The sequence below is a fragment of the Argopecten irradians genome, chromosome 13 (genome assembly GCF_041381155.1).
Source record: "Argopecten irradians isolate NY chromosome 13, Ai_NY, whole genome shotgun sequence".
NCBI classification, from domain to species: Eukaryota; Metazoa; Mollusca; class Bivalvia; order Pectinida; family Pectinidae; genus Argopecten; species Argopecten irradians.
In genome coordinates this window covers 20453404-20525492 of record NC_091146.1, presented here as the reverse complement: position 1 = coordinate 20525492, position 72089 = coordinate 20453404, and the positions used below count along the sequence as shown (strand labels likewise).

Genomic DNA, 72089 nt, shown 5'->3' with positions numbered 1-72089 from the left:
AGAATAGTTACAGGCAAGAAGAGGCTTTCTCTGACAAGGCAGCGACGCCTAACTTCATAGTTACACAGTTACACCATAGTGTACGGTTATTCATCGGTTATTCAATGATAGTGACCCCTGGGATATTAAAGATGATAGAACAGTAAATACATGCATAATAATTATGTACATAATTTAATTTAAAAGCCATTTCAGATTCACTTTTGGTGTAGTTTACTGTTAATGTTCTGTTATTGTTGATATTTACTGTAAACCAAGGTTTTTCGCGACAATTCAATTTCGCGATTTCTGCTTCAAAGCATTTTCACAGAGATATTTCGCGGATTAAATAAAAATACTGGTTATTTCTATAAGTATCATGATTTAGATGCAAGTCCACGGAGATAAACTTTCGCGAATTTATTTGAATCGCAAAGTTCGCGAAAGTAAATCACACGCGAAAGAAAATTCACATTACGCCAAATTAAGGCGTTTCAGATATAAGTAGTTTCACAGTATGGCCTTGCGTGCAATTGCAGATCCTTGCACGGGATGCATTCCGCCGTCGACCGTTAGGCTTAAAATAAATATGGACCATTTGACATTGGAGCCCTGATAATTGTACGTCAATTACAAAAGTCAGGCTGGCCAGTATCTAAGATATTATAAATACGGTTTATACAGAAGAACAAGGCTTGACATGGATTACACGAAGATTCCTAATGTCAACATTGGCTTTCAGATAGCTAGAGTCCGTTATAATGGGGTTCGTATCGATTGGCTACAAGAGAATATTTATTAAGATAGCTTTCCATAAAAAAACCCAAAGATATGTTCTATACACGTTTAGGGGTACTGGCGAGGGGTACTGGCGACCGAGTGGTTATATTGTCTGGTAGTCTTCCATTAGCCCTCAATCTGTGGGTCATAATGACGGAAAGGTAAAAGTGTATGCATTTTCACCTTAATTCTCTCTTTATCGTGGTCGCGGTAACTGGGAGGTTGATATTCACTAACTTTCATTCCATTCACTTCCTAAAGAACTTACGATGACTGGCGTGAGGCATGCACTCACAACCATAAGTTGGATATAGCTGTATAGGTAAACTTGACAAAGTGAACATCTGAAGCTTCACAACAAGTTACTTACTAGGCATAAAGTTACGTGGCTCACCTCGACAATTGCAGTTACACATGAACTGTAAATAATAAACCTTATTTAAATACATCATCCACAACTGAATACATAGACTTTAACTAAATACATAAACCTTAACTAAATACATAAAACCTAACTAAATACATAAAGCTTACCTAAATACATAAACCGTAACTAAATACATAAATCTTAACTAAATACAAATACCTTAATTTAATACATAAACCATAACTAAATACATACATGTAACCCTTAACTAAATACATAAAGCTTACCTAAATACATAAACCGTAACTAAATATATAAACCTTAACTAAATACAAACCCTTAATTAAATACATAAACCTTATATAAATACATAAACCATAACTAAATACATACATGTAACCCTTAACTAAATATATAAACCTTAACTAAATACATAAACCTTACCTAAATACATAAACCTTACCTAAATACATAAACCTTAACTAAATATATAAACCTTAACTAAATACATAAACCTTAACTAAATACACAAACTTTATCTAAATACATAAACCTTAACTAAATACTATACATGTAACCCTTAACTAGATACATAAACCTTAACTAAATACATAAACCGTACCTAAATACATAACCCTTAACTAAATACATAAAGCTTACCTTAATACATAAACCATAACTAAATACATACATGTAACCCTTAACTAAATACATAAACCTTAACTAAATACATAAACCTTACCTAAATACATAAACCTACCTAAATACATAAACCTTAACTAAAAACATAAACCTAACTAAATACACAAACTTTATCTAAATACATAAACCTTAACTAAATACATAAACCTTAACTAAATACATATACCTTAACTAAATACATAACACTTAACTAAATATATACACCTTAATTAAATGCATAAACCTTAACTAAATACATAAACCTTAACTAAATATATAAACCTTAACTAAATACATAAACCTTATCTAAATACATACACCTTAACTAAATACATAAACCTTATCTAAATACATAAACCTTAACTAAATACATAAACCTTAACTAAATACATAACACTAAACTAAATATATACACCTTAACTAAATGCATAAACCTTAACTAAATACATAAACCTTAACTAAATATATAAACCTTAACTAAATACATAAACCTTATCTAAATACATAAACCTTAACTAAATACATAAACCTTAACTAAATACATAAACCTTAACTAAATACACAACCTTTATCTAAATACATAAACCTTAACTAAATACATAAACCTTATCTAAATACATAAACCTTAACTAAATACATAAACCTTAACTAAATACATATACCTTAACTAAATACATAAACTTTATCTAAATACATAAACCTTAACTAAATACATAAACCTTAACTAAATACATATACCTTAAATAAATACATAAACCTTATCTAAATACATAAACCTTAACTAAATACATAAAACCTTAACTAAATACATAAACCTTATCTAAATACATAAACCTTAACTAAATACATAACACTTAACTTAATACATACACCTTAACTAAATACATAAACCTTAACTAATACACAACCTTTATCTAAATACATAAACCTTAACTAAATACATAAACCTTAACTAAATATATAAACCTTACCTAAATACATAACCCTTAACTAAATACATAAAGCTTACCTAAATACATAAACCGTAACTAAATATATAAACCTTAACTAAATACATAAACCATAACTAAATACATATCATGTAACCCTTAACTAAAATACATAAACCTTAACTGAATACATAAACCTTAACTAAATATATAAAAACCTTTACTAAATACATAACCCTTAACTAAATACATAACCCTTAACTTAATACATAAACCCTTAACTAAATTAAAACCTTAACTAGAATACATAACTTAACTAAATACATAAAAGCTAAAATACATAAACCTTAACTAAATAATAACCCTTATCTAAATACATAAACCTAACTAAATACATAAACCTACCTAAATACATAAACCTAACTAAATACATAAACCTTAACTAAAAACATAAACCTTAACTAAATACATAAACCGTAAAATACATAAACCTTAATAATACATAAACCTTAACTAATACATAAACCTTAACTAAATACACAAACCTTTACCTAAATACATAATTAACTAAATACATAAACCTTAACTAAATATATAAACCTTAACTAAATACATAAACCTTAACTAAATACATAAACCTTAACTAAATACATAAACCTTAACTAAATACATAAACCTACCTAAAATACAAAACCTTAAACTAAAAATATAAACCTTAACTAAATACATAAACTTTAATTAAATACATAAAACCTTAACTAAATACAACTAAACAAAACCTTAACTAAATACATAAACTTATACAAAACTTAACTAAATACATAAACCTTAACTAAATACATAAACTTTATCTAAATACATACACCTTAACCTAAATACATAAACCTTACCTAAATACATAAACCTTTACTAAATATATAACCTTAACTAAATACATAAACCTTAACTTCAATACACAAACTTTATCTAAATACATAAACCTTATCTAAACATACATAAACCTTAACTGAGATACATAAACCTTAACTGAAATACATAAACCTTAACTTACATAAACCGTATCTGTTTGTTTGATTTAATTAACGTCCTATTAACAGCTATGGTCATGTAAGGACGGCCTCCCATGTATGCTGTGTGTTGCGTGTATGTTGTAAGAGGTGCGTGTTTTGGGAGACTGCGGTACATTCATGTAGTGTCTTCTTGTATAGTGGAACTGTTGCCCTTTTTATAGTGCTATATCACTGAGGCATGCCACCGAAGACACAAAGCAACACACCCACCCGGTCACATTATACTGACAAGGGCGAACCAGTCGTCCCACTCCATGTTATACTGAGCGCTAAGCAGGAGCAGAAACTACCTCTTTTATAGACTTTGGTGTGTCTCGGCCAGGGGACAGAACCCAGAGCCTTCCTCACAGGGGCGAACGCTAAAGATTCCAGTTATAGATAGACACCAAAACTAATGCCATAACTAAGAATCTTAATTACTACTAGATATTTTTATCTCAGCATGATATATGCAACCAAAGATTTAAACTATAATTGAACATCTTATCTATACACAAACATCTTAATTATAACATAAAAGGTCAATTGTAACTTAAAACACATTTGAAGTTTATTTGAAACTAAACATGTTAATGCCTCGGGAAATAGACAAGTCTCGGGAAACCAGAAACTTGCTATATTCATCAACACCATACTTCAACTGTATACTAAATTATAGATTACCATCTTTTAGAATTAAACCTAATTTTTTTAGATAAAAACAATATATCTAAATCAGCATCTTACATAAAATTAAGTATTTCAACAAAAAGTAAATATCTTAATTAATTCTGCATATACATCTATTATCTGTTATTAACTATATCAACTTTACAAAATATATACATTCTTGTCTATTATTTCATCATGTTTTTAATTATTTGGAATAACATTTATCAGTTTACACAGCTATCTATTTGATACTTCACTTAACACAACTTAGCTTAACCCTTCAATATGCATTACTACAAATATGAAAACCTAAAGTAGCGAAATCAATCTCCAACGTCGAGGGTAGTGCAAAATTCATAAACTCCGACGGAAGTTTGTCTCGATATCTAGTTCAAGAAATGGTCTATGACGCGAGTACTCGCCATTCCGGAGAGGGAATTCACACTAGGAAGACTTGCACACATTGTAGACTTTAACAGATCTTACAAATGTTTATTTCTTGGCCAGGTTCTAGGTGTGAACAATACAACAAATTCTTATACCTAATTACACAGTATACCATGCTACAGTTGTACTCTGCCTTTATTAGCGAAAATATGTTTTGGTAGGGGAGACAACTCATGATGTTCTTTATGCACCCAGAATGTGTCGAAATTTTACACATAAAATGGATAATATCGCGCCTTTCTTTTGCGGAATCATGCCATTTGTACTGAATTCATACCGCACCGTCTAATGGACCGCGCTAGGATTTTTTTTCAATATGACTTCAGCATATGAAAGATATGCTTCGGATTTTAAAAAATACCTAGGAGGATCATTTTTTGGTTACGTTTTGCTGGAACCATATAATATTTTCGAATGATTTTTCATGAATTGTTATGTACCGATACGTTGCAAAATAGGAAAATATAACTTTCTGTCAAAAATTTTGTAAAACGCCAATTATTCAATTTAGCATTGAAGTCTCTATTTTTTAATTTCATCGGGGTATGAAATAAATTTTGTTTGCAAACTTTTGTGAGAATCCGCTACGCGGATTCACACAGTTTGCAAACAAAATTTCCTTCATACCCCGATGAAATTAAAAAATAGAGACTTCAATGCTAAATTGATTTTACGAGTTTTGAGGATTAGGCTTAATACCCTTACATTAACCATCACAATTATAGAATCACAGAATTATAATTATTATGTTCACTATTCAGAAATAAAAAATTACCTTTCTTAATTAATTAATTTATCTTACAACACTTCTAAATAAAGTAATACTGTATACTCATTTAAGGATATTATGTAACAGCGCTGAGAGCATTAGCATATATATACGGATGCGAAATTTGCAGCTGGATATGATGACTTCGGTGATTCGTCTGTTAAAAATCTCAAGAACATAGCACTACCTAGAAGTTGGCGACAAGAAAGGGTGATTTCTAACGCCAAATTTTCTCAAGAAACCATTAATTATTAAGCAGACACTCGTTCGAGCTCTTATATTAAGGATACAGGGTGGCGCACACGTTGGATATCATCCCATAATTCCAGAGATGCTATCCCATAATATCCCCGGGGAAGGACGCGTGATCTAATTATAGTCATTTAGAACCGTTTTGTGGTATGTCGTAAATTTTTTAACGACAATGAACAGTAATCATTAGTGACAGTTTAAGACGAAAATCGAAAAAATCCATTTTCACTGTACATAAAACGAATGGTTTTAGCCGCTAATTTTGCCCTGTTTCTGAAATCGACACAGAATGTGAGAAAATACAAGTAACGTAGCGGAGACAACCGGTAACACAAAATGGCCCGTCATTCATTATTGATAGACTCATTGTGCCAGCTCTCCATGCCCAAGTACTAAGAGATATGCATGTAAATCCAATTTATTTGCTTTCCACTTATAATATTCATTCTGATGTAATAAAATCAAGTTCGCTCTGACCCCGACCGGCTCGTCCCGATTTACATCATACCTATTTGAAGCTGTGTTTGAAAATACCTGTGATATCGTTACTGTACGTATAATTTTACAGGGAATATAACTTTTATTTATTCAATTTGTTGAAGTAGATAAAATGCATATTCATTCAAATATAATTGACTTATGGTAGCAAGAACAGTAAACAAATCATATCTAAGGCTTCTAAAAATAGATGTTTCTATTTTGTTGGTCCTTCGAGAAACTGTAATTTCTTTAAACCAATATTGTGTTGGTTGTGTAGATATTTTTGTACGCAAGTGTAAGTCTTGAAACCCTATGTAAATAATATATTTCAATGGTTCTTTCATGTACCACGGTCGATCCTTGGTCGAGTTTCTCAGAAGGGAGATAACTTCGATGATTTTATGTTAAAAATAAATTTTAGATGCTGGTTATTGATTTTTGTTTTTCGGTTTGGTAATCGTACATTTTACGCAATTCTTATTATCAATTTTCAAATGTCAACCTAGTGCATATTTCTTGTAGTTACAACATAAGTGTGCCAGTCAATAGGTCGAATTCTTCAATGAATTATTTTGAAATTGGATATTGTTTACAATAATGAAATACAAAGTCATGTACATGTAGTTGTTTGCCGTTGAAACAATTAATACTTCCATTACTAAAATGAAATATGAACGCACGTTGTATAATTCCCATTCTTATCCATAGAGCTTCCCGTATTGAGTATTAGAGCATACCTATTCCGTGTTTCCATATTACAGAGTTAATCGCTGACAAATGGTATTTTTTCACTATCGAAAAACAGGATCAGACGATTTGGAATTTTTCTTCAGTTACAAAAATTACTTACTTTACGCTATTACCACCATTGGAAAGTTTGAGATTCTAATTTTACTTCAAGATGAAAATTTTAGAAATAATTAATTGCATCTCGAAAAAATTCTGTGGCACTATGTTCTATATAGAATGAAGTTCTGACTGCACATGCACCAAAAGCAAAATACAAAAATTCATATTATTTTTTGTGTTAGTTAGACATATATATACACGATTAAACACACATTGTTGTTCAAATAATAAGTATCGTGTATGGTCTGTCGGCGGTGGAGCATCTTTAATGTTATCTGTACAACATATATGTTGAACATTTCTCTCAGACCTGTATTCCGTCTTTGCTTATAACAGAGTTAGCTCCCTTGTTGGTAGGTATCCATTGTGACGTCATTATTTTGTGAGCGCAAATTCATGTCGTTTTCTACGAAAATTATGATATTATACTCAATACCTACCCGCAAGTGCAGATAACTCTGTAATATGTAGAATATAACGACTGTCAATATATTGCTAGACACAAAACATTCATCAATAGTTTTGGAAAATTGCATTTAATAAAGAATCGGACTACAAGTTGAAAAACAGTTTTAATTTCGTTTTGAGGTCATAATCCTAACTAGAAAAAATCTATATTAACATTTTACATGAACGTGTTGCTGCGCTCCCCTGAGGCTTTGCCTAAAATTCATATTAATTACTAGTAAGTTTATATGTAACTTTAATAATTTTATCTGTACAAATATATGTTACTGCTTATTTACTTAATTATCCCGTCATATCACAGAATTATCTCCCTTGTGGAAAGGTTTTAATAATGGAGTCATTATTTCAATCCAGCAACTCGCGCCGTTTTCTCTACATACTTGTGACGTTATTCGCGCAAACACATGACGTCAGAATTAGTACCTGCCTGATCACATGGGTAGATAACTCTTTAACTATTCAAATGCGGAATGAATGGTCGAGTCTCTGTATAAACTGTTAGTCCACTAAACCTGTCTATATTATTAGGTTTTTTTTTCTTTTTTTTTTTTTTTTTAATTTATTTGCCTAATATGTATATTAGGCAAACAAATGCCTAATAATATAGGCAGGTTTAGTGGACTAATTTACAGTGCGTTAAAGCTTCAGTTCCTGGAGCAAAGATAAGCGAAATATCAGCAAAAATCTGATAAAATATATAATATACGATTAGTGGTACCGAGTAAAATCAGTTGTCTGTTGAACCGAATTAGCCACATTCGATTTTGTACTGCACAAAGTGGGCCGACACGGGACCGGTTAAAGGCCGTGTCGTGTGGAATAAAATTTAGTATGATTTAATAGCCTTTCATTTCATGTGCCATACGTTGTCTTAGGCAAGCGCAAATGGCACACGGTCGCTCTGTACTCTTCAAAACCAAAATGATTTCCCAGAAGGGAGATAACTCCGATGATTTATAGCATCAGCTGGAATTGGTTACGTAATGTTCGCAAGCGATCGGTAAATTTCTATCATTTCTTGGGCTTGATTTTATGAAAGAGTATCCTACTGCACAACTTCTAAAGCAAAATCTATCTGGTCTTCTGTAATATTTGATAAGGCCAAAAAAAATATTATATGTGTGTTTCAGGTTACATGACTGAATAAAATAGGGTAGGTCGGTCGGGATTTTTTTTAAATTCATTTTTTAATTTTTTTTAAGGATTGATTATTTTAATGTCCTATTAACAGCCAGGGTCATTTAAGGACGTGCCAGGTTTGTTGGTGGAGGAAAGCCGGAGTACCCGGAGAAAAAACCACCGACCAGCGGTCAGTACCTGGCAACTGCCCCACATGGGATTCGAAACTCGAGTTCCAGAGGTGGAGGGCTTGTGGTAATATGTCGGGCGGGACATCTTAACCACTCGGCCACCGCGGCCCCCCCCTTTTTTTAAGGAGGGGTGAGGGAGGGGTCAAGTGGCTTTATAACTACATTAAAAAGTAATTTAATAATACATGTAAGTTGTCTTTCAGGTTTTAGGCTGGCTAGAAGTCTTTTATTACCATATTCGTAATTGAACTTTATCTGGATAAACTTAAAGCATGCGTAAAAATCTAAGTTGAAAACTTCATACACAACATTTTGATTTTGAAAAAGTATTGATAAAATAGCTAGGGTCGGAAGTAAAAACTAGGGTAGGTAGGGGTACCTGAAACATACATATTTTTTTAGGCCTAAGACACAACAAAACAATTTCCGGACTGAAGATCGAAAATTAGCATCCTCATCATCATATATAAAATTAGGGTCAACACCTGACAATATTTCCGGATATTGATTATTTTTACGTAATCATCGTTCATCGAGTTTAGACAAGCTGCATAAAACAGTCCTAGGAGCCAGGAGACCAGTATAATGTAGAAGGCGATGGAGTTAGCACTATACACAAGCTGACAGTAGAAGTCGTAAAATTTCCTAAATGTAAAAAAAAATATTAGCAATGCACTAAGCGACCACAAGTTTGACACTTGTCTTACACGTCAGAGAAAGCTTTAATACTGGTACGTAGCAAATCCTACAGACGCTTCTTCAATATTTTACTTTTAGTAAAACGTCGGAGCTAAGTCCTTTTGGTTGAGTTCAGTTTCAATAAGTCACCCCAAATGTGAAAATTAAAACATTGATTTAACAACATGACAGGGGTATGACACTTTTATTGTTTAATCTATTATCACTGTATCATTCTGCAGAAAAAAAAAAAAAAAAAAAAAATTTAATTTGATCCTTTTAATGGGTTTTTATTAATATAAATGCACTTTGATATGACACGTATGTGTTCAAATACTTGTAATTTTAGATTATTATAATAATTTAATTTCATATGTAACACTCATTTTCTAATGGCTAGATCTTTGAGGTTGTTTTTTCCATAGACCGAAAGAAAGGTTTTTACAAGTATTATGACGTCATACATACAGAACGGATTCGCGGGGGAATTTTTAAAAGCGGCACAGTCATTGGCCAAACTCAATTATTGGATAAGATATCAATGCGCCCCAACTCCATTTGTTGTATTGTAAAAGTAAGTAAAATCACGAAAATGTATACCCAGTTAGTACACGTACCTGATTTGAATTATCTGAATTAAAATATAAGATTATTCTCAATATCGTTTGAGTTATGAAGTCATAGACAAAAAACGGACGGACATCCTTTTTCATAGACGCTACGCGTCTACAATGAAGAACGTCCATAAGATATTAAGAACTTACAAACCGTTGTATTATAATGCCCTGTATTCAACTAAGTAGCTTTGTTTTTAATTACTTTGTTTACTTGGTCGTTTCTTCAAGAAATGAAAAAATGAACACATTAAGATATTTAGTAATCAAACTGTTGTTGGTTGTTGGTTAAATGGCTAACATTCTATTAACAGGCAGGTAATTTATTGACGGCATCTCGTGTATGTGGTGTGTTGTACGTGCGTGAAGGTGTAAAGTGCGCGTGTGTATTTTGGGAGACTGTGGTACGTTCATGCTGTGTCTCTTTGTAATAGATGCGAACGTTTACCCTTTTATAGTATCTTAAAATTCTCTAAAGTGTGTCGTTTTGAGGCCGAAACAAGGAAACCATTGCTATTTAGGAGCAAAACGTATCAACATTGGAGTCGACGTAAATAGAATTGAGATTATCTGTTGAAGAACAAAAGTAGTTTTTCGAAGATTTATTTATAATAATGATATTTGTCAATGAATTGCTTTGCTAACAATCATATCCGTTTTGGTCATGCAGACATAGGCAAACAAGAATAACGTGCTATAATGTATTTGTAAAGAGAAAGAGAGGCGACATCATACTCAGTAAAACTGATTTAGATTATGTCTGCGCCAAGAAATAGATCAAAATGGAATGAAGCAGTCTGCATTCTGTAATATATGCGCTGCAAGTGTGGATGGATATTTCAAAACAGTTGCATGCCTTGCATTTCTTGCATTTCTGAAGACAATTATTATAAAAGTTGTTTTCAAACTTATGTTAAAAATCCACTAGAAACTGCCCACAGTCCAATTTTCTTGAGAATTTACATGTCGAGAGTACTATTAGTTGTCCCTTTGAAATGACACTACTTTTTTTTCATTTTATGATTTCGAAAAAAAAGGCTCAAAGGGCCTGAATTCTTCGTATTCGTTTTCTTTTAAACCACCTGAACAAATATGTCATCATAGGTTAGCCTTTGTTAAATACTCTACATTTTTTATGAATCATTTATGTAAATTGTATACTTTATATCAAGTTCATTTCTTTTAGATTTTTAACAAAAAATTTATATTTTTACGAAAAATTAACACTTTTGGTTTTGAGTGCAGGTAGCAACGGACCACTTCTTTGTTAGTATATACCTAGTTATTACATGTCATTTTTATGATTCCTCAGTCCAATGTAAGTGAACATAAATGTACATTAATAACTTTAGATGCTAAATATCATGGTAACACCTTTGAAAATATTGGTTGCCATGGTTACAAAAACGAAAAGTGAATATCATTATAAATGGGTATATAATAAAGAATGGCCCCCCTGCCACATACCCGAAGTATTATTAGAAAACATCATTTTAGTTCTTTTATGCCTTTTTGAAAAATACAAAATAAATAAAAAGCACATATGAAGTAGTTATATACCTTTAACACTGCAAAAATTGAAGAAGAAAAATCGGAGCGTGGGCGGATTTTGCAACGACACCTTTCATGTTTCACCATATGATAGACAAAGTGGATAGCGTGGAAAATGAAAGGGAAATATTGATTTGGGTTAAATACAGAGAAGGAATGACGAGGGGAGGCGTAGGAGGAGGAGGCTGAGAGATACAGAGAAGGAATGACGAGGGGAGGAGGAGGAAGGCTGAGAGAGATACAGAGAAGGAATGACGAGGGGGAGGAAGGTCTGAGAGATACAGAGGAATGAATGACGGGGGGGGATGGGGAGAGAGACAGAGAAAGGAATGACGAGGGAGGGAGGAGGAAGGCTGAGAGAGACAGAGAAGGAATGACGAGGGGAGGGAGGAGGAAGGCTGAGAGAGACTGAGAGGATGACCGAGGGGAGGAGGAGTGAAGGAGAAGAGCTGATGATGATGATGAGAGGATATTATAACGTGAAGGGTAGTATAGGGAAGGGAGGGGGGAGGTACAGTCAAGGGGAGAGAGAGGGAATGGGGGGAGGGTTATAGTCAGGGGAGAAGAGAGTGAGAGGGAGAGTGAGGGGAGAGGGGAAGGGAATTGGAGGGTATAATCAGGTGAGACGGAGAGAGAGGGGGGAAGGGGAGGGAAGAGTATAGTCAGGGAGATAAAGCGGGAAAGTGGGAGGTTATAGTCAGGGGAGGGATAGTGAGGTGAGAGAGAGGGAGAGGGGAAGGGGGGAGGGGAGGGTATAGTCAAGTGAGGGGAGAGGGAGGGGGAGGGTATAGTCAGGTGAGAGAGAGGGAGGGGGAGGGTATAGTCAGGTGAGAGAGAGGGGGAGGGGAGAGTATAGTCAGGTGAGAGAGAGGGAGAGGGGAGGGTATAGTCAGGTGAAGAGAGAGGGAGAGGGGAGAGTATAGTTCAGTGTCGAGAGATGGGAGGGGAGAAGTTTTAAGTACAGGTGAGAGAGAGGTAGGGGAGGGTATATGTCAAGGTGAAGAGAAGGAGGGAGGGAAGAATAGTCCAGAGAGAGAGAGTGGGAGGGGGGAGAGTATAGGTCAGGGGAGAGAGAGAGAGAGCGGAGGGAGAGGGGAGAGTATAGTCAGGTGAGAGAGAGGGATGGGGAGAGTAGGGTTGAGAGTGGTGAGAGAGAGGGAGGGGGAGTATAGTCAGGGGATGAGAGAGGGAGGGGGAGGATGTCTGGTGAGGAGAGGTAGGGGAGGTTTAGAGGTCAGGGAGAGAGAAGGGAGGGGGAGAGGTATAAGTCAGGGGGAGAGAGAGGGAAGGGAGAGGTATTCAATGAGAGGGAGGAGTGAGGAGAGTATAGTCATGGTGTGGAGAGGGGGAAGGGTATGTCAGTATAGTGAGGGGAGAGGGGAGAGTGGAGAGGAGGGGAGAGGGAGGGAGGGAGTCAGGGGAGAGGAGAGGGGATAGTAGTTCAGGTGAGAGAGAGGGGGAGGGGAGGGTATAGTAGGTGGAGAGGAGGGAGAGAAGGGGGTATAGGAGGTTGAGGGTCCGGGGGTAGAGAGAGGGGAAGGGAGAGTATAGTGAGGTGAGAGATGAGGGGGAGAGGGGGTGAGTATAGTCAGGTGAGAGAGGGGGAGGGGAGGGTCGATAGTCATAGGTGGGAGAGAGGGAGGGGGGAGGGTAGAGTGAGGAGAGGAGGGGGAGCGTTAGAGTAGTGAGTGAAGAGGGAAGGGGAGGGAATAGTCAGGGAGGAGGTAGGGGAGGTTATAGTCAGGTAGAGGAGAGGGGGGGAGGAGGGTGGTACTAGGAAGAGGAGGAGAGGGAGAGGGGAGGTGATAGTCAGTTGAGAGGAGGGAGGGGGAGGGAGAGTATAGTCAGGGAGAGAGAGGGGAGGGAGAGTATAGTCAGGGAGAGAGAGGGGGGGGGAGAGTATAGTCAGGAGAGAGAGTTGGAGAAGGGGAGAGTATAGTTCAGGGAGAAGAGAGGGAGGGGTCAGGGAGAGGGAGGAGTTAGGGAGGATAGGAGGTGGAGAGAGGGAGGGGAGGGTATAAGTCAGGTGGGAGAGAGGAGGGAGAGGTATAGTCAGGTGAGAGAGAGGGATAGGAGGGAGGGGAGAGCGTCAGAGAGGGCGAGAGAGAGTAGAGGGAGGAGAGGGGAGGGTATAGTCAGGTGACAGAAGGAGGAGGAGAAGAGTAGAGGGAGGGGGAGGGATGGAGAGTATAGTCAGGGGAGGAGAGGAGGAGAAGGTGGGGAGGTAGGGGTAGAGAGTCAGGAAGGGAGAGGGAGGAGAGAGAGAGGGAGGGGGAGGTATAGTCATGTGAGAGAGGGGAGAGAAGGGGAGGGGGAGGTAGTCAGGTGAGAGAGAGGCGGGGGGGGGAGATAGTCAGGGGGAGAGAGGGAGGGGAGGGGAGGGAGGTGGAGAGAGGGAGGCGGAGGGATAGGTCAGGTGAGAGAGAGGGGAGGGGAGGGGGAGGGTAAAGGAGGGTGAGAGAGAGGTAGGGGAGGGTATAGGCAGGTGAGAGAGAGGGAGTGAGAGAGGAGAGTCAGGTGAGAGAGGGTGGAATGGTAGAGGGAGGTGAGAGAGAGAGAGGAGGAGGGAATAGGAGGTTGAGAGAGAGGGGAGGGGGAGGGTAGATCTGGGGAGATAGGGAGAGGGAAGGTATAGTCAGGGAGAGGGGAGAGGGGAGGGGGAGAGGTATAGTCAGGGGAAGAGAGGGGGAGGGGAGGGGAGAGTCAGGTGAGAGAGAGAGAGGGGGGGGGATAGTTCAGGTTTAGAGAGAGAGAGGGAGGGGAGGGAGTGGAGTCAGTTAGGAGAGAGGGTGTTAGGAGGGTATAGGGGGGAGGAGAGAGGGGGGAGAGGTATAGTCAGGTGAGAGAGTAGGGAGGGGAGTGATAGTAAGGAGAGAAGAGGGGGGGGGGAGAGTATCAGGGAATGAGAGAGAGGAGGGGTAGGGGTAGGGGGGTGGAAAGGGGAGAGTGAGAGGGGTAAGGGAGGGGGAGTATGAGTCAGGTGAGGAGAGAGGGGTGAGGGGAGGGGAGGTATAGTTAGGGGAGGTGGAGAGGGGGGGGGAGAGAGGAATAGTCAGGAGAGAGAAGAGGGGGTGGGGAGAGTATAGGTGAGTGTGAGGGGAGGGGGGGGGGGTAAAGTCAGGTGAGAGAGAGATAGGGAGGGGGGATAGTCAGGTGGAAAGAGGCGGGGGGGAGAGTAGGAGGAGAGGGGAGGAGGGTATAGGGGAGGGGAGGGTAGGTAGGGAGAGGGGGGGGGAGAAGGAGGAGGGAGGGGGGGGGGGGGGTGAGGAGGAGGGGGGGGGGGGAGGGGGGATAATGAGGGGGGGAGGGGGGGGAGGGGAGAAAGGGGGAGGGTCAGGTGGGGGAGGAAGGGGAGGGGGTGGGGGGGGGGGGGTGTAGGAGAGGGGGTGGGGAGGGGTATAGGGGTGGGGAGAGGAGGGGTGTGAGAGTGGGTGGGGGGGAGGGGGGGGGAGGGGGAGGAGAGGGGGGGGGGGGGAGTATAGTCAGGTGAGAGAGTGGGGGGGGAGAGGAAGAGGAGGGGGGAAGGGAGAGAGGGGGGGGAGTAGGGGGTATGAGAGGGGGGAGTGAGTGGAGGGGGTAGGGGAGGGAGGGGGGTATGGTCGGTGGTGAGGGAGAGGAGTGGGGGAACAGGATAGTCAGGGGGGAGGGGAGTAAGGGAGGAGGTAGAGAGTATAGGGAGGAGAGAGGGAGGAGGGATAAATGAGGGGGTTATAGTCCAGGTGAGGGAGAGGGAGGAGGAGAGGTAGATAGTCCGGTGAGAGAGAGGGAAAGGAGGGAGGGTAGAGGCGGGCGGTGAGATGGGAGGGGGGGGGGGAGGGTAGGCTGGGTTGGGGTGTTGAGAGAGGAGGGGGGGGGGAGAATTGGGGCCGGGGTGAGGGTAGGAGGAGAGGGAGGGGTGAGGGGGGGAGAGGGGGGGGAGGGTAGGTACAGGTGGGACGAAGAGTGGTGGGGTGGGGAGAGAGCATAGCAGGGGAGAGAGGGGGGGGAGAGGGAGGGGAGCGGGATAGGAGGGGGGTGAGGGAGTAGGGTAGGAGGGGGGGAGGGAGGGGGAAGGGGGAGAGAGGAGGGGGGGGAGGGGAGGAGGGAGAGGGAAAAAGGGAGGGGAGGGGAGGGAAGAGGGGGAGGGGGGGAAGGGGGGGGGGGGAGAGGGGGAGGGAGGGCATGGACAGGGGAGAGACGGGGGGAAAAGGGAGGGAAGGGTAAGGGTAGTCAGGGAGAGGGATAGGGGGAGAGGGGGAGGGGGGGAGGGGGAGGATTAGTGGTCCCGCGGGGAAGGAGGATTAGAGGGGCGCGGGAGGGGGAGGGAGGGAGGAGAGGGGGGGAGAGAGGAGAGGAGGGGGGGGAGGAAAGGGGAGTCAGGTGAGAGAGGGGGTAGGAGGGAGAGGGGAGGGGAGAGGGGAGGAATGGAGGGAGGGGGGAAGAGGAGGAGGGGGGAGGGAGGAGAGGGGGGAAGTAGGGGGGAGGGAGAGAAGAGGGGGGGGAAGGGGGGGGGAGGGTATAGGGGAGAGGAAAGAGGGAGGGGGGGCAGGGAGGGGGGGTAGGGGGGGAGGGGGGGGGGGAGGAGGGCGAGGGTATGTGGCAGGGGGGTAGGTGAGGAGAGAGGGCGGAGGGGGGTCAGGGGAGAGGAGGAGAGGGGAGGGGAAGAGGGGGAAGACGGAGGAGGTTTGGGCGCGAAAGGGTGGGGGTGGGGTAGGGGGAGGGTAGGGGGGAGGTGATCGGGGGAGTAAGGTGGAGGGGAGAGGAGGGGAGGGAGGGGGGTGGGGTGGAGGGAGGGGTTTAGAGGGGGGAGGGGGGGGGTAGGGGAGTGTATAGTCAGGAGGGGGGGAAGGGGGAGGTGAGGGGAAGGTAGTGTAGAGGGAGGGGGAGAGGGGGGGGGAATGGGGGGGGGGGTGGGGGTGGAGGAGAGAAGTAGGGGGGGAGGAGGGGGAGGAGGAAGAGGTGGCAGGGGCGAGAGGGAGGGGGGGAGGGGGGAATAGGGGAGGGAGGGCGAGGGGAAGGGTGAGGGGGAAGTTAGGTGAGGGGGGTAGAGGGGGAAAGGGTGAGGGTGAGGAGGGGGAGGGAATAAAAGTAAGGAGGAAATAAGGGGAGAGTCAGGGGAGAGGATATCAGGGGAGAAGGGAGAGGAGGTAGAGTCAGGATAGAGAGGAGGGGAGAGGGAGGAATTAGTATAGTCAGGTGGAGAGAGGGGAGGGGGGAGAGTAAGTCAGGTTGAGAGAGAGGGAGAGGGTGGGGAGAGTATAGTCCAGGGGAGGGAGAAGGTCAGAGGGAGAGAGGGAGGGGGAGGGTATATGTCAGGGAGTGAGAGAGAGGGAGGTGAGAGTATATTCAGGGAGAGAGGGAGGGAGGGGATGAGTAAAGAGGGAGAGAGAGGGGGAGGGGATGTCAGGTGAGAGAGGAGGGAGGGGGAGGGAGGGTATAGTCAGGGAGTATAGTCCGTGAGAGGGGGAGGGGGGAGAGTATAGTCAGGGAGAGAGAGGGGAGAGGAGAGGGTATAGTCAGGGGTGGAGAGAGGCGGGAGGGGAGAGTATAGTGCGTGAGGGGGAGAGAGAGAGGGGTGGGAGGGTATAGTCAGGTGAGAGAGAGGGGGAGGGGGGTATAGTCAGTGAGAGAGAGGGAGAGGGGGAGGGAGGGTATAGTCAGGTGAGAGAGAGAGGGGGGGGTAGGGTAGAGTCAGTTGAGGGGAGGGAAAGTCAGGGGGAGGGGGGGGGAGGTATAGTCCAGTGGGGAGGGAGGGCGAGGGGCAGAGAGAGGGGATGAGGGGAGGGTATAGTCAGGGGAGAGATAAAATGAGGGGGAGGGGTATAGTCAGGTGAGAGAGAGGGGGAGGGGAGGGTATAGTCAGGTGAGAGAGAGGGGAGGGGAGGGGTATAGTCAGGGGAGGGAGAGAGAGGGGATGAGGGGAGGGGGGAGGAGGTATAGTCAGGGGAGATAGAGAGGGGGAGGGGGTATAGTCAGGGAAGAGAGAGAGGGGGAGGGGAGGAGAGGTATAGTCAGGATGAGTAGAGAGAGGGAGGGGGAGGGTATAGTCAGGTGGGAGAGTGAGAGGATGGAGAGGGGGGAGGGGAGGGAGGGGAGGGTATAGTCATGGGAGAGAGAGAGGGGGACAGGAGGGTACAGCCAGGGGAATGTGAGAGTGGGAGGGGGAGAGTATAGTCTATGGAGAGAGAGGGGGAGTGGAGGGGAGGGTATAGTCATGGGAGAGTGAGAGGGTGGAGAGGGGAGGGGAGAGTATAGTCTATGGAGAGAGAGGGGGAGGGAGGGGGGTATAATCAGGGGAGAGAAAGAGGAAGGGAGGGGGAGGGTATAGTCAGGGGAGAGTGAGAGGGTGTGGGGAGGTATTGTCATGGAAGAGAGAGAGAGAGGAGGGGAGGGGAGTGGAGGGTACAGTCAGGGGAGAGAGGGGAGGGTATAGTCAGGTGAGAGAGAGAGGAGGGGAATGGAGTGGAGGGTATAGTCAGGGGAGATTATTTTATCATTCATCACCTTATTCCCTCATCATTAACCTATTTAATCGTTTATAGTCCTATTCCCTCATTTATTGGTTTATTTAGTCATTTATTACCATATTCCCTTGTTTATTAACTTATTTACCATAAGTAGAGAATATGACCAGGAAAGTCGCCTTCATATCTAGTTAGTTCCTTATTTTCTCCTCAAATCTATCAGACATTCTAGTTGTCTGTACTCAGCTGGCTAAAACCATAACTTGTCAGCACGCCATGCTTCCAAAAATGAACGGCTTATTGAAATTGGCGATAAATTCTAAGAAATATGACAGCTTGCAGGAAATTAAACATTTTAATCTCTTAAATAAACTAGTCTGTCTTTCGTAAGAATTCAATAACGTTCACCCAAGCATAAAGGAACTTAAAGTAAGCTACATCACTCACATAGAATGGAAATTAATGGTTCGTAATTTCATTGCTACATTTATTGACATGAAAATGGATGCCGTTACTGTTATGCATTTATATGTATATTTATAGTAAGAATACGTCAATATTGATTTATATCATCCCGGAGTGTAAAACACGTCTTCAGATACAAACATACATGGTGTAGTTTTTACGAGTCCCCAATAGCTATTAATCATGGTACCGAGAATGCTGTATAATGGATGTAATGAATTTTGTTTTTATTGTTTAAACCCTGAAATTGAGGTGTATACATCGGGTACAAACTTTATATCAAACATTTAAATAGAAAATTATGATTATATTTCAAATCGATCCCTCTTATCGACTTTTAAAATGATATAAACAGAGTAGAATACGGTTATAACGAATCCATGGAGACCAAGGAAATTCGTTATAAACATGATTCGTTATACACATTATAATAAACATATTATTCGATTGACGGGGGATGAAAAAAACTTCGTTGGAATATGAAATTCGTTACAAGTATATTCGTTATAAACAAGTTTGATTGCACAAAAAAAAATATGTGGATCACGAGAAGTACTTCGTGTAAAGCAATGTCACCCTAGATACTTCAGGGGTTCCGATCACTTACGATCTTTACACCCTGGACTATCTCATATTCGAACTGAAGGCAGCTCAGAGGAAAAATTCTGAACCAATCGCAGGCTTGCAATGATTTCCTTTGAAGACTACAGAGAGCGACACCCAACTTCAAAGCCACATAGTCAACCACAGTGTCCGTTATATGGCTCTTTTGATGTGCACTACACGACTAAATTACCTTTTCTATTCTGTTGCCTCCAGTATTACCATGATATAGTCCAGGTGTGCCGAGATCGCCAGTGATCGGAACCCCTGAAGTGTCGAGGATGAAGCAATGTTCGTTATATGTATCAAAGCAACTTTTTATAATTAAAGGAAAGTAAAATCCTCCTGACAATCATTGTAATTTAAGGACGTGTCAGGTTTAACGGTAGAAGAATGACGGAGTACCAGGAGAGAAAACCACCAACCAGTCGCCAGTCCTTGGTTACTTCCTCACATGGGATTCCAACTCGCGACCTAGAGGTGTCGGGCTTACTTGTCCACGGCTTTTGAACCGTAATTGCCCTGTGTATGTTTCGTGGTATGTCGGATTTAACAAGTTGACCAAAAGCGGATTACAGATGCTCAATCAATCGGGAAACTTCGTCACTCTCCGTAAACAAGAAAAAAAAAATCGATTACGGAAAGTGCCGAAGGTTCCCGATTGTCGCTCAATGTGGACAGATAGACGTACTACAATAAACACTCGCGGGACCACTGAGGATAGCACAGCATTATCATATAGCTTATAATCAATATACGACATGTACTTCTACATCAGCTGTTGATTATATGGGATTTGGTCTCACGAAGCGATAAATGTTGAGGTTACAAAAAGCAAACAAATAAATTAAAAATAAATAAATAAATAAGTAAATGAAGTAAATGAAAATGAATGAATTAATTAATGAATGAATGAATGAATGAATGAATGAATGAATGAATTAATAAATAATATTAATAAATGAAAACATCCCCAACAAAAGCTGATCAGAAAAAAACCCTCCAATATCGCGTAGTTCTAACTGAAATGCGATTTAAATGGAACGTATGCATATGAGGCGTATGGCAGAATCAGGAGCTCCAGGATAGTTTGTTTTAAAATTATCTACCTAGCGACAAGAGCACCAACCAACACGAATGAAAACAACGAGAAATAATATGAATCTTGTGACAAGCCAATATAATATATGTATAAAACTACGGTACCATCAAACAAAGACATTCTGTCATATTGAAAGATTTGTCAACTTTCATTTTTAGTCATGAATAAAAATACGAAAACTCATATCGTTCATTCTCTCTGAAAAGCATATATTTCACTTGCAGATAATGAATGTTTTAAAAGGAATATAATGTCTTTTGGTATTTTTGTAGTATCAGTATTTTTATGTAAAGTATTCCGATGACTTCCATTCTTTCCGCAATGGCGTTGACAGTCGCATGGTTCTGTAGAACTCTCTTGAAATAAAGATACAATAAGTACTGTTCTTGTAGAAAGATCCACGTTAACAGATCAGAATATAAATCATTGCCATGAATCCTATTCTAAAGCTGTCGTTTCCAAGGTGACAAAACCGTTCTCCAATTTCCTTTTCCATTTCACCATATACTAAATTTCATATTCATAATTTAATTACGCGTACATAAATTCCTACGCGAGGGACTATTTTGGCCACAGATAATATCAGGGGAACTCTTCCTTTCAGACAATGCCTCGTTACCATGGTTACATGTAGATTTGTTTTCATTTATTACACAAAGCCTAGAATCGATTTTTTGTCTAGAGAATAGGAGCGTATGAAGAACAAGAGAATCTGTATTATATGATGGTAGAAGGGCCGCGTAGCTTTGTACAAATCCAGCATCCTCATTGCTGCAAATTGACTTGTTTTCGTGTTCGATTGAATTTCGCGGGCGTTAAGAAATCGCGATTATTGTCCTTAAATACAGCTAAATGTTACAGTTAATCCAAACTTTCAAATGTCATCATGAAATCCAGACCAAGCTAGAGCATATAATTATAGTACATATGACTAAATCGCGAAATTATTTGGCCATGAGCCGCAAAATTATGTCGCCATGTACCGCAAAATTATGTGTCCATGTACCGCAAATTATGTCGCTGTATACCGCAAAAGTATGTGTCCATGTACCGCAAAATTCTGTCGCTGTATACCGCAAAATTATATCTCCATGTACCGCAAAATTCTGTCGCTGTATATCGCAAAATTATGTCTATATGTACCGCAAAATTCTGTCGCTGTATACCGCAAAATTATGTCTCCATGTACCGCGAAATTCAATCTCTCCCAGAGTGCATTGCGGTCCCCACAATTTCACCTTTGTAAACGGCCCAGCAAAATTTCAAGATTCTTGAATAACGTTTTTCGGACACATACTATATTCTTTAATATCTATTGTAAATTTCCTTATGCATCATTTTCCTGTAAACGACATTTTATAGTTTGATCATTCAATATCAAACCAAACATTAATGGATTATTTTGCGGATACACTATATTTACTTGTAGGTAAATAGTCATGATTTGCATACGACGTCCACCGTTTAAAAAACAATCACTGTGACGTCATATATAAAGGAGGCGCCATTTATTTAACAATCGTCATGACGTAATCTTCTGTAACGTTAACCCGAGGTCAACAGACAGACGGCCAGTCCGTGAGCATGCAGTTGACATGTGGGGACCGCAATGAACCCTGGGAGAGATGGCGCAAAATTGTGTCGCTGTATACCGCAAAATAATGTCGCCATATATATTTAAGGATTAACTTGAATATATTTTTTATGTTATGGAGATATAACACAAAAATCTGAGTGTACTCTAAATAAACCGCGAAGCGGTTTATGATGAGAGTACACTCAGACTTTTGTGTTATATCTCCATAACATAAAAAATATATTCAAATTAATCCTTATAATTCAATTTACTAAAGATAATCTCTTCAACATTTAAAATTCATTTTGGACTCTTTTGTCTATGAAATTATTACGCCGTCACCTCAGCCAATCAGAAGCGACGTTACAAACGGCGACGCCATTTTTTCCTTTATGGGCTGATAAAGTAAATTTTTAAGCCAATGAAAATGCTCGTAACAAGCAAAAATGAATTATATATATATAACCGCAAAATTATGTCACCACGAAAACAAGTTAGTTACCATTTGTTGTTGAAGATGTTACGCGAAGAAGAATTTTCTGTCACTGCCGTATTTTATTTTGTTTCTTAAAATATTCGCGCCTACATATACACACACACATATATATGTAGCTTATAGAAAAATATATCGTCATTATATGGATAAAAAGTTTAACCTATATATCGACAATTATACAACCCCTCTAACCAAAGAAAGTGACTGAAGGCATTTGGCTGGAGAGGAATGAGTAAGATTCTGAAATAGTAAAACATGTATAAAGGCCTTTGTGGAACGAAACAACATACGTTTGAAAAAGAAATACATATATTTACAAAAATATACTTATATGAGGACTCTTCCTGTGGCGTGCCTTTACGGTGTATGATTTTTCTATACTTTTTGTCTTTTTCTCCAGTTTTCAAACTCACCGGGTCAAGATTCACATGAAGATACGGCAGCATACACTTCTATGTAATGACTGTTTTGATAATTGGCATTGCATTTTTTCAATCTGTTGATTGTTTTCTGTCCAAGTTCAATCATATGCTAAATTTCTTCGTCCCAGTTCACTTTCTTTTCTGTCGACCAAGTTATCTTATCACTCTGTCAACGTTTTCATATTTCTCTGTCCTAATGTTCTACTTTCTCAGTCAAATTACATCTTCTTTTCTTTGTCCGGATCATCACATTTCTCCGTCCCATTTTGTTTTGCTCTGTCCAAATGTTCTTATCTATATGTCCGAGTTCCTCAATCGCTTTACCTCATAACACTTGAATTCACTTCACAAATATACAATTATGTAAATACAATGTCTATAGAATATTCGTCCATTATCTCAAAGTAAGAGATAAACATACAAAACTTAGACAACCATGGCTGCATCAAACTGCTACTTCATCCTTACAAGAATTTTCGTTGAAAGGTCAAGCATACAAAGTAGAGTATTAAAGTAATGGACAGTTGTCTGCACCACTGAAGATTCCTGGAAGGACAGAGTCCCTAACTCTAAACTGACAATATGTAAGTGCTAAACAGCTGTACCATCCTGATACTCCAGGGGTTACTATCACTGACGTTGTACCCACCCCTGGACTACGGCATAGTAAAACTAGACTGGTTCCCTTCCCTTAGTTCTCTACTCTCCGCCAGGCTGCGCTCCGCTCACTAGTGAAGTGTACGCAAGGGAACTGAGGCGGCGGGAACCAGTCTAATAGTAAAACTGGATGCAGGAGAAGACACAAGAAAAATCATTTTGATGTGGTGTTGTTAACTTTGAAGTTGGGTGTCGCTTTATCTGCAATCTTCAAAGAAAGTCTCCAGAGGCCTGTGATTGGTTAATTTTGTCTTCTCTAAGTGCTGCCTTCAGTTTTACTATGAGATATAATCCAGGGGTAGATATCACGTCAGTGATAGTAACCCATGGATCATCGAGGATGGGTGTCCTTATTATATCACTGATGAGTCCTAAACTAACAAGTCCAACACGAAAAAGGGCTAAATAGATGTACGTTGTCCCTAACATCATAGATGAGTCCTAGAAGGCTATAAATGCCTGCAGACAAGCCTTACTTAGATGAAACAATGGTATTGTTGTATAATGTCCATTTACATCGCTGTGTTCTAGAGGGGCAACACATCGGCATTGTGCATTCTTAATGTCAAAGGTCCAGTCTAAATTCTGAATTGATAAACACTTGTTACTGAATCCAATTCAATCTATTAAAATTTTGATGCAGGATGTGTTGATGTAAATGTTCCATAAGATGAATGAAATAAAGTTTACATTAATCTAAATCCTGCGTTTTGTAAATACTTATATGATAAATTAATTTAGTAATACCATTTTTAATCTATTTTATTCATCATTTGGATTCACTACACCCTACCAACATTCTTTTTATTATCTATGGTTAAAGATGCTCCACCAAAGACAACATAAAGTATATATAATTGTCATTTAAACAATAACTGATGTTCAATCATGTGTCTAATTAACACAAAATTACATAGAAAATAATTTGTTAAGCTTTTAGTGCATACATAATCAGCATTTTATTCCCTATAGGGCATAGTGCCAGGGATTTTTTCAAGACGCAATTAATTATTTCAATTTGATATTGAAGTAAAATAAGAAGTTCAAACTTTTCAATGGTGGTAAGGGCGTAAATTAAGTATATTCTGTATTTGATGAAAATACTTATTTGTCTGCTATTGTTTTTGACAGAGAAAACCTCTCATTTTTCAGCGGTCTACATATAATGTAGCATCACTAAACACAACTTGAAACACAAGGCAACACAGCAGCAAAAGGGAGACAATCCATAAAAGAGAAAACAACATTCAATGAAACATTTCAGTTTTAATATTAAAAATGAAATAACTTTAACTGGACAATTTAAGATAAATTATCAGATCCAGAACAATTTTACTTACTCTCAAGCTTATAATAATATAGGTTAAAATAGGGAACATTTCACTTGCTCTTACATAAGGAAGAGGGCATTCTGATAAATACCAATTTTAAGCATAACAAAAGATACAGGGTCCGTGTTTGAAGAAAATAATTCTTACTTGTATTTAACGAACCAAGCATTCTGACAGATACCTATTTTTTTTTTACACCAAACAATAATTATGATATGAGTTTGAAGGAAATAATTCTCCTTGCTCTTACTTGTATAACAAACCAGGCATTCTGACAGAAACATTTGTACCTATTGTTTTACACCAAATCATAATCATGATAAAGAGTACATAAATCTTTAAACCTATTATCGAAATGTCTAAAGATGGTGACCCGGTGAGAGGAAACACGGAGGTAAGGCTACCATAGCCAAATATATTATCAAAAATTTGTGTCTTAACAAAAAACTAAGCTAATAATATCAATGAACATACAAATGAACAAATCTTACAAAAAAACAACTTTGATAACATCGATCAGTATAGAAATTATGATACAATTAACTAAAATGCTAATCAAAGAGTAGTCTAGTATAAAATGCAGGAAGTGGTTTTTTTTTTATAATATCAGAATGTCTATAACATATGAGTCCATGTGTCTAGTACATGTAGATATGCAGTTTGTAATATTATGAAATTGATGAATTCATTTTTCAAATAAATGTATAAAAACTACACTTAACTCATTCATCCCCTGAAAACACATTTAAACCTTCTAATTCAAACGCGGGAAGAGTTCACTATACATTTTCAGGGGAAAATGAGTTAATAATCTATTTGAAATACACAGATACATACGCTGGAGAGAGAGGGAGAAATTTGAACTAGTGAATTTTTAAATGATAAAGAATAGATGAAAATGATGTCTACATGTACTTGTAAAAATATAAAAAATACAAAATCCATTGTAGATATTATTTATGCACCATAGAAAAGCATTATTATAATTATTTTCAAAATACAAAACACATGTTTTAATTTTCACTTACATGCTTTCCAATGGTGTCTTACTGCTAAAGTGTCTTCCAGGCCAACTTTTAAACTCCCTACCCCATCACACAACCCCTCGTATATGTTGGGTTAATAACCACATCTAAAGTTAATCCTTTTTCAATTTATAATTTCTACTCTTACAACTAAAATAAATCATAATGGACAACTGTTGCTGTAACATGCTTTAACTCAGTAACCCCTAAAATTTCTTAATGGACTATTCCTGTCATTCAATAAGAGTTCAAATGTGTCTTAAAGGGTAAATGGGCCGAATAGAATCCTTAATTTGCAGTCTACCATATTGAGAAAAGTTGAAAAGCTTGCATTTTGTGTACATCATAATTACCAATAACAATATAGACATAAAACTGAATAATGACTAAAACTCAGATTACTTAATATCTGCAAGTATTTCTAAGCCAATTAATTGACTATGAAACACTTTTGTAACCAATTGACTAGAACTGATCATTGGTTACAAATCAATAATTTTGACATCTCACCAAATCTCATTCTGTTTTACAATGCTTAATATACACTGACTAGGTAAAAAGAAAATTAAATTGATAGAGTCAACATTACCAATAAATATTATTGGTCAGCGAAATAATTTTTGATATACATGTACAGGAGAGGAGAAAATGTACCCGCCAGACCGGAATTTGAACCTGGGACCTCTGAACACTAGCCAATGCTCTACTGCTGAGCTATCTGGTCATCGATGCTCCAATATCCCACTGCCGCTGCGTTATACACAGCTTTTGTCATTAGTAGTCCTTGATCTCGAATTCTCAGGAATATTTTGAAAATAACAAAGACACGAAATATTGTAGATTGTACAGTATATACAACAATAAAGTGGTTTATAGTTTACTTACTATATATGTGTTTTGATATTTCATGCAAACAAATAATTTAGTATTGATTAAAATAAAAAGACATCTATGACATAATTTCTTGAAAATATGGATATAAAATATTCCATTATGAAAATCATGCAGATGCAATGTATATTCTATACAAATGACTTTTGTAGTAATTAAATTCTGTTGAAAATGAGTAGGATTACATGTATAAACAATTATGAATGTCTTCCTGCAGTACATTTTCATGAGCCGTTACATGCACATTATGCTTGAGTGTGACATTTCACGATTTTGTCTAAGGTTAAAATGAGCTGGACAATTAGTCTAAATAAATTAAAGCTTCGCAGTCTGGCTACAAGAATACATATGTTTTATCTATTACCTATTATTTTGCAGACTTTCACAACCTCATGAAACTCAATGTCTAATGAAGTAAATCACAAAGAATATCAACCAGGTACAGTATGGTACACATTTTTCCTACTGGTAGACTTAGCCCAATATAGATACATGTAGTGCATACATTGTAAGCTGTTACAGTAGAAAATGTCTAAATTTAACAACCTTAATTCATACACCCCTGAAATTCATAATGAGATATTCCAATGTTAGAAATGGAAGAGTTCAAATGTATCTACAGGGGTGTTTTAATGTACATTTTAGTATATACCGGAAATGATAATAACATGACTACATGTACATATATCATGGCACAAAACAAGATTTGAAAACTTTGTCTCGCTTCTCAGTATCAGAGTTGATGAGAATTGCGTAGTTATTTGAGGGAAGTTGGCTCCAGTACGATATAATCCATATGTGATACAGTAAACTTATCTAGCTAGAATGGCTCCCGACCTTCAGTGCCTAGCTTTGGGCGCGGTATATGACCATTCCTGTTAAAAAATTACGAAAAGAAAAATAATCAACGAATTATCAAAAACACTTCATGATCTACACCAAGTATACACATGTGTTATAAATTGAATAAGAAATTTTCATCATCAAATTTCTTTGAGACAGCTAGCTAAATGATATAGATTTACCCTTGAAACAATATCATTTTGGTTTGATTAGACTTTTAAGAATGTACCAGATTTAGATGGTGAAGAAAGCTTGGTACCAAGCTCTCTTGTGGGTACTATGAGAAAAACCACTGACCAGTGACCATGCAGTGGTCAGTACCTAGCAACTGCCCCACATATATAGGATACAAACTTGCCGAATCTGGCAAGTCCTTGAATCACCTTGACTGTAAGTAGAATGTTAAACTATCCAAAACACACTATTTATAGTCAGGGTCATTTAAAGCTGTGGACACAGGGACCTTGCATGACATGTTCTAACCAACAGTATACATATATACATATTATAGTATCAGTACGGGTCTATTTTTTTAAAACCATGATAAAATTTTTTCAATAAGTGGGCTTTGACTGGAAAGATAATTTATTTGTCTTTAAGGTAAGAAATGTGTCACTGGTGTATAGAGCCCGTTTACTAAAAAAAAATCATGGTTTAAAAAAAATAGATCCATTTTTCTCTACCGCCGAGTTCATACCCTTGCTACTATAATATATATATATGTATATATATATTTGTATACTGTTGGTAAAAAAATTTGTGCCAGGTCCCTGTGGACATGACATGTGATATTAATAGATGGTGAAGGAAAGCGTAAGTAGCCAGAGTATAATCAGCGCCAGCCTACTGTCAGTTGTATCTAGCAACTGTCCCCTAAGGGATTCGAACTTGTGACCCTGAGGTGGAGAGCCGATAGTAATATGTTGGGACATCTTAACATCTCATCCTAACGCTGCCTCAATCAAGAAAAAGTGTTTTAGGCCAAACAAAAAAATACGTCTGTTTAGGGTTACATTGGCACAAAAATGGGGTCCATAGTTCGAAAGGATTTTTTTAAAAAAGTATCTTTCATTCTAAAATAATGGCCAGAACTGGAGTCTGAGATCGAAATCCCAACTTTTAATTTTTTTTTCCGTAGAAAAGTGGGGAATAAATTAGGGTCGGGGGTAAAAAATTAAGGTCAGTCTGGTAACCCTAACAGACATATTATTTTTTTGGCCTTATTCAAAATAATCTTTTGGTTCTAATACATGTATAACCTTCACTTCTATATATAACTGTTAGAACCTTGATATATTGACCTAAACTATCAATAACCTTGACCTTATTATACATACAATTAACACCTGTAAACTCGAGATATTGACCTACATGTACAAATGAGAATGACCTTTGACCTTACCATTTGTATGCGTCCTGATTGGATGGATTAGTTGTGATGTCAGTCACGTAATGACCATTTTCGTTATTATCATACGCCTGATTATGATAATTACTGTGTCTGTAGTCTGTGGGAGGAGCCCCGTTCTGGAGGTAGCCGTTCCTCTCGTTCTGATAGCGGTAGTGGTGACTGTCATAATCTGTGTTTCTGTAACAGATTTCATTATATTGGTATGTTTTTATCAAAAATGACTAATGCTTAATTATTAAACTATGTGTATATAAGTAAATGTACAGTAGAATTATAATTTAGCAGAGGTATCTATATAACTTATGTTATAACTAAAGGGATACACATTATTATATAACTAATATACATATACATGTATATTTTATGTGTGTGAGTATAATTAAATAGAACAAAATTGAAAAATTGTGTATAAAAATTTGAGGGGAATTAGACAATCTAGTGTTAAAATTCAAGATTTCTGTCATGAAAGGCAGAGTGAAAAAGTTCTGAAATCTAATTGTGGTTTCAGAGGCGTATACATTAATTTTGTACTTTGATTTTTATGAGCTATTAAAATACAATCAATATTAATTATCTTGTATTTATTTTTTATCAACTTGTTTTTATCCAAATCCATGCCACAGTGCCAAAGCTGGTAAATTAATATGTCATATTGAATCTTTATGATATTGTTAAAGCAAAATTTAAGATTTATTTCATAATGAAAGGAAGCAATATTATCATAACAACTGAGCTGCCTCTGTCATTCTGTCATTAAATATTACAGAGTTACCAGTCCCTGACAAGTAGGTATCCATTCAGACGTCATTATTTTGTTAGCAAAATTCATCTCATTTTCTCTGAGGAGTAAGATGTTACTTTCGGTAACACATAACATCACAATCAATACCTTCCTGCAAGGGCAGATAACTCTGTAATTTACAAATACAGAATCAAAATTTGTAGCTTTCTCGAGATAATCAAATTGTTCATATAAGATCATACAAGAAAAGAATCAAGATGTCACTTCACAACCTCAAAATGTAAGTCATCTTTTCCACCACCAGTATCAATAGGATTGATATCTTCCCCATGCATCCATGATCATAACATGCAAGCTCAAAAATTTTAGGTTGTGCAAAAAACATTTTTTATGTAGTGTATTTCAACCTATAGTTGAAAGTTGGAAAATTCTTAATATGGTTCTAGTGTCATAGTACATTAAATTACCTATTGAAATATCAACTTTATTTATCTGAAATTGATTGCGAAAAACAAATGCATCTTCCGTTATACAAATCACTTTTGATGCCCCAGATGTAACAATTGTAAGTGCAGAGAGGTCTTCGTGTGAGAGGAAATCGGCGTGGGAGAAGAGAACTTTTGTGATCAGGCATTTGACCCTTAACTTTTCATGTCAGTGTCAGGGATTGAACCCTGCTGACTAAGTGAAAGACGAATGCCTTAATCGCTAGATTTAATACCCTAAATTTAAATCGCCTATTAAAAGTATTTGATACGGATCCAATCTTCAAGCAATGCCAATTACATCAAATAACTTTTCCTTGGGTCGGTGTAAGGTGCTACAACTTTGGTAAATTTTCATTAGTATAAACATTGTTAATGAACATTTTTAAACATCTAATTTTTAAAAAGGAAGATATTTAAAAAACTGAAAATTTGTTATTTAAAATTAATGAATGAATCATGTAAACTTAGAAAACAAAAACAAGAAAATTAAAGGGGAAAAAACGAATGAGAAACAAAATTTGGAAATCTGATTAACATCGTGATCATATGTACTAACTGACCTGTCCTTTGACTTATCTGCCCTTGAGTAGGGATCAGGTTGTGCTATTCGGTGTTTGTACGGACCACTACCCCGATGAACCATCGGACCGGGTGGATAGTAAGCATGCTCTACATGGTGGTTAATAGCGTAAGGTGGAAACCGACCGCTATCCGAGTCGGAATCTTTTTCGCTGAAATAAAAGTTTGGGTTAATCTACAAGGAAAATTCATGCAATAAGAAAAGGATTAAAGTAAAACCTCTGTCCTTTCCAATTTCTTGTTGACGTCAGGTTAAGTTTTTTTTTACCCAATTCAAAAACAAGGGGAGATGATTGAAATGGATATTTCATTACTTTTCCAAGAACCCTTCAGGGACCTAATTCAAAAATTGATGTTTTAAGGGAATGATATCTGGTGTAACACACATGTACATGTGTATTATATACCCTTAATTTCCTTGTTGCAGCCCATCATACAAATCAAGTTTTGAAGTTATATTCAATTCTTAGCCTAAAGATTTTTTTTTTCAAAAATGGTGAAATTAAAGAATTTTAAATGTATTTTTTTAAAAGTATCCCAAGGAATTTTCATTTAAAAAAAAGTGAATATTTGAAATGAGGACTTCAGGAATTTTACTACATATACCTCTGTTTTAGAATTTTAGATATAATTGTTACTGGTATTGATAAAATGTATCAAAAATAATTTAAGAATCGGCCAAATGGTAAAGTATACTATAATCAGAGCATTATAACAATGGGTTATCTTATTAAATACCTTGGCAAGGGGAGTAACTCTATTTTCTTGGTGGTAACCTCATCATCTTCTTCTATACATAAAGGTGAATTCTTCAAGTTGAAGAAAAATTGCCTTATTCTGGGTCGAATAGTCTTTTTCCTAGGTCGATGTTGTCGGACCCTTGATATCAAAACTCAAAACCTTGAAATGCTCTATTCTGTATTTGTATATTACGGAGTTACCTGACCCTACAGGAACTGGTAGTAATTTTTATTTACATGTGTTACATCATCTTTTTGTGAGCTTTACATTTAATACATATGTAACTTTTTTAAGAGAAACAATGTAATTTTCACCCACAAAATAATGATATAAGAAAAGAACCAGTACTTATCTACAAGAGCAATAACTCTGTAATATGCAGAGACAGAATAAATACATACTAGCTTTTTGAAAGTACATTCTATTGTATTGATGGAAATTAAAACATGCATTGGTTTAACATGCAGGAGAGAAAGTGATTCAATATTTTTGCAGTAATCATACTGAACAATTTTGTATAATACAAATAGTTACAGAAAATGATTTACTGCTAAAATATTGCTTTAAAATGGGAAATTGGAAAGGACAAAGAGAAAAATAGCCACACACTACAAAACAGCTTTCTGTTAGAACAGTTCATTATAGTAAAATTGGACAAACATTCCCAAATCAGCAAGAATACTGCTACACAATTTTTCAAAGACTTAAAACAAAATAATAGATTGATAAGATAAGATGTTACCGAAAACGTCATTTCATTTAATTTCAAACTATTTTCACTTCACATTATCAAACATATAATTCAATTTTGCTTGTTACGAGCATTTTCATTGGCTTAAAAATTTACTTTATCAGCCCATAAAGGAAAAAATGGCGTCGCCGTTTGTAACGTCGCTTCTGATTGGCTGAGATGACGGCGTAATAATTTCATAGACAAAAGAGTCCCAAAATGAATTTTAAATGTTGAAGAGATTATCTTTAGTAAATTGAATCATAAGGATTAATTTGAATAGATTTTTTATGTTATGGAGATTTTTGTGTTATATCTCCATAACATAAAAAATCTATTCAAGTTAATCCTTAAATCTAATGCGATATGGGGAATATTAAAAAAATAATTGAATGATCAGATATAATGTTACTCAAAATGTAATTTTTGTTTAATTTCAAACTATTTTCACTTCACCTTACCAAACAAATCTAATAATATATAGGATATATTAAAGTGTGGAGGTTCAAAGGAGTTATTACCCTTTACATGCATTTGTACAGGAATTAGGCTAAAATTATAGAAGATCAAAGGAGTTATTCCCCTTTACATGCATATGGTCAGTTATAAAAAAAAAGTCACGGCTTATACTCTGGAAAATATGGTACTCTGTACATAATTTTTTTTCAAATGCAATTCTAATACCACTTTATCAATCATTTACTAAAATGATTTCAATCAAATTACGGTGATATGAAATTGAATTTGATTTACTTTGATGTCTTAAAGTCAGTTCCCGGAGGAAAATCACCATCTGTATCTTTTAACTATCCACTGTGATGTATATAAGAGAATAGGTCATAAATCACCCAAAGGTAATCAGTATTTGGTTTAAATAAGACATCTGAACTCAATTACCCCTGAAATTTCACTATGGATTGGTCCAGTGTCTGATTTAGATGAGACTAAATGTGTCTTCAGGGATGACAGGGTTAAAATAATACGACCATCAAGAACTGCTTCAATAATACAATATGTAATGGAAAGTCTTTGTCTAGAAACTTTAATTTGGACTTGTATGTTAGTTAAAGATAACTGAAAATTACATTATAAGGAAATAATAATAATCAATTAGTATATAATTAAAGCATTAATTAATTCGCTGCCTCCACCAAAAACAAGTTTTAATTTTCTACTGTGATTGAAGAAACAATTAACAATTTTGATATTATTTTTCACATATGCAGTATACTTCAAATAGATATAGAATAATGATTCTAAAATGTGTACATATATAAAATACAGTCAAACCTCGATGATTCAAACTTCGATGAATCAAATTTCTCGCAGTATCGAACTTTTTGTCTGGTCCCGAATTTCTTCACTATATAACATTACTAACTAACCCATGTATGAATCAAAGTTTTATGAATCGAAGTTCTCGATGTATCACACTTTTTTCATGGAGCATTTGTTATAGAATCATAGGTAACTGACACTCGATGATTCGAATAAAAGTTTACCTGTACAGATCAGGTGTTCGCCAATACCCCGCGGCATGCTATCACACCTGTCTCGCGACAGCCTTTTGCCGGACAATAGGGATTATATCGAGATTTAATTAATATCACTGATCAGGCCGATACCTGGTGCTTTGTTTTTACAAGCTGCGTTATCAAATCATTAGTACGGCAAAGATACTGTTAGTCGTGTTTTTTTAATGTTCGCCGCCGCCATTGTAAGCGGTTTGTAGAATTTACGGAACGGTAAATAGCGAGCTACATTATTAGGAGCTCATACTCAAAACTGTTACATTGCAAAACTTTGGCATACATACTGGAGCAAATCGATCAGTCTAAATCAAAGTTTTTTGTAGGTGTTGTAGCGCTTTCAGTTCCCCCTTTTTAGTTTTGTTTTTACAACGTGTTTTCGTTTTTATATATTCCGTAATATTAACCATCGCTTAACTAGTCAACAAACGTACACATGTACATGGGTTAGGCCTAGTACACGTAAGTCTTGTTTATAATATACATGTATTGCTAACGATAGCAATACCTGTGATTAATTGCATACTTCGTTTTTATTTTGTTTTGTTTGTTGTAAATACAGTGATTATAAAGTTTACTGAACGGAGACGACATGTACACAACTAGGCTACCACAGTTGGTCGTGGTAAAAAAAAATCGGTCTAATTTCAACCATGAATAATTCGAAGTCTCGATGTTTCGAAGTTTTTCTGACGGTCCCTTGAACTTTGATACAACGAGGTTTGACTGTAATTTAATAGAGAATATAAAAAGTTTTGTAAAATCAATACAATTCCATATCAATCTGCAGGTATCTTTGATATCATAACTTGAGTCTGTCTAAAGCAATTCCTTATTATATGAATTCATACAAACAACAGAATATTACAGGTGAATAACTATAGTTTGATGTCTTCTGTTTTTCAATTAATTTTAAATGTGAATAGATAGGCTGTAAATATATAGGATCACAGAGATGTATTAATATGAAATGATAACATGCTAAACATATCAACCCAATACCCTCTGTGAGTGTGGCGACTGTAAAGCTTTCTAAGTGCTCCAACATATTACTGTGAAACAATGGAACCTTATTGCTTTCCGAAATTATGTCCAGATATTGGAAACCAAAGAAATATTTCATAAAATTGTCTAAAATAAAATTCAAATTTCAGAACTAGCTGTATTTTAACCAAGGTTCCATTGTGTTTTTGAAATAACCTCTTACATTGGTCTCTTTTTAGGGTCCCTGTTGATGTACAAGGGAGATAATCAATACCCATGTTTGAATAAAGTAGACTATTAAACACAAAGGGAGATTCTTCATGCTAATCTTAAAATTACAAGAGATCCCAGAGGGATCTTGGCGCCCACCAAAGAATGATCTATGTCTGACAATGGAAAGATGGAACTTTTCTCTACTTTTTAATTTTTTTCAAACATACTACACATAAAATTTGAGACAGATCGCTTCAGTACCTTTTGAGAAATAGCAGTAACAAACTTCAACTATCATAATCCAAAATGGCTCCTTGGCGGCCATCTTGTCGATCAATCGGCCCCAAATCGCAATTTGCACAACTAGGGCCCTAGGGGAACCTACATGTGAAATTTGAGAATGATCCATTCAATACTTTCTGAGAAATAGCGATATAAAACTTTTAACTATATAAATCCAAGATGGCTCCTTGGCGACCATCTTTTTGATCAATCGATCCCAAATCATACTTTGCACAACTAGGGCCCTAGGAGAACCTACCTGTGAAATTTGAGAAAGCTCCATTCAATACTTTCTGAGAAATAGAGATAACAAACTTTGAATATCAAAATCCAACATGGCTGCCTGGCGGCCATCTTGTTGACCGATCGGTCCCAAAATGCATTTTGCACAACTAAGTTCCTAGGGGAACCTACATATGAAATTTGAGACAGATCCCTTCAGTACTATCTGAGAAATAGCGATAACAATCTTTAACTATCAAAATCCAAGATGGCGGCCTGGCGGCCATCTTGTTCACCGATTGGTCCAAAAATGCAATACAACTCGGGACCAAGGGTACCCTCCATGTGAAGTTTGAACAAACTCCCTTTATTAGTTCTCAAGAAATATCGATAACAAACTTCAACTGCTAAAATCAAAGATGGCTGCCTGGCGGCCATCTTGTTTTTCAGATCAGCCACAAAACCTGTATAGCACAACTATGGGCCAAGGGTACCCTCCATGTGAAGTTTGAACATAATCCCTGCAGTAGTTTTTAAGAAATAGTGATAACAAGCATTGTTTACAGACGGACGACGGACCACGGACGCAGGGCGATTTGATCAGATGGTGGGCTAAAAAAAAGGGGAGATAATCATGCTTTTTTATAGAATTGCTATAAACAGAGCATCCACATACAGTGGACCCGCGATAATCCGGACACCTTCGTTCCCAGCCTAAACCGTCCGGATTACGAGTTTTCCGGACTGCCGAATTCCGTGTTCTTAGTCAATTAAATCGTCACGTACCAGTTACTCCCCTTGACCTTGTAATCGATGATAGGCTTTTATGTAATATATACGTGTATCATAATTAAGAATTAATACTTTGTTTGTTATGTTTTATAGGTAGTTTTATATCATTACGTTAAAGATAGTGAATAAACGTATTTCTTCTTCAAAATACGAAACCTAAAGCCATTGTTAATTGTGTACTATGTATGCATATAGCTACGTATCCCACTCTTGATCTATAGAACGGCAAATTGCCTAACAAAGGGTCAATATCATCTACATTCTTGGCATAAAAAAACTATGATAACAAATAGTTGTGAACATTTTATGAACTCATATAATTGTTGTTTTGTATGTGTATTTTTAATGACCATTTCCACAAGTCTTTGCTTTCTGACCTACAGACGTTTGTAACAACCACGCGCCCGTTCACGTCTAACTTCGTGCACAATGTCACACACGTGTAAATGGCATATGCGTAGCCTTTATATCTTATACCATAGGCGATGAATTCGAATAGATTCACATACATTTAAAATTCTTATTAATTTTGTGAGTATTATCTCACTCAAGGACGTATATGAATAAATCCTTGTCTCACTTTATTGTATCCGATACTCATAGCGATATATTCTGCATGCGTAATAATTAAGATATCTACAGCTAGAGATTTAGATAGTATAAATTGTCTATGTCTTTGTTACAGCATACGTACCCGTAACCAAGCTCAAACTGCATGTTTGAGCGTGTGGCTAAACATATATTGCGTATCTCAATAACAACACTGAAGTTTGATCTCCTATAGAAAACCAATGAACCGTTACATGACTGCATGTACCCGTGAAAAAGGTGTTCATGTAAACGCCCGTGGCTATGACCTGGCAGTCGTCGTTATGACAACACACTCAGTGTCAAGTGATTGTGTGTATTGTACACATGACTGTAGCTGGCCTTGGATTTTCTCTGCACGTGGCGACAACAAATTGTCCGGATTATTGCGGGAATTTATTAACGAAAATGACATTCCGTTCCCAAAATGGAATTCCGGATTCGGAATACGAATTTCCGGACTAGTGAGTATAAATAACGTTACGAAAATCCGTTCCCTGACATTTCCGTTCGGATTGTGAGTTTTCCGGACTACCGGCGTCCGGATTATCGCGGGTCCACTGTATTTAGCAATAACTGTTATATATGAATGACCAAGCTCAACTTTTTTTTATAGACATCCTTAATTTTGTGATAGCTAGGTTTAATTTTTTTCCCAAATGATGCAGTACATCACTATATGCTTTAATAAATGGATAGCTTAATATCTTTCTTTTTCATTATTTAGCACAGCTAAAAAATAGATAAAAAAATCCTTTCTATACATGTAATATAGTTTACAAGGGAGATAACCATGGCAACCTTACCTTATGCTTAGTGTATGGAGTTCTAGCTCCTTGTAAATTACAATGGGAAGGTATGTTTTACAGAGGTAATTATCAAGTAAATGACTTTTGTTATACACTGGTGTATATAAGTATTTCGGTCATGTATAAAGTTATTCGATCCTTTGAGGCTGCATAATTTGGCCCCCTAGCTCATGTAGAGAAATTTTGCTGTATTGTTCCAGAATTTTATGCAACTAAAGAAAAACCCTTTAAAATATACATGTTTTAAGAAAGATGAAAAGTAGTGCTTTCCCCCAATTCAAAAGATACACTAGACCTGAAATTATTGAGTAAGAAAATCACTTATTGTGTGTACTTACTTGTGTCGCCGTTGACTGTGGCGGTATATAACAAGGGAGATAATTAGGACGAGACAGATAAGCAGCAGTATTATACAGGAGGAAGCCACGCCAATAACCAACTTCTCATACGTATTTAATTCTCCTGTCCCTGTGAAATGAAAATTCACAAATGATTTATCATTCGTATTTCAAAATAGATGCCATGGTACAATATTGGGACTGGCTATTCTATTGATAATTTAGACTTGAATTTGATGACATGTGCCCTTGATATAGGCTTGTTTTATCAATAGGCAGATATATGAGGTCATTTTTTATTTTTTTTTAATTTTTATGTCATATGAAAATAATATTTTTATGATAATGCCAATCTAACTTAAACTCTGACTAAAATCCTTTCTGGGTCACATTCTAATAACCTTTCAACCTGACCAATTGAATGACTACAAGTAAATTTCATGACGAGGATGAAATAGTTTGCAGGTGCTGTCAGAATCATTTTCATGGATGTAGTTATCTCACCCAAAAAGCACAAGAATATAAATTTATTTATGTATATTGAGACGAAATGACGTTTTCTATTCACATAGCTACATGTAGGTGTAGAAAATATGATGCAATATACATCTAAATTATGATACATCATATAAAAGTCACCAGAACATGACCCCTTAGGTGATATAAAAGGTCACCAGAACATGACCCCTTACGTGATATAAAAGGTCACCAGAACATGACCCCTTACGTGATATAAAAGGTCACCAGAACATGACCCCTTACGTGATATAAAAGGTCACCAGAACATGACCCCTTACGTTATAAAAAAGGTCACCAGAACATGACCCCTTACGTGATATAAAAGGTCACCAGAACATGACCCTTACGTGATAGAACATGACCCTTACGTGATATAAAAGGTCACCAGAACATGACCCCTTACGTGATATAAAAGGTCACCAGAACATGACCCCTTACATGATATAAAAGGTCACCATAACATGACCCCTTACGTGATATAAAAGGTCACCAGAACATGACCCTTTACATGATATAAAAGTTCACCAGAACATGACCCCTTAAATGATGTTGTCAGATCCATTGTATCTTAATCAGACTCGGTCATTAAAGATAGGTTTGACTACATTTTATCAGTACACTGCATTTAACATTATTTTGAATTCTTACCTGGCTCTCTTTAAAAGTGTAAATGAAGTAATTTTGAGTATTGATCGGTCCATAATTTGACTGTCGACCGGTGCGGAATGTTTGCATGCGCGTTATATTGTTGACATCATAAACACCAGCGCACCAGACGCAAATACTGGTATTCTTTCAGCAAGAGTCTTCTTTGCCAGAAGTTGTGATAAGTTTAAGATTTCAGGTAACAATTTAAAACAGTTGTTTCATGCCTTTTCAGTCAACAGTCAAAACTCTTTCCCTCGGTGTTGGGACCAACCCTATAAACTATTTCCTTTGGGCTACGGCCTCGGGAAACAGTTCATCGGGTTGGTCTCACACCTCCGGAAAAGAGTTTCGACTGTTGACTGAAAAGGCATGAAATAACTGTATAATGTTTACCAGGACCCATTATCATGAAACAGCTTAGACTGAAGTTTTAGCTTAGCCAATAACAAATGACGTTACTTTTTGTAACATCTTCTATGATTGGGTCTAAAGACTGTTATAGACTTAGATTGTTTCATTTTGGGGCCGAGAGAAAGATTGAGTAACATTAAACTGGGCTTATACATACAGGCACACTTTGGTTGTGTTGTATCACTCCATTGGCTTGTGTTGAGACATGTGACATTTTCTGGACCAATCACGCGGTGGCCGAATCGTTTACATCCTATTGCGACAACAGTTCCCACCGAAGTGTTGTAACTACTGAGGTCTATGAGGACGTCTGTTGTCTGGGCAATCACGTTGCACGAAACTGTAACATAACAAAATAAGATAAATATTCATTCTACTTGCAAAAAATTGAATAAGGAATCAAGATAAAAGACAACAAGAGGCCCAGAGGGCCTGTATCGCTCACCTGGTTTGTAATGTCAAGTAATGTTCTGAATACATAGGTTCATTGTTCTTTCCTGAAGGAAAATTGAATATTTACCTCTACTTTCCCCGGGGGGGTCAGATCCAAAATTTATACAAACTCAGTTCCCCTTCCCCTAAGGATGTTTCTGGCCAAATTTGGTTTCAATCCATGAAGAACTCTAGGACTAATAGCGATTTATAGGATTAACCTCTAATTCCCCCATGGGGCCCTGCCCCTCCTGCCCCCGAGGGGGGGGGGGTCAGAGCCAAAATGTCAGAGCCAAAATTTATACAAACTCTGTCCCCCCTTCCCCCAAGAATGTTTCTGGCCAAATTTGGTTTCAATCCATGAAGAACTCTAAAACTAGTAGCAATTTAAAGGATTAACCTCTATTTCCCCTATTGGTCCCTGCCCCTCCTGCCCTTGGGGGGTCAAAGCCAAAATTTATACAAACTCTGTTCCCCTGCCACCAAGGATGTTTCTGGGAAAATTTGGTTAGAATCCATGCAGAACTCTAGGACTAGTAGCGATTCAAAAGAAATGTTGACGGACGGACGACGGACGGACTGATGGACAAAGGACGTCGCGCCACGACATAAATAAGCTCACTGGCCCTTTGGGCCAGTTGAGCTAAAAACCTGGGAAAAAACTCCTATAGTGACTGACTCAATAAGCACAACTGCGGGAAACTATATAGATACTTGAAATATGAAAAGTTGCACTTAATTATAATAGGGCCCAGTTTGGAAGAAATCAAATATTGAAATCTACATTAAGGTAATATGATCAGGTACCTTTGCATTTCACCTTAATTGGTGTCACTCCCATTATAAGCACCCCTCCCCTCTTCTGAAGGAATCAAAATTATGAGACGCCACATCCCATTTACAGATGTGTGATTTTTATAACATATATGGCATTGTATCCCATGTTAGAAGAAATTAATACTTTACCACACATGAAACAAGTGAATTACAATGCATGTTTCTCAATTACAACATTGTCATGTTTACCGTGACAGTTGAATGCGCCATGAATATGGAAAGGATTCAAATATAAAGATTTTTTTCGACTACAACTACATATTGGTTTCCTAATAAGCGCCCCCATTTTTACATTTTTTTTAAATGCCCTGAGCGCTATAATTACGATGAATACGGTACAAAAAATTGAGGCTTCAAATATATAGGGACATTTATATAGAGATAGGGTGGATATTGCATTCTTTACGGTAATAACATAAAAAAACCTCCTAAAACTTCCCCTAGGGTGTTTATTTATGCAACAGAAAATCAAATGTTAATGTGAATACAGCTGCACAATCCACATTGAGGATCTGTTAGATATCATTGATTATCGGCCCACCTCTGGCTAACCTCAATTCTCAAACAGACACCTGAAGTAATTAATTAGCATATTTACAATATTTACCTGTACACTCAGTTCAAGTATTAAACCCTGTGTGGACAGGTCAAATAACTTCACATTTGAATATTTTTATTGTTCTGAGAAAGAAAGGATGGGTTGTGCGTGATTAAAAGGAAAGAGGGATTTTGTCTTTGTTTAGTCAACCGTGACGAGTTTAATGTAAGGGGTTGTTAATTACCATCAATCATTGATACGTATGAGGTATTTTATGTACATGTACATCAAATTTAATTTCTTCAGAATTTCAAGCTATGTTCATGTAAAGAGTGGTACAGAAACAATTCAATGGATATGAATTGGATGATCTAAAACAAGATTTTTATCAAAATTTGATTCAATAAAAATAATGCTTTATGTTGAACCACTTTAAGATTTTTAATGAACGGCAATTAATTTATAGTTATTACATTATGTTTTATAAAAATAGATATTTAGATTTTTTTTAATTGCAAACTTGTGACATCCAAAACATCAAGGATGGGCAGAAGTTTTCAGCTACCAATTATTCATTGCATTATAAGCGCCCTTCTCCTCAACTGGAACAGTTGATGTTATATGATTCCCCCCGCCCTCATGGCACACCATCCCATAGATTGATCAATGTATTACAACTGTCAGATCCTGTGGGTGGAGGGGCAGGGGTACCCGTATTACAAGAACTTAAAATTGGGAGTCGCTCATATGTGAATCACATCTTATAATAAATTGCGTCTCAATTAAAGGAAATAAGGCATGCAGTATGCGGTGCGATCAGTATAGAGGAATAGTTTGATTATGGTATATTTTTCTTAAATATGTTGCAATTGTCCATCTATAACTTACATTTTGTTTCCCTAGTGAATGTCCTCTCTTTGTAACAATTTTTCAAGTGCCCTGGGTGATAATTATGCTGAATACAGTATTATATAAATAGCGTTGGGTCATTTAGTATATTTACTCGTTTAATTTATGTACAGCATTTAATCTATTTATAATTAATTCAACACATGTGTGATGGATGTATGCAAGGTGCAAATCTATCAACTGAAACACAATTGATATGTATGAAGTAATCTTATTGACATTGTGATTTAGAAAAGGTTTAGAATATATTGTATGCTCTAAGTTTTTATCAATGCATAATTTATAGATACACATATAGAAAAAAACATAATCTATAGATTTTCATGTGTTTTTAAGACTATAGTTTGAATTGTTTTAGTTAATTGTCCTATTTATAACCTGGAGCAAGTGTTATTTGAAGAAGTAAGAGGTTTTTGAAATGGAGGAAAGTCAATGCACTAAACAGGAATTGAATATCACGTACATTTCAATATAGAAAAAAATGTCAATAAATGTTATATAATTATGATTCAACAGCAGATGCACCAAAATCTCCCCCTGGCCAACACCAAAGTCAGATTCCATATTTTGAGAAACTTGAGTGCAATCTCTTCTTTAGTATAGTTTCTAGTTAAGTGTTTTTCTTCACCCTGGGGGTCAAAACTATCACTGAAAAATGGTTCAAACATCTACAATGTCATGTTTTGTTGACATTTAATTATTTGATGTTTATAAGCTCTGTGATGTCTATTTGACCTCCCTTCCTCCATCAACATTTTCAACTATTTTTTTGTTTATACATTCTGTGTTGTCTATTTGAACTATCTATACCTATACAAACTGTTTCATTTGTTTTTTATCTATATAATCTGTGATGTATATATTTGATTGAAATCTTCCTATACACCCACCCCCCTGTGTGTTTTGTTACATTCTTTGATGTCTATTTGACCTATCTAGATTCCTAAATAAACTTGTTTTCATGTCTTTTTTTTGTGTATATGTTCTGTGATGTCTTATTAACCCTACACCCTCCATAAGCTTTGTAGTGACATTTGACACATCAGACTTATGAAGCGGGGCGACATTTTCTGACAAATATAACCTAAATCGCTTCATTGGCTTGACGGATGGGAAACTAAACATTCATGTCCCAGCAACCTTGGTATTAGTGAGTTCTTATGTTATGGAGAGGAACGAAAGACTTAAAATAGAAATATTGGTGATAACAAGGTACACCCACACAAGTTGAATTATACATTTTTGTTTATTACTTTACAGTTAAACCTGTCTGTAAAAACCACCCAATGGACATGGGAAAAGTATATATTGCCAACAGGTTTTTATACACAGGTCAAATTTAATCATAAATTGCCGTTTGGAGACTCTAGTTTAGAAAATGGTCTTATATAATAAGCAGGTGGTCTCAATACACAGGTGTCCCTCCAGGCCATCTGATATATATGTAGCTAGAAAAGTGAATAACTTTTAACTTTTAAATTTTTGATATACCTGTTTGTTAGCTGCATGTGACTTAATTTGTGAAGCATCCCATAGTATATCAGGTCGACATTGTCTTTCACTGAACGTGATGTGTTACATATATATGATGATTAAATTGTGATAAGTTTTGGGAGGCTGCAGTATGTTCATGTTATGACTCCATTGTCATGATCAGAAATGGGCATTCTCAATGCAACCATTTGTGTGTTCTGGCTATATGTATCTTCTGACCTCAATTTTCTTAAGTTTATTAAGACATATATATATATATTATGTCAAGCAGAACTTTTAGTAGACTTGATAAGCTCTTACAGATGTATATATGTATCTAAGTATAAAATTTGAGATGAGTCTCAAAGGTGTTTTAGATAAAGTTTGTTTTGAGGATTGTAGGCCTAAACAGACATGCACATTCATTTTGGTATCCATCAATCATTACAGCTTTTAATTGGTAACAGTTTTGTTCTTACAACAATATAATGCCACCCACCATGACAGTCCAGTAAACAATTAAGACCATCAGGTAATGAGTTGTTGCTTAATACTTGATGGAACACCATCTAGTGGAGCCATCTTTTTAGCTATAAATCAAGTGACTTTTTGACCTCTTTTTTTAAAAAGAAAAATGACAAAGTGGGAAGAAAATTCTCAGTTGTAATTGTATTGTGTGGGCTTTGGCTAAAAATTTGAAATAATTTCCGATGGGAATCGGCCACAACTGGCTAGACACCTATATATAAACTTAGGCAGAGTTTAGTGATGGTTGATTCACGACCTTTGACCTTTACAGTGGACACGACAATAATGATTAATTATTGATTACATATATGGGAACACTTGTAACATTAAAACAAAGGTTGTAAATAAACCTCTCAGACCTTAACCAACTGACTCTAACTCACATGGCCGTTAAAACTTTTACTTGGGAATCAAGTGAGAGAGGAATTTTATCTTGTGCTGAAAGGCCGAGAAACAATATATCGGTAAACACAGGGGAAGGTTCTGTGTCAACAGTATACTACAGGCAAGTTTGGCCTAAAATGGACACACCCATGTACATCGTAATGCTGTTTTTTTTCTATTTATATACATGAACCTTATACAGTCTTACAGAATGGTCCTGGGGTGAGGATTTTAAAGTACTGGGTATGTGTAACTGTATCTTAAATAACATCATCATCATCATCAACACAACCATCATCATCATCACACAACCATTATTATCATCATCATCATCATCATCAACACTACCAATAATCATCATCATCATCATCATCATCATCATTATCATCACCATCATCACCACAACCATAATCATCATCATCATCATCATCATCATCATTATCATCACCATCATCAACATCACCAATATCATCTTCATCATCATCATCATCATCATCATCATTATTATAATCTACATCATCATCATAATATCATCATCACCATCTTTCATATTATCATTATTTAAGATTCTATTGTGGTGGCCAAGTGGATAATACATCCCAAAATATTACCAAAAGCCCTCCACACCTGGGTTACAAGTTTGAATCCCATGTGGGGTACGTAGTTGCCAGATAAGTTTGTAATGACCACTGGTTGGTGGTTTTTCTCTGGTAGTCTATATGGCTTTCTTCCCCCTACAAACCTGACACATCCTTAAATGACTCCATTTCTCAAAAGGACAGTGGTATAAATAATGTTCAAGATTCTCACGTTTGAATTTGAAATCTAACAAATGGAATGGAGGAAATCAATGACTCAACAATAAAAAAGAATTATAAATGAATTACCATAAATCAAAGTACCAAGCAAATATAAACATAGTAGCTGTGTTCAAATTCAACAATTTATAGTAAAACATTTAACATACAAAATGTAGATATATGTATACTATATTAGGTATTCGCCATAATTAGGGCCCCTCCTCTTTTAATATAAGCATACCCTCCTCTTCTCTGGAGAAGGACTTAAAGTTGTATAAAAGCGTCCACAACTAACATTTTGGTTCACCAATAAGCTCTTCCTTACTTGTTACAATTATTTAGGCTCCCTATGCTAATTATGGCAAATACGGTATATATACACAGCTGAACATATAGGCCTATGAGAACATTGGATTCATTAATGCAAATATTATCATGCAGTTATGCTGACTCATTTGCATATTAAATGAAGACTATAGAACTATGTCTAATCAATTTTCATAGAAATACGTATACATATGATATAACATAAAAGTTTTCTATTAAATATTTTAACATAGACATGGAAATAGAACTATAATTTGCACCCTCTGAACCTACTGATAAGAAACTAATGCATTATGTATAGGAAGTGGTTTCAATTATCAAAGTGCCTGCATATCAATTATTTATATGAGTATTTCCTATACACTTCAGTACCAACTAATATATGGATTGTGTACAAGTGCTCATTTACAGACGGGCGAAGATTGAAGTAATTCAGACAGTGTAGACAAAATATTGTCAAACAAGGCGATCTGCCCTGATACACCTGTTATATCATATATATATATATATGCACAAGGAAGTACACAGAATGAATTTCCCAAATTACTTAATAGATATACAAGTATAGTTGGTGGAAACTATAATACAAGTAAAACAAATAGAAAATTAATTAGACAGCATGTAATTGCAGTCTAGCTAATGATAATGTACGGTATGAAAGACATTATATTTCCTGATTATTGTCATCATTTACATTATATAATTACGAATACTATCCACCAAAGTTAAGATAACCTTTATGACCTATATATGTTCTAATTCACAGTCTGAGCAGCTTACACAGGTAACACATGAAATTCCTTAATTCTAGATTTTGTCACATTTACAATAATTTACTTTTCTCAATTATACAAACAATCTATTATAATAAAACATGTCATTATAATTAACAAAATATGTTTATTTAGTAAATCATTTAAAGAAATCTTGGGAAAAATTATATATTTTTTTGAAAGCTGACAATGCTTTCAGAAATGTGACTTAGTCTCCTTTGGCGATTAACCTTTGAAGATAAAGTGATTATAGTATGGTGTACACTGGTCATTCCATCCGTCCCTCGGAGGCAGTAGACGTCCAACTAATTATATCTACCTGTCTAGTCAACCTGTCCAGGTAATATGTTTACATATGTACATACCTGGAAAAAGTCTATAACTCGGTTAATATTGAGGTCACCCACTGTATATATATGAACCCCAGACGGCCATTGCAAATTGTACATCTGTATACAATGTCAAACTAATTCTGCATGTTTTCATAATTGATATGCTCAGAGGACATTAGGCAAATACCCTATACAGTTACAGGTATAACTGCATTACATTTAATGGGGCTCTGAACTGTGTGGCCGACCAGGACTGTTTTTCACTAAAGGTCGTAAGTCCACACGTAGACGTAAACGTACACGTTACAGATGTAAGTTACGTTTAAAACGTGTTTCACTATTAAAGGTCGTAACTTTACATGCAGCGAAGTTACTATTAATTTTACACGTAAATCTACGTCTACTTTGGAGTACACGTAGAATTTAACGTAACCCACTTCACAACATTACGCTAGTTTTCTGACTGAGAGAACATCGAATAAGTTTCCGGTTGAGTAGTAATCGATATTTTAGATACTTAAGCTGGTCATTTACAACACTGACCGTTCAAACAGGTTTAAAATCAACAGCAGACGTCTTTGTTGATTACGGATGCAATCACGTCAAACTAAAGGAAAAACCAAATGACGGATCTTTGATCCGGATGCATATTCACCAAACACTTAGAAAATGTGATTTTTTTTTTTTTTTTTTATTAGAAATGCCATGTCCTATGCAGCTGTAATAAATGTTGGATTTTTTCAGAACAATAATATTGTAATGGGACTAAAAAGGGTTTAATATAAAACTATGTAGGAAAAAATTATGCCTGTTATGAGATATATGTATAGCTATTATATAGATGTATCGTTACTCTACCGAAGAATACATGAGGATGAAAGGTTTAACAAATATAGATTTATTTAATAGAGATATAAATAAATCAAACTCTCTTGTTGAATGTTGCACAATGCATGATGTTATAGCAAATACACATTGTACATTTTCTGAATTGAATACACTGATTGAAACGATAACTAAGTAAATCTTCATTAATAATGAGCACCGTACATGACCCAAAGAATCTGTTACTTTTATCGTTCTAGCATTGACAGAAGTTTATATTATAGTAATCTGTCTTAAAACTATAGTTTACATAACATCGGAGACACGCAGCACCTTCCGCGGCTTAATTCTTACTATAAGTATCAATCACAGATTTCTTCAAAATTACATTTATTGGTGGTCAGTTGAATTAACTAAACATGTAAACAGCAAGATTAAATTACCATAATTTTAATCACATAAGAGTGTGTATCAATTTTATTTTTAAATACATATATCAATTGGTATACAGGTATTATTATCGTGTTGATTTCGATTATTAGCCAACGATTTGTCGAATTGTCATAATTTAGTGTTTTAAAGTAACACATTGATTTTGTTATTTCATGAAATCCATAATATGCAGAAGACGCTCAAAGCACAGATTAACAGATGACTCTAATCTCTATCTTGACGGCAACCAGAACTTTTTAAATTCTATAAAGGTTTTAATTTGGCCAGTCTTATTAATCAAAAAAACTCAGGTATAGTTTCTATAAATTCCACAAACATCCATACCAATAAATTCACACACCTCATTAGGGAAATTAAATTTGTTTAGATGGTCAAAATGGCAAAGTGTCACTAGGTATCTTTGAGTGAATAGCTCAAAAACGAGCAAACGGACATATGCATTTTGTAGCTCAAAATTAAGGGGTAGGGGTAACATATGTTGTTATTCTGAGGAAGCCGGAATATAAAAGCACCCGTCAAATTTGATCGGGTACCAAGTCGCATCAACCAATCAGACGCAATGTTGCAAAATCGATTTTCAGGCGTAAGTTACGCAAAATCCTACGTCTACGTATATACGTATGGCGTGGTTACGCCCTTTAATGAAAACACATCTTACGCACAGGTAAGTTCGGATGTAAGGTCTACGTTTACGTCTACGTGTAGACTTACGACCTTTAGTGAAACTCAGTCCAGTAAATTAAGATGTTTCGACAAGATACATGTATCACAATTTAGCCCTTCAACTTTAGGTCACGAGCTCGAATCTCATATTAGGTTGCACAGTTACCAGGAGGCACAATGAACGTTGGTTGGTGCTTTTTCTCTGGGTATTCCAGATTTCTTCCACCATCAAAACCTTATATATTCATGGCTTTTATATAGGAAATTAAAATAATCAAACCAAACGAAGCATTATATTTACTTGTGTGTAATTATCTACTGTCAAATCAACATGTGGCTTTACTTTTGTAACAGGGCGAGAGTAGTGTGCTGCCAGCTGGGCTCAAACCAGTGAACCTCGACTTACTTGTCTACCACTCTACTTACTTAGCTAAAGTGAGATTCCCATTTGCCCATTTGGGCGAGGCTAGAAGGCGACTGCACCATATTATGTAGAATTAAAACAAGCTATACACTTTAATTAGTGCAATGATTTTATAAATTTGGCCCCATTTTAAAAGTACTACCTGAAATTTCTCAATTTCTATCAGCAGTCTTAAAGCATTATGGTTTTTATGGGCTAAATAACGTTAACCATGAGGTTTTATACAAAACAAAACATTTAATTACTTAAGATCACCTGGAACTTTACTTCCGCATAGCTCCTTATAATTTAGTCACAGCATACAGGATTAATGAAGTGTACAGATATGACTCACACATGACATATATTTATGTGTATACTTAACTATAAATTATATCACACAATGAGTTACGTGTATATCATCTACTGGTGTATTTTTATCTTAATTAACCATGTATATTATACACACATCATGAATGTAAATGAAATTAGTTAGAACTATAAAGAGCATGTATACAAGCATACTATATTTGATTTTCTTACACAAATATGATATCTAGCAGGGATCAATCTAGCTCTGATTTATTACCGTTTATGGGTAATTTTCCCTTCAAGGAATGAATTCCCCTCTGGCCTAAAATTCCCCCTGAAGATTTAAAAATCCCCCATTTGAAGCTAAAAATATAACCGTTTTTGTAACACAATTTCTCCTGTGATTTATTTTTTCATTAATTTTTTAAGACTTTTGTTTGCAAATTTCTTCATACTTATCGTACAGCTACTGCATATTTAATGATAAACTCAAAATTTTCATTATTGAGCTTAAAATCTTGCTTTATTAAATCTAAAAATAAAATTAGATGTTTTACAGTACTTTTTCGTCAAAATGAATGTAATTTTGAACCAAAATAAGAAGATTCGAATTCCCCTATATTTCGCCAAACTTTTCCCCTATTTTGAAAAAGGGTTATTTCCCCAAAAACCTAGAATGATCCCTGTCTAGAGTATTTGACTGCTTATTATTTAAATGATTGTATAAAAACGCCATTAAATATCACAAGCATGCCAGTCTAATCATCTGTACAACATTACAGTAACTGATATAAACCGACTGTAAGTTAATCACATCCAAATGGGATTAGATAAGGAAGTAGCCAAGAACATTCAGTATAAGGACTATAAGGACTCCGGGCTAGATCAAATTAACGGCCGTCAAATACTATCCTGGTACGTATCGGTTTTCAGCAGCGTATCACTTATCAATACATTAACATGTTGTCTACTGTTGTATCGTTTTAATAACTTGACACAACATTTTCATTATAAAAATAGGAAATTCCAAACCAGATTTATTCTAAGGCAGCTGTGTCACCTAAGAGATGCATTAGAAATGCTTTTTCATAACTCAGAATACAAGTTAACATCTAATAGTTATAGCATTAAATTTATTAATACATTACAGATAGAAAATGTCAATGGGGGAAAATCAAATAAAATGTGTGATAGATTTTTGCCAGGTTAATAGAGTGTTCATCAAAACTGTCTTGTATATTGTCACAATACTAGAAACAAATGGGGGTCAATTCATCATCAATATGTTTTCATGTATTGTTTCAGAGTCGTATTGACAATACAGATTACATATTATTTCCTATTAGGGTTTTTTTTGGCCACAGTATAGAGGACATGTAAGGGTCATATGAGGACAGGTGTTAGTGGGACACCAACAGTTAAGGTCATATGAGGACAAGGTGTAGAGGGGATGGGGACAGGTGTCAGGGGGACACAACAGTCAGGGTCATATGAGGACAGGTGTCTAGGGGGACACCAACAGTCAGGGTCATATGAGGACAGGTGTCTAGGGGGACACCAACAGTCAGGGTCATATGAGGACAGTGTTCTAGGGGGACACCAACAGTCAGGGTCATATGAGGACAGGTGTCTAGGGGGGACACCACAGTCAGGGTCATATGAGGACAGGTGTCTAGGGTGGACACCAACAGTCAGGGTCATATGAGGACAGGTGTATAGGGGGACACCAACAGTCAGGGTCATATGACAACCATCAACAGTCAGGGTCAGGTGTAAAAGGGACACCAACAGTATGAGGACAAGTGTCTAGGGGGAGTACACCAACAGTCAGGGTCATATGAGGACAGGTGTCTAGGGGGACACCAACAGTCCAGGGTCATCTGAGGACACCAAACAGGTGTCCTAGGGTCTTTGGACACTCAACAGTCCAGGGTCATCCTAATGAGGACAGGTGTGGTCTAGGGGGACACCAACAGTCAGGGGTCATTAGTGAGGGGTACAGGTCCGTCTAGGAAACGGTGACACCAACAGTCAGGGTCATATGAGGACAAGGTGGTATAGGGGTGTCACCTACATGTTCTAGGTGTACACCAACATGAGGACAGTGGTATAGGGTGAGACAGGAACCAACAGTCCCAGGGGTCATATGAGGAAAGGTGAATAGGGGGACACCGAACAGTCAGGGTCACTATGAAGAACAGGTGTCTATGGGGTGACACCAACAGTCAGGGTCATATGAGGTGACAGGTGTCTAGGGGGGAACACCAACAGTCAGGGTCATAATGAGGACAGGTTATATGGGGGACCCCAACAGTCAGGGTTCATATGAGGACAGGTGTCTAGGGGGAACACCAACAGTCAGGGTCATAAGGGACAGGTGTCTAGGGGACACCAACAGTCAGGGTCATATGAGGACAGGTTGTCCTAGGGGGGACACCAACAGTCAGGGTCATATTGAGGACAAGTGTCCTAGGGGGACACCAACAAGTCAGGGTCATATGAGTGTCTAGGGGGACACCAACAGTCCAGGCTATCTATGAGGACAGTGTGACAGGGAAGTCACCAACAGTTCAGTTCAGGGTGTATAAGGGGACATATGCAGGACATAGTGTCCTAGGGGAACACCAACAGTCAGGGTCATATGAGGACAAGTGTCAAGGATTGACACCAACAGTCAATGGGGAGGACAAGTGTCTAGGGGAACACCAACAGTCAATCATAATGAGTCAGGTGTCTTGTTCATATAGAGGGTCCATACAGGTGTCCTAGGGGGACACCAACAGTCAGGGTCATATGAGGAACAGGTGTCTAGGGGGACACCAACAGTCAGGGTTCATATCAGGACAGTGACGTCCTATGGGGACCACCATCAGTCAGTAGGGATTCAGGTGACACCAACAGTCAGATCATATGAGGGGTCTCTACACCAACAGTTCAGGGGTCCAGCTAAGACACCACCAGACAGGGTCATATGGTGTACATATGAGGACAAGGACGCACCAAACAGTCAGGGTCATATGAGGACATGTGGTCTATGCCCACTATCAAGTGTCTAGGATAGGTGTGAGAACAGCCAACAGTCAGGGTCATATGATGGACACCAGTGTCATGATGAGGACCGGACACCCACCATTCAAGTCATGAAGGGACAGGGGTCAGGCGACACCAACGTGAGAGACAGGTGTAAAATAGGGGGACACCAACAGGTCAGGGGGACCCCAAAAAGTCATATGAGGACTAGGTTGTTCTAGGGGACACCAACAGTCAGGGTCATATGAGGACAGGTGTCTAGGGGACACCAACAGTCAAGGGTCATATGAGGACAGGTGTCAGGTCTAGAGGGGACACCAACAGTCAGGGTCATATGAAGGACAGGTGTCTAGGGTCATATGAGACAACCACCGACAGTCAGGGTGATGAGAACAGTTCATATGAGGACCAGGTGTCTAGGGGGGAACACCAACATCAGGTCATATGAGGACAAGTTGCCTATGGGACAGAGGACAGGTGTTATAGGGGTGTACACCAACAGTCAGGTTCCATATGAGGACAGTGTCTTTGGGAGACACCAAGCAGTCAGGGACATATGGGACTGGTAGTACAGGGGGATCCAACAGTCAGAGTCATATGAGGACAGGTGTCTACAGTCTAGGGGGACAGGGTCATATGAGGACAGGTGTCTAGGGGGACACCAACAGTCAGGGTCATATGAGGACAGGTGTCTAGGGGGACACCAACAGTCAGGGTCATATGAGGACAGGTGTCTAGGGGGACACCAACAGTCAGGGTCATATGAGGACAAGTGTCTAGGGGACACCAACAGTCAGGGTCATATGAGGAGACAGGTGTCTAGGGGGAACACCAACAGTCAGGGTCTTATGAGTGATCAGGTGTCAATGAGGACAGTTAAGAGTGATATTGAGGGGTGTTCGGAGGGCGGACCACCAACAGTCAGGGGTCATATGAGGACAAGGTGTCTAGGGGGACACCAACAGTCAGGGTCATATGAGGACAGGTGTCTAGTGGATGACACCCACCAGTCCGAGGGTCATATGAGGACAGTGTGTCTAGGGGGTGACACCAACCAGTCAGGGTCATATGAGGACAGGTGTCTAGGGTGACACCAACAGTCAGGTCATATGAAGGACAGGTGTCTAGGGGTGAACACCAACAGTCAGGGATCATATGAGCGTACAGGTGTCTCTCTAAGGGGACAACCATACAGTCAGGGTCATATGAGGACAGGTGTCTAATGGACACCAACAAGTCAGGGTCAATATGAGGACAGGTGTCTAGGGGAGACACCAACAGTCAGGGTCAAATGAGGACAGGTGTCTAGGTACACCAAACAGTGTCTAGGGACAGGTAACTATGGTAACACCAACAGTCAGGGTCATATGAGGACAGTTGTCTAGGTGTGGGGGGTGGGGGAAGGGGGGGGGACACCAACAGTCGAGGGTCATATAGTACACCCAACAGTCCGGGGTCATATTAGGACATGTTTCTAGGGGACACCAACAGTCAGGGTCATATGAGGACAGGTGTCCATATGGGGGACACCCAACAGTCAGGGTCAGGCGGACACCAACAGTCATCGCATGAGCAACAGGTGTCAGGTGTCCAGGGGTGTCTACACCACACAGTCAGGGTCATATGAGGACAATGTGTCTAGGGGGACACCAAACAGGTCAGGGACAATCTATATGAGGAGGACAGGTTGTCTAGGGGACAATGGAACACCAACAGTCAGTGTCATATGGGCAGGGACAGGTGTCTAGGGGACACACCAAACAAGTGTCCAGTCAGGTCATATGAGGACAGGGTGTCTAGGGGGACACCAACAGTCAGGGTCAGTCAGTGTCTAGGGAACACCACAGTCAGGGACATATGAGGACACTAGGTGTCTAGGGGGACACCAACAGTCAGGGTCATGAGGAGGACAGGTGTCTAAGGGGACCACCAACAGACCAGGGTCTAGGGTAACACCAACAGTCAGGGTCATATGATGACAGGTGTCAGGGTAGGGGAGGGAACACCAACAGTCAGGGTCATCATATGTCTTGGGGAGGACAGAGTGTCTAGGGGGACAACCAATATCAGGACAGGTGTCTAGGGAGTCAGTCATATGAGGACAGGTGTCTAGGGGATCACACCAACAGTCAGGGGTCATAACAGTGAGGGACAGGTGTTCAGGTGTCAGGTAGAGGGTGTCTAGGACACCCGAACAGTCAGGGTCATATGAGGAACAGGTGTCTAGGGGGGGTCACACCAAACAGTCAGGGTCATATGAGGACAGGTGTCTAGGGGGACACCAACAGTCACAGGGTCATATGAGAAGGGTGACAGGTGTCCCGTGTCTAGGGTGGACATCCAACAGTCAGTCAGAGGAAAGTCAACAGTCATGAGAGACAGGTGTCTAGGGGACACCAACAGTGTCAGAGGACATGGTCATATGAGGACAGGTGTCTAGGGGGACACCAACAGTCAGGTGATGAGACAGGTGACTCAGGTGACACCAACAGTGAGGACAGGTGTCTAGGGGACACCAACAGTCAGGGTCATATAGGGTACAGGTGTCTAGGGTGAACACACCATCAGTGTCCTAGGACAGGTGTCTACACCAACAGTCCGGGTCATATGAGGACAGGTGGGTCCTCATATGGTCATGAGGACAGGTGTCGTTTAGGGGAACACCAACAGTCAGGATCATATGAGGACAGGTGTCCTAGGGGTACACCAAGAAAAAAAAGGGGTGAAAACAGGGGGGGGGGGAAAAAACAGTCAGTGTCCATGAGGTAGCAAGGTGGTCCTAGTGTCAACAACAGTCAGGGGTCATATCTGTGGACTGTTGGTCTAGAGGGACAACCACAAAGTCAGGGTCCATGTGAACAGGTGTCCTAGGGGGGACACCAACAGTCTTATGAAGGACAGGTATCTAAGTGGAAACACCAATCAGACAGTGAGGACATGAGACAAGTGCTAGGGGACACCAACAGTCAGGGTCATATGAGGACAAGTGTCTTCTAGGGGGACACCAACAGTGCAGGGTCATTGAGGGGGACCATGTGGACCTTTGGGGACACCAAGTCCAGGGTCACTGAGACAGGTGTCCTATGGTGGACACCAACAGTACAGGTTGATGAGGACAGGTGTCTAGGGTTGACAAAAGGTCATGACATTAGTTCATGTTAGATGAGGTTTTTGTACAGGTGGTACTCTACAGAATAATGTAATTCAAAAGGGATAGTACATTAATCTCATACAAATTTACCCCTTTTATCTCCATCATGATGTCATACACTAAATATCCAAAGAGATGCTGACAATGTCCAAGCAGGCTCACTTCAACACATATCCATGTACTCATATCCAACTCCAATTCCTATATGTCCACCATCTCAATTTTTGGGGCCTTAATATCACTTCCTCAATTCAAATGCAAACCGAAAATATGAAAGAGTGTACTGTTCCATTATTAGAATTCGTTTGAAAATGATTTAATGGCTTAGATTGTGCAATAAAGTTATCAAGACTAGTCCAAGTTTGGTTCTGAGGTTCAGAGTAATATATAACACTGGTCCTTATTGGGTCCTGCAGGGTAAATAACTCTGTGTTACAGAACTGTAAAACTAAAACTGTGTATTTCCTCACCTTCCTTTGAAATTGATTTATGGCTTGTTTATCTCAGTAATGAGATATCAAAGGACTTGGTAAAGAGTATTGATTACAGGTTTGGGTCGAATGCGGTACTATAAACTGTACATTGAATCTGTTTTTAATGTAGCCTCACCTTCCTTCGTCATATGTATGTCTATAGAACACATTTTGCCTATGTGAAACAGATGTAAATTACAGGTGCATGGTACAACAAAATGGGGTTGATATGAGGAACTGTTTTTAATGTACATGTCATAGTATGTATATATATAGGGACACTGACTGTATGTCCATTATAGATGAAATCATGGGTATTTTACACCAAAGTCAGGGATATATACATGTATTATACAGTTGACCATATGTATTGAGGACACTGTTTGTACTTTAACCAACACTGTCCGTGTATTTACAGTTTCTATAATGCTGAACTCAGTGTATTTGAAATATGAACTCCCCATCAGGGTCAAAAATATAGGGGGATGTGTAATTTACAGGTTATTATAATACTAACATGACATATAAACTAACACTGTGTATTGGTACTATAAACTAACACTGTGATATTTTATTTCACAGTACTATAAACTAACACTGTGTAATGTTACAGTACTATATAACTAACACTGTGTTTATGTACATACTATAAACTAACACTGTGTATTTACAGTACTATAAACTAACACCCCTGTGTATGTACAGTACTATAAACTAACACTGTGTATTTACAGTACTATAAACTAACACTGTGTATGTACAGTACTATAAACTAACATCTGTGTATTTACAGTACTATAAACTAACACTGTGTATGTTACAGTACTATAAACTAACACTGTGTATGTACAGTACTATAAACTAACACTTGTGTATTACAGTACTATAAACTAACACTGTGTATGTACAGTACTATAAACTAACTACTATGTACACTGTGTATGTACAGTACTATAAACTAACACTGTGTATGTACAGTACTGTAAACTAAACACTGTGTAAGCCTAAAGACTAAAAGTTCTGAAGTGTTTAACAGCACTACATTATCTTGGAATTTATCTACCTGCAAGCAGCTCATGTATTGTATGTAATCTACAAGCTATCTCTATACCTATATCAGAACAGGTGTATCTGCATTGTTATTAACCTGTAATCACCTGGCCGTGGGTGACACACCTGGAAATGGTTAATCTTTGACAATTCTCAGTTTAACTTTCCCCCCTAAGCCAAATGTACCTGGAATGTTCTAGAGCTCTGTCTGTTACATAAGGTATTTATGTAAGGAATGTCCACTAAAATTTGGTTCACTGAAGATTTAATTGTATAGATTTGACAAAGCAGCAACTATTTCATGGAATTTGGTAAATAAAACACACTCTTTCTGCTTAATTTGTTAAAACCACAATTGAGATGTCACTTGTTCAATCGGATCCCCTTGGAGAAAACCTAATTATGCCCTAACTGCACATTTGAAAATGACTAAATGTCTATATTCTTAGTTTAGAAATTGAATGTAACTAGTTTTCTCCTTCAAAGAAGAACAAACACACACAACATCGATGAAGCCAACGCTTTTCAAGAAGTAATGTCCTCCGGTGACAACCAAATGTTATGATAATAGCGATGTAGTCCCTTAGTTCCCAAATGGATGCTCTAATGTCAAGTCATCCGAGGTCAATGTCCGACAGTTGCATAAAATTCTAATGGCATTCCAAATGTCAGATATCTACCTGCAAGGGCAGATAACTCTGTAATGTGCATGCATTGGAATATAAATTATTGTGTAAATAATTTATACAAAATTAAATGGTACAAAGATCAGAGCATCAATTTACTTCAGACGTGGAAGAAATCAGAAATAATAAAAAAATGTACATTGTATGTAAATTTAAAATACGGGGTGGGGGGGTGGGTAATTGTTTCTTTTTTTTAACATGTGATATTATTTCCAATAAAGATCAATAAGATCACTAATGTACAAATGTACCTGTAAATATAGATACTGTACATTTCACACTTGGCAGTGAATTCATTGTCCTATTATATGATTTAACAAAGCATGTTCTATGTCTTTTTTACACTTTTGGTTAAGATTCAAATATTGATTTTACAAACAGCTGTGAGAACTATATACAATGTCAACACTTACATGACCTGTATATAATATCAGGTAAATTTTATTCATGTATTCATGTGTAATACTATTGGTTAAACAATTTTTGTGCCAGGTCCCTGTGTTGTTGTTCTGATCAATGTGTGACAGATCTAATAGCAATACATTGTATGTACCTAATTCCATCCAGTAGAATATTATTAGCACCTGTACATAAAAAATTAATAACATGCACTTGAAAAAGGAGAGGCACATGTAAATAGGACAAAATGTGAAGCAATTTGAAATTATCTCTTTCAAAAAAATATCCACAGAGGGTACGATATATATTTTAAGCCAAAACTAAAATAATTCAAGAATCCCATTGTTTACCGAAACGTTAATTTTAATAATAACTGCAATTACATGGAGCTACTGTATCTTAATGTGAGGTAAGCAAAGTTAAGGCTTCAAAAAGGAAGGGGTGCAGGTTAAATTAAGTGGCGCGGCTGCTTATAGGGGCAAATACGGTACTCCCTTCTGAATTAACAAAAGCTCATTGGTATCATGGTTTTTTTTATCTTCTTCAAATCAATTAGTTTGAACAAGAGAATTGCAACAGATGATTCCTATTTTTCGCTATATTGTGTCAAATGGCATGATCTATTTAGCATTTGCTTATTGTAATTCTAAAATATGTAAATTATATACTGGTATGGGAATATATTAACATTAATTTGTTGTTTATTTTGTACATAGATAATGATATTGTGAAGATCCTGCTAACAGTTATGACATCATACACATGCAGATGTCTCTTTCTTTTAATGCATGGCTTCTAAATTATTCTATAGAATTTTTCAATAAAACCAACTTAGCTGTAAATGCACTGATAGGCATAATATAATTGTGAAGTTAACATGAATACCACACGATCATAACATTTCTTTTATAAACAGCTCAAACTTCCTGGTTTGAAACACAAAAGACTTATTCTTCAGATTCAATATGACTGTTCAATATAGCTGGCACACAGGTATAGTATTAGGTAAGTTTTACTCTAACAGTTATATACACAATTTGTGCCTGTGCACCGAAGTAATACGTAATATATATTTATGCTTTTGTTTTCTTCATACTGGTATATATTTATATATACATATTCATATTCACAAACAATTTCTTTGGTTTGCTTATTATTAATGAAATAACCTTTAAAATTACCACAAATAAATAATAAGGGGTTTTTTCAGCATGATTAAAATGGGGCCGATTTTCGGCCCCTGGATTCCCAATGGAAATTTTTTTAAAGCATCTAAAATTTTACCAGTTCAAGCCTTAAATTTCCCAAAATCAAAGTTTCTTGAAAACATTCCAAAAATTTTGCATGAACTTAGTTGGCTAAGGTTTTAAATTAAAATACTTGTGAAATGGATTCAGAAAAGTACAAAAACTACAATGGAAATCAAAATCACATTTGCTTTATTTCATATTTCATATTTATTCCCCAATCTTTTGTCGCACATTTTCCCAAATTCAAAGCCACAGGCCCCATTCCAAAAGCAGTGAGAAAAAGCTTTGTTTGCAATTTTTTTCTAGGATATTGGAATATCTTCTTGTTCTAATTCAATACCAATTAATTTTAATATAATCTGTAAAAATCTGAAAATATGGGGTTCCAAATATCAAGATATCAATATATCAACATATATATTTATTTCAAAAATGTATAATTATATTGCCAACAATAAAACTTCGGCCAAAAAAAAATGTATGTTTCAGGTACCCCTATCACACTTTTTTAAAAACAAAAATGTAGTGTGTGAAGTTTTCAAACTCAGATTTTTACGCTTGCTTTAAGTTTATCCAGATAAAGTTCAATTATGGTAATGAGAAATAAAAGAATTCCAGCCAGCTTAAAGCCAGAAAGACAAATTACTTTGTAATGTAGTAATAAAGCAACTCAACCCCTCCCCGGCACCTCTCCTAAAAAAAATAAAATAAAATAATGAAATAAAAGAAATCCCGACCGACCTACCCTATTTTTTTCAGTCATGTAACCTGAAACATGCATATATATATATATATATATTTTTTTGTCTTAGCGCTAATTGAAAACATTTGGAAATTGGAATCTCTGTTCTAAACCAGTTGATTGCATTTTAATATAACCTATAAAAGTCGATAAGAAAGCAATAATAGCTTAATTGGATTATGAAGATTTAAGTTCGACCTGTACTTATTAAAGGTTGCCAAAATTTACACAGATTGATTAAACTGATTTTCAATGATTAATCATGACAAGTTTATAGGATTAAATACATTACCAGCTAAAAATAATCTGGATGCCAGGACCATACGATTTTAACTTGGGGTCAAAGTCAATTCATTGGGCCTGGAAAAAAAGGTGCATTTCTGGTTTCTATCTTTTTTTTACAGTCGATCAACTCAGCAAATTATAATGTTTCTGTTGTTTTTACTCCTGCACTGATTATAACGATGAGTTTGGGTTTGGTTTGGACAGAGACAAGATGATCAGGATCACTAGTACTCAGGGACCTGACACAAATTTTTATCCAACAGTAATATATGTTTACATATACATATATATATATATATATACTTTTGGTTAGAATATTCATGCCAGGTACCTGTGATGAGGAGGGGGTGTGAACAGAGAGTTTTCCGTTAAGTTTCAGCGTGGTTATTAACAAATTATTCTGCACATCAAAATTTCAACTGTACTGGTCACTTGCTAAATAATTTGCATGATCATTTCAAAAACAAACATTTTCTACTCTAAAGAAGATTTTTATGTTTAAGCAAATTAAACTATTACTACAAATCAATTAATTAAATTAATTAAGATTGATGTATTTAGCCCTATAACAACAGTACACAGATGTGTACACGAGTCAGTTATAATTGCTGTATTAAATTAATTATACCTGCATATCTATGTAGATACAGGTATATATGTAAATAAGTTATATGCAGCACACATATTTCTCTATACAAGGTTTTAATTGTTAACAGTTGTTGTGTATGACAAACATCTATCATATCCAAAATGATATGATTAATATTATGCAACAGAATTTAAAGGTTATAATCTGTTCTTATAAATAAGTTAACTGCAAATGTACCTACTGTGCTAATCAAATTATATTTGTATCTTAATACAATTTACAAGTAATTATAATTTCATATACACAATGTATACAATAATAAAGATGGTCACTGGTCAGTGGTCATGCCTTATATTAGTATATCTTGTAAAAAGTTCAAATTTCGTCGTTTAGATACTCAGTAGTATAATTTTATACCTCCATGAGACTTGGACAATCTCAGAGACATAATAAGAGTCAAACCTGCTGTGAATAACACCTCTATATAAAGGACACCTGTCTATAATGGACAGCCTCAGCAGCCCATTTTGGTGTGATTTACTATATAATTGATCTAGGTATAAAATTTTAAACTAAGTACATGTTAATGTATATGTATCTGTTATATCTGTTAAAATGCATGTTCAAAGTCAGTTGGAAGCAGATCATGTAGTCCTAGACTATAGGTAAATATATATATATATATATATATCGGGGCTATGGCCCATACACAATTACATAATCCCATTATATATATACAGGTATTATAATTAGATATGGCCTTCTTGATATAAAAGTTGACTATTTTAGTCAAGGACGGACGTATATATACAATTTACTATATTTATGTACGAACATGCATGTACATACATATATACGGTCTTTTGTCATAGAAACATATAATACATGTTCAAAACGTAAACGTACAATATACACACAGGTGTAGCACAATTGTACAATTTCGAAATATGAAAAAGATGAAACGTTTGATATTCAGAGCTAGTTAGAATACATATATCTAGCAGTACTAGTCTTGACTTGAGTTGAAGTTTAGACTGTACATGTACCGCACGAGAATTGTACCTGCCGCAACAGTGAAAATGCACGACTAATGCGCCCCCACATTCACAATGGATAATCAGATGAATTGCCCTCATGTGAATTTAATTGCTTTATATCAAAATTTAAGTAGAATGGTTCAACTTACCCATTTTCTGAAGTTTGTTGTCATTAAAATCCCTTTCTAACGGTACATTTAGAACAGACGACAAAACATGAACGCAGAATAGCACAGGTAAACATCACAAGCACACCGCACAGGTAAAATTGGCTGATTTGACCATGACTTACAAACGTCTGACTAACCGAGTTACGCATGAGTGATTCCTGTATTAGTCATGATCAATTTAGCTCTTGACATACCTTGCAATTAATAACATGAGAAAATATTAGGTTATATGTGGACGATCTGACTGTAGATGTCAAAAATGATGGATGACGTTTCTTCGCTGTAAAGTCTGAATTTATAGGCATCATAATTAGTATTCTAACCAACATCTCGCTTATAATCATAACTACATGTTAATTTTATTATAATTAAACACAGAGGGACGAAAAAGATTATTCATACCACAAATACAGGTAAACGTAAATTACATGTACATTAAAAATATTACTGAAGTTTAATTTTTACTTATCAAATTAATTATACATGCATAGACGGTATACATTAGCAAACTAAAACAAAATGTTCTGGACACAATGTTATTAGCATATTTTACTAATTATTCATTTCTATAAAGTTGTGGTCTACAATTAAATTCTCCATTTCACATTTTTACAGTGGTATTAATAATTGTAAAGTGATTTCTGCAAGAATGTTGCCAGCTAAACATGTATAAGGCATAAAAACAAGAATTACATACAATGCAAAAAATTCAGTGTTGTAACTAATGTTTATAAGGCATCATGTACGCTACTTTATTTTTTTTGTCCACATGAATGACTTACATAACTTAAATCACCAAAGCTGACAATTTTCAAGAGATTACAGAAGAAAAAAATAATATGTCTAATTTTTCACCAAGATATGGCACCATTTATATTTTACAAGTTATAGAATTCAGCCGTATATCGGATAATGCATACATATATGCGGTATATTTGCAGAAACATAATTTGCAGTATATTTGCAGAAACATAATCTGCAGAAACATTATGTTTCTGCTATTGGTAAAATTCATTCTGCAGCAGCTGACAAATGGTATTTTTCCTCTATCAAAAACTGCAACAGACGACCGAGTCATTTTCTTCAGTTACAAAAGTTACTAGTGGGCGACACCTGAAGGAATGTCGCAGATGAAATGAAGAGAATCGCGAAACTCTTGCTAAGAGAACAATTTCATTAGCCTAGGAAGTAACATCCCACATTTTAGTCCATATATATTTGATCTTTGTGACTGTGACCTAGAATGAATGTCAAGGTCATTCATTTGATCAAACTATTTAACTTGATAGCCCTTCATCTCAGCATGCTACAAACGTAATACCATGGCTACATGCCTGTCATTCATTGATAGAGGAGTCATTTAAAGATTTTAGACCATTTGACAATGTGACCTTAAATGAACGTCAAGGACATTTATTTGAACACATTTGGTAGCCTTCCATTTCAGTTACAAAAGTTACTTTCTTTACACAATTACCACCATTGAAATGTTTGAGCTTCTAATTTTATGTCAAGATGAAAATATCAATAATAATTAATTGCATCCTGAAAATATTCCATGGCACTATGTCCTATATGGAATGAAGTACTGATTGCGCATGCACCAAAAACAAAATGCATTACTTTAACGTTATTTTTTGGGTTAATTAGACATATATTCGCGTAACTTAACAGTGATTACTGTTCAAATGATGAGTGTCATTTATGCTCTGTCGGCGGTGGAGCATCTTTAAGAACGTATTTTATTGCATTTTGTTTTACAATAGGATTGGGAACAATTTATCACAACTTAAAAAAGTATAAAAATATAAACACGATTAATTGCCGAATTACCGACTTTCTACATAATTATTTTGGAATCATTATGTGGGCATGTACATGTGTTAAGTCGACATATTCTTCTGTTTATGTCGACATCTTCCGATATGATGTCGACTTAATGCCTTAATTATGTCGACATTAAGTCGTAAGTCGGCAACTCGATGGCAGAAATATGCCACCATACTCCAGTATTACTATGAGATAGTCCAGGCCGGGGTGTAGAGATCGTAACTGATAGGAACCTCTGGAGTGTCGAGGATGAACAACGGAAGGCTCCCCTAGACGAAAGTCTTCACCGCCACGCTTTAGCTGCTATTTATAAAGCGATTATTTTCTTTTTAAAGTCGCCCTACACAATAATACAATGTCGTCAATTAGATGATAGCAATGTATTATAATTCTCAGATCCCTGTATTTAAATGATTTAAAATAATATCGAGATCAAAATCCAACGCCTTCCTGATGTCCAAGCGGATGACAATGGTACAGATTTCCGCGCAAATAATCACCATTTCATAACCATACATTAGTTATTTTGATCAACTTTCAGTTTGCTTCAAAGTTTTTTTTTATTGGTTTTAGACATTGTTCAACCAAGTTGATGAAATTAATATTTAATCTCACTCTGCTGAGGTTTCTCAGATACATATATCCCAGGTTCTATATATCCGAATTTCCATTGGAATGAATTCAGATTTGACAAAATCGGTTTGAAATAATTGACGAGATTTTCGTTTACATAAAGTATTATCAGTGCATGTTGTCCTTGATGTAAGGGAGGTAACCATGATATTTTTACAAAGAAATATACGATGATTACTAGAATAACCATTTTATATACAAATCATATCCACTAGTCATTACCGAATTTTCTGTGTGTTTTAATCAACAGGAGAGATGCATCTGTAATTTAAAGATGCCATCCCGCTTACGAATGATCAAAAATAGAAGCTGACAAATGAATAAGTATTTTTCTTCGGTTGCAAAAGTCTCTTACTTACATTAATTACCATCATTGAAAAGTTTGAGATTCTTCCTTTACTTCAAGATAAAAAATTCTATTCCAAATAATTAATTGTGTTCCGAAAAGAGTCCCCGGCACTATATATATGCTCTATATGAAGTTAAGAACTACATCTACAATTACACACCCGCCATCCTCGACACTGCAGGGGTTCCGATCACTTACGATCTATACACCCCTGGACTATCTCATAGTAAAAGTGGAGGTATTTAATTTAGTCCTAGATGTACATCAAAAAGCCGTATAACGGTACACTGTGGTTGTCTATGTGGTCTATGTGGTTTTGATGTTGGGCGTCGCCCTTTCGGTTGTCTTCAAAGGAAATATTGGCAAGCCTGTAATTGGTTCAGATTTTTTCCTCTGGGCTGCCTTCAGTTTTACAATGAGATAGTCCAGGGGTGTAGAGATAGTAAGTGATCGGAGGGTGAGTCGGCGGTGGAGCATCCTTAATCACTACACTAGCCACATAGACTACTATTCCATAGATAAAGATTGACCATTATCGCTGTTTGACATTAAAATTGATATGCGTAATATATTGGTGGTATGTAGAATGATAATAATTAACAGACAGTATTGTGAATAATTGCCATTATACTCCGTATTTGACAAAATTATCTGTTTTTGCGGGTAGGTACTTAACTGTGACGTTATGTGTTTGCGAGCGTAAATGCCATATTTTTTTTTGAGAAAATGACGTGAATTGCGCCCACAAAACAATACGTCACAATGGATACTTACCCGCTAGGAGCTAACTCTGCAATATGCAAAGACGGAAATATCGAAAAAAAAGTTTAATTATTTTTGTATATCAAAAGATCAATAAGGTAACTCTTTCATACTTTATTTTATTTATTGAAAATTACACAATACAATTATTTCAACATTTGATTATATCACAAGTAAAACCCAGTATAGATAAAAATATTGCACATTGTCATATCATTCTGCTACATCATTTTCAATACAACCAAGTTAAAACATTTACGATTTACTACATTACCATAATTTACACTCAAATATGTTCCAATCCTTCTAAATACATTAAAAACAAACACACAAACACCACTCTTCGGTACTATTTCGTTGTATTATTATGTACATAAATTTGTTTAAGAAATGTAATATCATCTCATGTTTTTATATGTTTTATATGAATATATTGATAGAGTTAATGCATTAGCGTAAAAGAATGATAATGATAAACTACGTTTAAAAACAAAACATCATTAATAAAAAAAAAACAAATAAATAAATAAAGAGCCAGAACACCCCCCCCTCCTAAAAAAAAAATAAAAAAAAACACACAAAAAAAAAAAAAAAAAAAACACCATATTGTTTTGGCAAGCAAAAGCGTCTCTGTTTGGAGCTTTTTATGTTCATGATTTTAATTTTTGCATTAACAGTGAGTTGATGGAACCCCACGAATCAAAGGATACACACCTGATTAAAAAGGTACAACCTACATATAGAGCAACAATCAAGTAAAACGTGTGAAACATCTAACTTACCCTCAACGACTTAAAAAAAATTAATATCCCATCTCTACAGTAATTAGACAAAAAAGAGCAGATAAGAATTCATTTGTCAAACATTCCGGATACTTGGGGGTTTAGAAACTTTGAAAAAGAAGACGTCTTTGAAATAGATACAAAGCAAAGAACCAAAGGGCACAGATTAGCAACATTAGGAAACTCCAAAACCAGACTAAACTTGTTAAGATCAAACTCTTTTAAGATCTGGGCCCGGCACCATAAAACTTTCTCAGACAATGGTTTTTTACTCAAGCCTATGGAAAATCATATACTTGAGTAAAAAATCTGTCTGAGAAAGTTTTATGGTGCCAAGCCCAGGTCTCCATTTTTCGTAACAAACTAAACAATTCAACAATTTTAATATAAGTTATATAAGGAGAAAAGTCTGAAGTTTTGACTTAAGTCTGCACCTGACTCTTCCGAATTTCTAGAAACGATTTCTAGAAACAAACTGAAGTTATAAACTGACTTTAGTCAATGTTTTTGCATAGTTACATACGAAGAAAAACTGAAGTTTTGACTTAAGTCTGTAGTTTTGTTTGAGAAATCGGAGTCAGAGTGATCAATGATTGGAACGATTTTGTTAGAGAAAGTGGAGGACATTGTAACCATCAATCAATTTAAAAAATAGACTAAATAAACAATGGAAGGAGCTGGGAATCCAATTTGAACCATCATTCATTTAATCAACAACGAAATAGGTCTGTTATGGTCTATATATTGAGACTTTGTTAGAATTTTACAAAAAACAATATATATCCCGTAGTTTCTGACAAAAAAAGAAAACCTACGAATAAGGAATAATATATAGTGATTATTGTGTAAATTCCATCTTTGTCTAATAGGAATCGTGAAATCAAGTATAAGGCACAACCACCACATCAATCAATGACTTTGAATCAATCAATGAGGTCAATAGACGGAAACGTAACAGACCGAAGCCAGGTAAACCAAATAGGTAAGTGGTGGATATACGAATTTGTATCATTTGTCACCCGAACAATCACAGTTAACAGTTCTCTATAACTTTTAACCACACAGTCCATCCATAGGTCAATAACATTTATGAACATGTACAATTCTAAACATTATTTGCAAGTACAATCCCAAAAATGAGTTATAAGTACGATCAAGGACGTATATGAATCCTTGGTACTTACAAACAATAGTTTATAGATACAATCCAAAAATTTGTTATAATAAAGTACAATCAAGGACGTATATGAATCCTTGGTACTTACAAAACAATAGTTATATATACAATCCAAAAATTAGTTACAAGTACAATCAAGGACGTATATGAATCTTGGTACTTACAAACAATAGTTATATATACAAGGGGCCGCGGTGGCCGAGTGGTTTAAGATGTCCCGACATATTACCACAAGCCCTCCACCTCTGGAAAGCGGGTTCGAATCCATGTGGGGCAGTTGCCCAGGTACTGACCGCTGGTCGGTGGTTTTTCTCCGGGTACTCCGGCTTTCCTCCACCAACAAACCTGGCACGTCCTTACATGAATCCCTGGCTGTTAATAGGACGTAAAAATAAACAAACCACAACAAATATATATACAATCCAAAAATTTGTTATAAGTACAAGTCAAGGACGTATATGAATCCTTGGTACTTACAAACAATAGTTATATATACAATCCAAAAATTTGTTATATAAGTACAATCAAGACGTATATGAATCCTTGGTACTTACAAACAATAGTTATATATACAATCCAAAAATTTGTTATATAAGTACAATCAAGGACGTAAATGAATCCATTGGTACTTACAAACAATAGTTATATATACAATCCAAAAATTAAGTTATAAGTACAATCAAAGACGTAGATGAATCCTTGTACTTACAAACAATAGTTTATAGATACAATCCAAAAATTAGTTTATAAGTACAATCAAGGACGTATATGAATCCTTGGTATTACAAACAATAGTTATAGATACAATTCAAAATTAGTTATAAGTACAATCAAAGATGTATATGAATCCTTGGTACTTACAAACAATAGTTATATATACAATCCAAAAATTTGTTTTATAAGTACAATCAAGGACGTATATGAATCCTTGGTACTCACAAACATTAGTTATAGATACAATTCAAAAATTAGTTATAAGTACAATCAAGGACGTATATGAATCCTTGGTACTTACAAACAATAGTTATATATACAATCCAAAAATTATTTATAAGTACAATCAAGGGACGAATATATGGATCCTTGGTACTTACAAACAATAGTTATAGAATACAATCCAAAAATTTGTTATATAAGTACAATCAAGGACGTATATGGAATCCTTGGTACTTACAAACAATAGTTATATATACAATCCAAAATTAGTTATAAGTACAATCAAGGACGTATATGAATCCTTGGTACTTACAAACAATAGTTATATATACAATCCAAAAATTTGTTATATAAGTACAATCAAGGCCGTATATGAATCCTTGGTACTTACAAACAATAGTTATATATATACAATCCAAAAATTATAGTTTATAAGTACAATCAAGGACGTATATGAATCCTTGGTAAATTACAAACAATAGTTATATATACAATCCAAACATTAGTTATATAAGTACAATCAAGGACGTATATGAATCCTTGGTACTTACAAACAATAGTTATATATACAATCCAAAAATGAGTTATAAGTACAATCAATGACGTATATATGAATCCTTGGTACTTACAAACAATAGTTTATATATACAATCCAAAATTAGTTATAAGTACGATCAAGGACGTATATGAATCCTTGGTACTTACAAACAATAGTTATATATATACAATCCAAACATTAGTTATAAGTACAATCAAGGACGTATATGAAATCCTTGGTACTTACAAACAATAGTTTATAGATACAATTTAAACATTAATTATAAGTACAATGAAATATTAGTTAAAAGATAATACAAATTTTAGTTGTAAGTACAACCCAAATATTAATTACAAGCATAAACTAACAATATGACTTATAAGTACTACGATCTAAATAATAGCTAATAGTAAAAATAAATGTACAATATATGAATAAAAGTAAAGCTTTATACAGGATGTACAACTCCAAATTAAAAGGCCCTTAACCTTTACTGAGCAAAATTTAAAGATTTCTTTAAAAACATTAATACCATAAGAAAAATACATATCGATGGCCAAAGACGAGGTTATAACACCAAAACGTATGCAAGATTTCCTGCGTAATAGGCTTTATGATAACTATGGAGATTTGCTGTTTTGCCCACAGGTGGCAAACCTCAATGAAAAGGGAGATGTTGTTAAACATTTTTTTTGTATATAATGCACGATTGAACACCAATTACTGTTCAAATTATCAGTATCATTTAATGCTCTGTTGGCGGTTGAGCATCTTTAAGGTAAAACTTTAAATATGAAGTAAAGCATTCATTTAAAGCTCAAAACGTGAAGTAACTCAAACACTGCTAACTGAATCTGTAGAGTAATCAAACCCTTCAAGACCATCCGGTACTGTCGATGTTTCCCTTACATTCAAAGACTCAACCTACAATGTCGAATAAAGTAAAAAGGGAGATAACTAGAGTTAACAATTAGAGTTATCTCCTCCTACATAATGTATGAGAAAATAGTTATAAGGTGTTGTAGGAAAATGACGTAATTCAATTGTCTATAGTATAGAGAAAACTGGTTTATGTATGCATATGTTTATCATACTATTTATGACGCACCAAGAAGCACAAAGGTCTGATATATTTCACAACTTTGTAACCATAAACACACACACACCTTCACACCGCCACTCTCTCACACACATCACAAACTTATAGAATAGAGTTAATATTCTAAACTATGTCCAATTCCTGCTTCAGGATAAACCAATTGTTTTTAGTCACGCGCCTTCGACATTCTAGTCGAAGAATGCATAATTGTATTTAGTCGAACACTTACTGAAGATACGTTAGCCAGGGATATTGTGTCCAGCTCAGTGGTGCAGAGGACATCTTTTGCATCGCCGGGAGAATGGATACATTGCTATTTGACAAGACTGGGCGACGAGTTCTTGATCTCTACCCAGTTCATAAAAATATAAAACAAAACAACTTGAACATGATATTATGGACATAAGGGTTACATGTACGACTCGGTACCTTGAGAGTAACGTATTGAAACCCTTAGCAAGCGAAGATATATTTTGTGCAGCACCTACATTACCAATAAACTCACAATGTTCATAATGTCAAAGTTTTGTTTCCAAACTGTGTGAATCCACATAGCGGATTCTCACTTAATTTTTCAAACAGAAATCATTTCATAACCCGATGAAGTTAACACTTACTGACATCAGTGCTTAGCATTAATTTTTAGACTTTTTGATAAAAGAAAATACGTTTAAATGAACGTTTCTAGTGATTTTCCAAATCAATTTGTAACGTCGATGTGTCTACATCGAAGTCATTATTACGTCGGATTTCTTCAAAGAGATACAATGGTATGGAGAAAAAGAACCGGCCAATCAGGAAGTCGGATTTAGTATAAAAACAAATAAAGGTAATGATATATGTATGTAATTATTTTTTCTTCGTTTTCATACTAAATCTGGCATTCTGATTGGCCAATTTTTTTTTCATACCGATTCGAAAAATTGTAGAAAAAAAATCCGAGAATGACTTGAAATCCCGACATTATCCTAACGTCACTTTAGAAACATTGATGTTTATGCTAATAAATGTAGTACATCATAGAAAAAACTCAAGTAGTTTGGATACGGTCGCAAAAAAGTAAAGCCAGGACTCATTTTTACCACATTTAAATTTAACAGAGGGGTAGAAATAAATTCATTTTGTTAGGAATTGAGTTCAGCGTGAACCTCCATGAAATTTCAAAGTTGAACTTTGATGAAAAATTAATTAAACTTAAGTCTCTGATCAAAACTTTGAGTAGAAGGTCTTTGACCCCAATAGGCACAATTCATATAATTAAGTCAATGCTTGTATCGCAGCTTAATCATCTTTTTTATTTCGCTTCCAAATCCAAACGAGCTTTTTCTGAAGAATCTAAACTCAATTCTGTTTTCATTTCTTTTGGAATGGGGGTCA

At 36.7% G+C, this 72089-nt stretch overlaps 1 protein-coding gene across 4 annotated transcripts; it reads right to left on the bottom strand.

The window, feature by feature from the left end:
* Positions 1-24885: 24885 nt before the first annotated feature.
* Positions 24886-62745, bottom strand: LOC138306789 (uncharacterized). 4 transcript variants are annotated; one of them, XM_069247273.1, is made up of 8 exons: positions 62586-62745; positions 39913-40095; positions 38178-38307; positions 35157-35177; positions 31688-31828; positions 30931-31101; positions 29132-29317; positions 24886-27761 (listed from the first exon to the last, which is right to left on the bottom strand). In XM_069247273.1, exons 1-8 carry the CDS (start codon positions 62587-62589, stop codon positions 27707-27709), a joined length of 891 nt encoding a protein of 296 aa, XP_069103374.1. In that variant the 5' UTR covers positions 62590-62745; the 3' UTR covers positions 24886-27706. The 4 variants fall into 4 exon arrangements, with proteins under 4 accessions (XP_069103374.1, XP_069103377.1, XP_069103376.1 ...); XM_069247276.1 differs by lacking the exon at positions 31688-31828; XM_069247275.1 differs by lacking the exon at positions 35157-35177.
* Positions 62746-72089: the final 9344 nt, after the last annotated feature.

What these genes read in the sequence shown, in the direction of transcription:
- LOC138306789 (XM_069247273.1), bottom strand. An exon ending in AACACAACCAAAGTGTGCCT is followed by an intron (nt 38,308 to 39,912) that starts GTATGTATAAGC and finishes TTCATTTCACAG; the next exon opens with GGACAGGAGAATTAAATACG. An exon ending in GAGTTACTCCCCTTGCCAAG is followed by an intron (nt 31,102 to 31,687) that starts GTATTTAATAAG and finishes CTTTTATTTCAG; the next exon opens with CGAAAAAGATTCCGACTCGG.